Consider the following 69,522-nt stretch of genomic DNA (forward strand, 5'->3'; position numbering starts at 1 on the left):
GTGTGAAGTACAAGGCTACAGAAGTATAAGGAGCAAAAAAGATTTATCTATCAAAGCAAGGTGATCATTACGCTCAAAAGAATCTTATTCAGAAAAATCAAGTTGTAGATTAGAGATCAGGTATTGTTTCATCGTAATAGGTGGATTAGTTAAATCCTTTCACAAGGTAGACTTAATGGTCTTTTCTAAATATCTTTACCAAGTGCATACTTCATTGTGTATAAGGTCAAATATGTTCAAGGTGAGGGAATCCATTTGATAGGTTATGCCGTAGAAAATTAGAAAGGAAGTACATTGGACAAGAGGAGCACTTCAAGGTGTTGTTTCAGTTTGGGATTAGGAGTTGTCTCTTTGTTGAGTAGGAAGCATAATTTTTTGGCTTTGAGTTCTATAGAATTAGAATAAATAGCAGCTAGCATAGTAGCATGTGAAGCTATATGGATTTGGAAGTTTCTAGTGGTCTTATTTGGTTAGAGGTTTGAGAATTATTTGATACACTATGACAACCAAAGTTGCATCAAGTTATTTGAAAATTTTATTTTCATGATATGTCTATACATATAAACATCATGATACAAGAGAATCTTGGGTACTTTGGCAATCTTGCATCAACAAAAAAAAAACTTTTATTGTTCTTTTTGGCTATTTGAGGATTGGTCAATGTCATTGTTCACATTTTCTCTTTCCATGTAGCTATATCCTTAATGTGCACCTATCATGGATCTTGTGCCTAAACTTGCAAAAACTAATTCCACAATTTGCAAGAGTTGGCCTTCTCTTTGTTCAAGGTGTTTGTGTTTCCTGGAAGCTCAAGTAACACATAGGTTTGGCTTTTGTGAGGTTTTGTCTTGCATCGAGGCTTTTCTCACTCTTGGGAATCTCTTCTTGGATCACGTGAGAACCTATAATTGTCCCCACAAAAGTTAATTTTCTAGATTGTAAGCTCATTGAATTCTCCTTTGGGGCAAGACTTATATTTTGTAATAATCTGCCTAATACATTGACTTGTGGTCTTGCAAGCTATATAATTAGAAATCTTGGATTAGAAAAATTATAATGAAGTTTGATAGAAGGATAGTACTAAGATTTAGCTTTTTAATCTTGATCTCTTAAGTAATCTCATAGGCCTTATGCCTAGCATGTTGAATGAAGATTGTCTCATCATTTTTGTATTGATATCTTTATAATTTCTTGTTGTTCTCCTATCTTGGTTGGATTTAGTGTGTAATTCTTAAAGAAAGGGTAGCTTGGGAGTGGTTTTATTCCTTCCTACCTTTATGTCACATCAAATCTCACTTGATCAAGGATTGTATACAGTAGGGGATTGTTCAACTATAGTACATACCTACAGAGGGGTGGGTAGTGAATATTTTGACTAAGGCATTGGGGAAGGAAAAATTCATCTTCCTTAGAGATAAGTTTGGTGTCACACGTAACAACTTTCTCACTAAGAGAGAGTGCTAATTTTAGTATTTTGGATAGCTTTTCATCCATTTTCTAAAAATTGGTAAATAATTTTTTTAAAACAAATTTGTTAGAGTAGATACAATTATATATTTATTAGTAAACCTCTTTTTTAAACATTTAGAAAAAAATTGATTATAATTTGTTAAGTTTCTTTTTATCTCAATCGTTGATTGAAAATTGATCTCAGTTATTGGTTTTCCAATGAGACTGGTATAAAATGGGGTCAAGAAGAATTTGGAAAACACAACTTGTAGAAGCATTTACAATGTTATCAAATGAATTTGTAGTGATAGCATATAGTCATGAAGTATTAGCAAGAGCACAGTGATAGCATTGGGGATAGAAGTGGGAGAATATTAGTGAAAGGAATTGGGAGATTGTTGGAGTTCTTCTTGTAAGAGGCAAGGATCTTTGTATCTCTTAATTTTCTAAAGTTTAATATATTTCTCACCTATAAAACTAGTTTTCCCTTAAGGGTTTCTCTAGGGACAATTTGTCCAAAAATAATATGTCATTGTGTTACATATTTATTTCCATATTTTTATTAGTGAAGTTGGAATTATTTTATTTTTCAATATTAGTCATGAATTAATTTTTGATAGTTAAATAATCTTTATAAAATATGAGACTAATAATGATTGTCTGCAATGAAATTTTCATGCTATAGAGGCATTTGTTCTAAATAAGTAAAGTGGGATGGGGCTTGAACTCATACAAAAAAATAAACTAGCAAGAACATGGAAATAACATCAACCCTAAAAGGCAAAAACAAAGGAAATCACGAGAGGTGAACTCAATAGGCTTTTAAACAAAGCCACAACAAGTAGGAACCATAGAGGGATTTGTTGAGACACTCATGTCTAGATTGGAAATAGTCGCTACTATGACACATGTTATTTATTATGGATTTCCTTATATGTTAGTCATATGTGATGGTTCTACAAAATCACATAGAGGAAATAATTAAAAATTGAGTGGACGTAATCACTATTCAAAAAAAATGCATAGAACAAAACCATTAAATAAAACATAACAATCATTTTAACCTTTTTTTAAAAATATCTTAGATCCATAAGGTCCATAAGGTTACCTCCTAAAATTTATATGAATGGCATATTCCCTCATCCCAGGATCTCATCTTATAGAGAGAAAGAAACATCTGAGTTTGGAAGTCATCTACAACAAATGGGTTTACAAGAACATTTGTATGATTTTCTCCACACTAGTTTATTCTCATAATAGTTGCTTCTCATATTGATAGGATTGAAATAGATATCATTATTTAACAATTTAAATATCAACAATATTTATTGCCTTTTCTTGAACTAAACTATAAAATATAAAAAGGTTATAATTAATCTAAAACATTCATGTTATTGACTTGTGATAACATGGAATCTATTTCATAGTTGCATGTATTTATAAATGTTACATTTGAAGGTTCATACACATTGACCAAGTTAAAAGGTTCATTTTACAACATACTTATTGCTTAAGTGCAACAATAAATCAATCTTGAAAGAATGCTACCATAATGAGAAAAGAAATTGAAAGAATTGGAGTTGATTAAGCAACCTTGAGGACACCATTATCTTGATTTCTATCTATAAATGCCTCTACCAAGCATCAGTGACACAAATGTAACATAAAATAATTTGTATTAAATTTTTTCTTTAAAAATATGAAAGTTGAATATCACAAATATGGAAAAGAGATATATGCAATGAAATCTAAGAATTTGATTGGTATAGTTGAAAATGAATAAGCCAATAGAAAGCATATTGAGAAAATAACAACCATGAATGGAACAAGGGCCTTTTGGGACCTATTCATTTTTTGAGAAAAAAATATAAGAAAAATATTGGAAAATGCAAAGAGTCAAGGATAACATGTTTATGAGGAAGAATTAGAGAAACTATTTACGGGATCTCTGAATTCTCCTAATTAGCTATTTTGTAATATATAGTCCATTATCAAAGTAAACAAGGAAAAGAAAAGAGAAGAATAGTTTACTCATATGCATGAGAGACAAGGTGAATATAGCAAGAAGAGTTGGATAACATGTTTATGAGGAAGAAATAGTTCATTATTTACAGGATTTTTGAATTCTCCTAATTAGTTATATATATATATATAAAAAACTAATTAGGAGAATTCAAAAATCTTGTAAATAATGAACTATATATATAGTTCATTTCAAAGTAAACAAGGAAAATAAAAGAGAATTATAGTTTACTCATATGAACTCATATGTATGAGAGACAAGGTGAACAGAGAAAATAATATAATTATGTAGAATAATAGTGTGATCAAGTATATGAATGATTATATATATATATATATATATATATATATATATATATATATATATATATATATATATATATATATATATATATATATATATATATATATATATATATATATATATATATATATATATATATATATATATATATATATATATATATATATATATATATATATATATAAAACTAATTAGGAGAATTCAAAAATCCCGTACATAATGAACTATATATATAGTTCATTATCAAAGTAAACAAGGAAAATAAAAGAGAATTATAGTTTACTCATATGAAATCATATGCATGAGAGACAAGGTGAATAGAGAAAATAATATATTTATGTAGAATAATAGTGTGATCAAGTATATGAATGATTTTACAAATGTAAATGTGGTGGAAGAGAATATTGTTGAGAAAGATTCAAATTTGTATAATCCTTATGTATTAAATCTTTGCTTGGAAACTTTTGTTTGGACACTACAAAAGTGAGTCTAACACCTTAATCACATTTTGCATTTACATCATGAAGAAACTTTGCCTCGATGATGTAATGAGTAGTTCACATTCTGGGATAAGTCATACTTTGTTGTATTTCACAATGGGGCTAAGAAATGGACTCAAAAGATGTAAATAAGGGGAAGTAGAAGATGACAAAGGAGGTGAAGATAAAGAAGTAGGACACAAGGAAAATGATGGAGAAGAGTACTAAGAAGAAGTACGAGGAGAGGAGAGGAGGAGGAGGAGGAGGATGAGTAGGTGGACAATTAGAAGAATAAGAAGGATAAAAAGAAGAAGGAAGAGGAGGAGGACTATGAAGAAGGAGAAGACGAAGAAAAGTGGAAGGAAAAGAAGAAAAACGATAAAAAAGCAAAAGGAAGACTAGAAGAAGAGCGGCAAAAAGGAGAAGGAGAATAATGAAAGGGAAAAAGATGGGGAGAATACAAAGGAGGAGGAGGGGGACATAATAAGGAGGAGGAGGGGAGGGAGGAAAGACATCAAAGAAAAAAGGAGCATAAATTTAAAATATATATATATATATATGATAGAGATTTCAAGGAATAGTTATTGCACCTCAGTTAGGTGCAAGTGCTAGTATAAATTATTCTAATTATTTTATTTTTAAAAATTATTTAAATGACTTATAAATAGCTTTGGGACTCATCTTATTAATGATTTATTTATTATTGATGTACATTAGTGTTTAGTTTTAACATTATTACTAGTAATAGCAGTAATGTCGGAAAAAATAGATATCACTTGAGACTTATCCCAATCCACCGCAAACATTTTTTTATTAAATACTTATTATTTTGAAATGATGAGTCAAAATGCAAAAATCAATATAAGTGCGAGGAAGAGAAACACATTTTGGGATGTCATAGCAATTATATCAACGAACTAATAATTTTTAAGTTTTCCAAATATATTTCTTTTATGGAATATTCTTATTAAAATATAAAAATGAGTCACGGTTACATGACCTCCACTACATTTGTAACTTAATACAAGGAGGACCCATATACTCCAACTTAAGAGAAAACTATATACTCAACAAACAAACTAAAACTAGCAGTTGCACGTTTTAGTACGTTCAACGAGAAGCTGATAAGGATGATATTAAAATTGGTTAATTTGAAAAGATGACAAATAGATATAGATTTTGAATTATGTAGAAATTTGCAAGTTATGCTTGATTTTAAATTTGATATTTTGAAAAAGAAGTAGCATACATTACGAAATAAGAACAAAATAAAAGATTTTTTTTTTTTTTGTATTGGATAGAGTGAAGAACAATAGTTTGTAAGAAGCCATATTTTTGTAACACATGTAAATTTTGAAGTACTTTGGAGTACCATTGTAATAAGGGAGTAGTAAAATTGCATTGTTGTTCTAGGAGAGTACTTAATAGTGCAATGTTAATAATTAAAAAGCAATGGAATAGAACAAAAAATAAGAGCATTCATTTTATGTTGTAGTGAATGAGTTCAGTGACTTTGACTGTATTTGAGTTACCTGCAATAAAAAAATTTACAATTGTTAATTTTTATGCCTTTGGAGTATTAGATAAAATGATTATTTATGGTTGCATTTTTTTATAGTGAAATAGTCATGTGAGTTATTTTGTAAAGAAAGAAATATTTGTTTCTTCATTCTTTAACATTAGTTTCAGTTAAATACCTTGAAATATGTCGAGTGTGAAGTTGGCAGTACTTACCCATGAAGATTTCAATGTATTGTTGAGAAACGGTTTGCAGCAGCCAGCTGAGGAATGGTTATGTATTAGTTTCCTGCAATGTTTTTCGAACTGAGTTAGTAAAACATAATAGAAATTTTTAGTTAATTTTTATTTTAGTTATAGGAGTGAATTTATACATATGACTAAATATAGAGAATTGACTCATTACCTTTGTGGCTGAAATATTGCTTTTAATGGGGAATGAGGTTGGTGATAATAGTTGTAGACGTGCTTCCTCTTTTTTCCTAGCAGCTGTATAAGTATTATTTTCCATCTTGTAGTACCTTTCAAAAGGAAATGGTTGGTGAATTCATAGGTTGTTCAATTTTTTTACTCTTGTTATTGCTGTAAATGTCAATCCTTGACTTTCTCTTCTTTCGATGTCTATTGTCGCTCTATCTAGTGTGAGTCCTTGAGATTTGTGTATGGTGATAGCCCAAGCCATTGTCAGTGGAATTTGCATATGACTACCTCTTATAATTGGGGTGATCAAAACATTTTTTGGGTTTTATGCATCCCAAGGTAGTCCAGTGTAATTGTCAAATTTTACAACTACATATTTTGGTAGATTTGGAGGAGATGAAAGTGTATCATGAACTATGGAATTAACTTGTCCAATTGATCCATTTACAAGACTAGTTTGTATCCATAAGTTTTTTGTTAGCATTACTTGTTGGCCTATGCAAAGAAGCACCTCTTGTGGGAGTTGTTCATCTTTAATATGTTCATTTGAATTGTGTGCAACAACTCTAGCAGTGCTATGGGCAATTGGAAGGTTCAAGTTTTTGAGCATTTTCTTGTTATGGTTTATTACGTATTTATTGGTTGCAAATAGATGGGTGGATTGATCAAACTTGTTGTTTTGATTTTCATTGAGATTTTCTTTTATTCGAGTCATTAGTGATTCCCAATCTTGTTTGATTGGTACAACATTTCAAATATTTTGTAGGATTTTACGGAACTGTATCTGGGGTTCAATATTTCCTTGTTGGCAAAAAATTGTATCTAATGTGATTGCTATATTAAATGTGTTCCACAACATAAGAGCTATTGAGTGTGAGGCATAAATTGGTTTGTCCATAACTGGTGGAAGCTGGCCTAAGTCACCGACAAGAATGATTGAGATTCCACCAAATGGTTCATGTTGGTTTTGAGGAAATGCCTAATGTAGACAATTGTCAATTTTCAATAGTAGTTTTGGGCTCAAGAAGCTCATTTCGTCGATTAGAACGTATTTGACATTTTTCAAGTCTTCTTGTAGAGTTGTTAATGACTGGCCTTGTAAGGGATGCATATCTTTAATTGGAATGCATAAGCATGTGTGGATTGTTGTAGCTTGAATATTGTATGCAGCAACACACATAGGAGCTAGTGCTAACAATGTATTTTTTCCATTTTGAGTGCTTGTATTAATGATTTCTCTAATGCAATGAATTAGGTAAGACTTTTCAGTACCTATTGTTCCTTGAATAATCATGCACAATGGTGTATTTTTCGATTTGTTTGTCCAGTGTTTAATAATGATATCTAATGCGAGTTGTTGTTTTTTGTCGAGTTGGAAATTTTGATGTGTTGTTTTGAAAGGTGATATTATGTTATTTGTATCTAATTTCCCCTTTGAGATGAATGTCGTAGCTGATTCATCTAGTTGGTGGCAAACGTTGTTGGTATTCCATGAGTAGTTAATGTCAATATCTCTTTTTCCTAGCATGTCAAGGTCATTAATGTTCAAGTTATTGGATGCACCCATTTGGGATAATAATTCCCATTCGTATAGGTCTGGGTCTTCAAGATTTTCAAGGTCATCATTGTCAGTATCATCTGCTAGTTCTACAGTGGGTATGTTCTGAACTCTATTAATGTGGCAAACCATGTAATGAGTTGATTGCAATGATTTCCAATTTGTAACAATTTTGTCTTTTGTAATGCCAATTTCTGTTGTGATATGTCAAAATGGTTTGTATAGTAAGAGTTCTGTACAGCAAAATGTCTCAAACATATCACTGTTTTCATCTGGAATGTTTTGGAATAGGGGGTAGACATTGACAATTGCATTAGTTTTCCTTTTTTGCCATTGATTTTTCCTATGTTTTGATGAGTATGAGTACATCTGGGTCATTTGAAAGAGTGTCAAAAAATGTAGGTCTTGGGGGCGCTCAATGTATGACTGTATATAAGTGGTACTCAATTCTTCTTCTGTTTGTGAATTGTTTATTCTATGTAAGATTTTTTTGCTAACATTCAAAGACACAAAGGTTCGGCTACAAATTACAAGCAGCAATTTTTGCAACATATGACAAGTTTCTTGTGCACCAATATCACGTTCTACAATGAAACCCATCATGAAATTCTAATATGCAATTAATGCATTATCATCTGATTCATTTGTATCAGCTATTTTTCTAAAAATGGCATTGTATGTTTCTATTTTTTTTCAATTTTTGAGGCATATTTTGAGATGTAGTTGAGCACTACTTTCCTTGAAGTCACTGGTTGGTAGTCTACATTAGCCCTCCATATGGCTAGCATTTCTAGGTTGTGGATATTGAGGCGATCACCATTTCTAGGTGCATTACAAGTTTTTTTTTCTTTTGTGTCACATGTTTGGCTAGATGTTTGTTGTTTTTCCCATGGAGCTTTGTAGAGACATTGCATAGTTTGTCCTTTTTTTCCCAGACATGTTGACTCAGTGCATTTTGTATGTCATTGTATAGTGTTTACAATTTGTTCATAATCTGTCAATGGGTCTAATGACAATATTTGTTGAGTATTTAGTATGCAAGGGTCATCATTAAGGCTGTAGTATAATCTATTTTGTCTATCAGATTTAGTACGAGGATTCCATGTGGAGACATATCTGTCAAAGAATTTTCTTGCCTCATCTAATTCAAGTTGGTTTTTCCAATCAATTGTGTCCATATTTGGTGCATTGTGTAGCCAAATGAAGCCATGTATATGTGCAGAACCTCGATGTTGCCACTCGTACCTATACCAAACATCTTTCGCTTGCAGTAATTTTTCTATGACTTCTTCATGAAATATAGTGAATCTTTGGTGAATGTATAAGGATGTAATATGTGGGTTGTCAAAAATATTATCTATAAATTTTTTTCTTGATAAGCGTACTATTGAGTCTGTATCATGTAGGAATAATGCATGTAGATCTGCCCATTTTGTGTTTGCTGAGCTCAAAGTGAAGAATAGTGTAGGTGTCCCTAGTTGGTGTATCATTGTCAATAATCCCATTCTTTTTTTATTCCAGTAAGCTCTTGTGCCCCGTAATGAAGTTCCAAAATGCATCAATTGATTTGCTAATTGATTATCAGGTACATTTTGTAAACTCTCATAAAGGAGGTGGATAGTTTTTGGTATATGGCCATGTAAGGTTGTTTTAAAGAAGACAGCTGCTATTTGCTAGCTCGATGTCTCATCATTAACTTGTAAATAAAATATCTGAATCATACATGCTTCCCAAATTTTTTATCATGATATCTTAATAAATGTAATGCATATTCATGCATTTGTACAGGTTTGCTTCTCAGTTGTAGTGGCAGTGACGTTCTAGTTGGGAATAGGGTGGGAAAAGCCATGCTCAGTAGGCCCTCAGTATTGTATTCATTAATTGGTGAGTTATAGATTTCTGGCCAAGGGAGGATATGTGGTTCATTTGCTTTGATGCCTATCATTTCCTTAATTGTTTCTAGCTCACATTGTTTATTAGGCAATTTTGGAACAAATGACGATGTATCGTAGTAGTCTATTTCATCAGTGCAAGTAGAAACATTTTCACTGGCTACTGTTGTATCAAGAGATGTTATTGTTAAATTATGGAGCAAGTTTGATATATCCGTTGTTGTGTTAGGCAATTGGTTTAGTGCATCAACATCAATATTGACATCCTTATAGTATGGGTCATATTGCATTTTGAAATTTAAAGCATCTAGAATAGTATATCTGTTGACATAGCAACCCTAGTTTTGTCCTTTCACATTTTTTTTGTGTATAATTAGAAGTTCAATGTCTAGTAATCTTCTAGGTAGAAGATGAGCAATCATTGAAATATCTTGTGGGAAACTAATGGTGTGTCCACTATATTTGTATTGTCCTCCTCTTGCATGGGTGACTAATAAGATAGGGGTAACCCTTGCAATGAGCATTTCTTCAACTTGAGACAGTTTTGTGAGGACGTTTGGCTATTTTCTGGGGTCTAAGTTGTTTTCAAAAGAGAATCAATGAACCCCTTTTTCCGCAAAACATATAGAACAAATGGTTTGGGTTGTGTTTTTTCGTATGGACATACCTATGTAGCTTTCATTACAAATGATGCATGTTTTTAGTTTTGATAATGCATCAATTCGTTCTCTAAAATTTTTCATTGATTTTGAGAATTTTGTTGTGAAAATAGTTGTTGGATCAAATGTTTGTACTCTTTGTTCCTGTGAAGGGAACAAAGTCTAGTTACTATTTGTATTTGTTGAAGACACTGTGTTTTAATTATGTTTTTTCCTTTTTAAGTCATGAATATTGAGGCTTGGTAATGTAGAGTGTGTGGTATTTTCTGGTATAGTTTGTTCACTCTGTGTAGCCTTGGCAATGGTAGCCTTTAGTCTAGTTTCTGAGTTGTAGATCTCAATCATTAATAAGAATGTGAAAATGAAACTATTGAAACACATAAACTTGAGGATGAATTTAGGAGTTGTGTCAACTGTGCTATCATACTGCAACATGTAGAGATCCTTTGCTGAAATTTGTAGAAGATCAGTACCCACTTCATCAAAAGTAACAGTCCAAATGGAACTTGTATGATCTTGTAGTTTAACCTGCAAGATGTACTTGTAGTTGCAGTCTAGAAAATTTGTGGAACATATTGAACAAAACCACGTCTTATCTTGATTCTCAACACATTTTTTCTTGCACTCTTTCCCATCCACTTGAAGTGGGCATGCTGGGTAGCAAAAAGAATCATCCTTGATGAATTTGGTAGTTCCCTTTATTGTAACCTCAATCGGATTTTCAATTGTTTTATAATCTTTGAAGATTGTAGAGATATGGCTGAAGTAGTTGAAAAATTCATTTTTGTTGAAAACATTGGCAATGAAAGTGTGTCAATCTGATCTACTTTTATCTTTGATTTGAGGGATTTAGTTTTTGGTATGGATGGTTCAATGGTGAGTACAATTGTTGATGTACTATTTATGACCTTTCCTTTAAATTCACCAACACGGCCATTTCTAATAGCAATGACGAGTACCTTTTTAGATTCTTTGAGTTGTTTGATTTCATCTCCCTCTTTATGAAAAATTGGCCCCCATAAAGTAACATCAATACATAAGAGTGATATGTCGATTAGCTTTATAGTCCTACAGAGGATCTCAATTCCATCCCTTAATCTTATTGTTGAAATGTCTCCAACAGTAACAACCACTCCAATAATGTCAACCAAAGTATTAGTGTTGATGTTTGCAATTTCATTAATTGGCTTAAAGTTGTAGTGAACATTCCCAATAGGAAATTCATCATCACAACATTTCAAAATAGATGTGTGGTCAAGAGTGATTCCAATGTGGCTGTTTAGCTTGTTGTATTTGATATTTGCATCTTTGACAAAACCCTTTGAAATGGTATAGACAACACCTATATGCAATCTATCATAGTGCAATCAGCTACCTCATTATAGCAAACAATCCTAGTCTTTGTGCCTTCATTGTTCAAAATGTCAAAGCTGAAAACTTGTCCACTACCTTGCTAGTTATTAAATTGTCTCATTTCCTTTTTTGTTGTAACCCTCCCTTTGATTGTCCACCTACTTTGGTAAGGATTCAAATCCTTGATCGGGCTTATAGTTTGGGGCAATGGTAGTTCCTTGTGAGGTACATGGATACCATATTTAGTGATTTTCATGGGTGACACAATTGGTTTGTCTTCTTTCATCTATTCTTCTTGACATTTGTAAAGGTACTTAGGCCTCCCAATAATTTTGTACTCTTCGTGAATGATGTCAAGGTTGAAGATGATTATGATCCTAAATTTGGGTATAAAAACAAAATTAGGCATATATATGAAATGAAAGTTAAATAAGTAAGAATCTCATTATAGATGAAAAATATCATGGCCTACCTGGAATCTGAACTGGGCCGACAAACATATTTTGTCAATGATATTACAAATTTTATTTTCAGCTTATTAGAGAAAAGAAGGTCATTGCATTTTTGAGGTAGCATTGCCAATTGCATGTAATTGCCATCAGACAAGACAATCTTATATCGGTCCATTTCATCTTCAATGGTAGTTATTTTTTTGAAAGATAACATCTAGAGTACAGGTGCTGTAACATAGCCTCCAATATTGATGAAACGAATCACATTGGTAGTCAACACAACTTCAGCTTTAGTGGCCTAGAAAGAAAATGTAGTTAAGTAAAATGTTTATAGTAAGGATGGCTATGAATTTATGAAGTAATCAATTTTAGAAAATATGATAAAAGATTGTCTGGAAGGTCATTACACATAATTGATAAATTATTTTTGAGAAAACAAATAGACACATTGATTCTTAATAGAAAATAACAAATTTTGATGAAACAAATAGACACATTGATTCTTAACAGAAAACAACAAATTTATTTCATAATCATAATATAATTGTATGAACTTTTAGACTCATCTTATACTTATATATAAATATTGTAATAAAATTGGAACCGTAGTATATTAATGTTCACAAAAAAATTATATTGTGTTAGTTTTTATAATAACTAGTTCAGTTTTATATCCAAAGATTTTTTTTTGAAAATTTAATGTGAAATAAAATAATAATTAGCCCATTTTTTTTTGCTTCGTCTATTATTATTAGAACTATTTAAAACTGTGACAAAAATATAGTCTTATTTGTCATTAATATGTTAGAAAGCTACTTAAATATTTCAATTATAATTCTTTGAAATTAATTAAATTATACAATTCCTTATCTATCACGTGAATCTTATTTTTTATTTCATATTGTTGGATTTTTACTAAACGTTGGTCTTATCATATAATCATGTTGAATACCTTGTAGTAAAATTTATTTAAAAAAAAAGGAATAATGAATAAATTGAAACAATTCTTTAACATTATGACTTACTTTCAAAATTTGACTAATTTTGACTTTCAATTCACCTAAGACTACCAGTTTAAAATAGTAATATAAATTAATTGTTTTATATACATGATTCACTTTTCAAATTTAAATCATAAGAGATTATTAATAATAGTAAATAAGAATTGTTGAATACTTATTATTTTTTAAATATATTTTTAAAAATATTTTTAATAATTATTATAAATATGTAAAAAACTATTAATATAGTTGCAATTTACAAACATTTGAAATAAATTGGAAAATTTTTACTAATAATTTATAGATATAAGAGAAATATTATGTTATTATATTTATATTAATAGATATGAAAATATACTATTCTAATAATTTCATTAAAAAATAAAGTAAGATATTTTGATATTCTCTTTCTACTTTTTAAATATATTCTCTTTTCTAAAGGAGAATAAATATATTTGTAATTGAAAAGTCTAAAATCAATATAGAAACAACTAATTACAAAAAACTAATACACAAATAGAAACATGTCAATTTTTAATAAGAAAAATAAGATATTTCTAATTATTGTATTATTAGTATGCATTTTTATTTTCAAATCTTAATATTTATAAATATGAAATGATTTAATTTATGTCGAACAATTAATTAATAGAATTAAAGACATGAAATAGAAATAAAATTGTTTCTTAAAGATATTTTAAAATATGAAAAAATAATGTAAAAATAATTTTCTAAAATTTATCTTATCTATAAGATTTTAATAAGATCTTGTGATATTTTCTTTCTATTCTTTTAATATTTTTGTTTTCTAAGTCAGAATAAAGATACTTGTAATTGAAAAAGTACAAGATGACATCTAAATACAAAAAAATTAAGAAAATATAGAAACATGTCTATTTTTAATAAGCAAAATAAGATGTTTGTAATTGCATTTTTATTGTATTAGTAGTATGACCTTTATTTTCAAATTAACTTGTTATTGTATAAATTTTATAGGTCTTTAAGGATGGCTATGAATTTATGAAATAATCAATTTTAGAAGATATGATTTCTATTACTTTCAATTCACGTAAGACTACTAGTTTAAAATAGTAATATAAATTAATTGTGTGTATATACATGATTCACTTTTCAAATTTAAATCATAAGAGATTATTAATAATAGTAAATTTATGATCAATTTTAGAAAATATGATAATAGTAACCTTACATAAAGTAGTAGTTACTTATATAGATTGACATGGTTATACATGTGTACAAATATATGCATATTCTTAATAGGCATGATAGTTTGAAGTTAGCCTTCAATAATTTAGTGAAACTCATTTTAGATAATATTGAAGAAATTAATTAGGGAATTAATTTAGAGGAAATCACTAAGGTAATATAGATTCATGTAGATAGTAACATGGCAAATATATGCATTTCATGCTAATTTTAAGATTAAAAAACTTAGAAATGGAGAGACATGTATATGATTTTACCGAGAGGAATAGAGAGAGGCCTAATGAACAAGTTAAAGTTAGTTGCACTTACCACAGTGGAATCCTCTCCTTCCTGAAGTTGTGGAACTTTGTTGGGAGTTTGCATTAGATCAAGTTTTGAAGAAGACAATATGAAATATCCTAAGCTACGAAATTTGCAGAATTCACACCCACACAAATTTCAAAAACCAAAATACAACTCTTAATTGAATTAGAAAGTTGTAGATAGAATATGGATATTAATTTCATGCTTGAAGAGAACTTTCCCTTATAGAGATTCACAGTAGAAAATGCCTTGCTATTTATAAGAGATTTGTTACGGAAAGACAACTGAACAATAATAGCATCTGACGATCATACCAGAACCGGCCCCGTCAAACAATAACAAGTACCCTTGTGAAGATCATATCAATCAGATTTGTAGACTTGATGTGCTTAGAAGTTTAGATAAAATATGACAGGTGCTGCTATTTTATTTTAAGTTGCTCCTAAACCCTTCAAACTATTTCCTGAATAATTCTTTTGCCCTTATCTGCTTAAAATTCATTACCAGCAGTCTGCTCTGTATGTAATTCAAGGCACTTGATTGCTGTAATGAGATTGCTGAGTCTCCTGGGGTTTCATCGAGAAGATTTTCCTTCCAGGGGTTTCATCCTGAGAAGTTGCACACAAATTTCAGATTGTAAAATAATAATAACTTTGCTCAATGAATCCTCCAAATCCATAGTCAAAGCCTTTAAATAAAATCTCCGACCTACAAAAGATTCCTCATTGGCAACTTAGGCAAATATTATAAGTTGTATTAATCATTAAATGACCCCCACATTTAGTTGCCTAGGAGAAACGACTTAATAACTTGAAATGGCCCCAACTTAAGTTATATCTTTGAGTTATAATTTTTAATCTCCCAACATTAGCTTTTTGGGCTAAGTCATGCATTATTTAACTATCCCCTTTATTAATTGATTAATTCTAGCCTAGGGAATGAGGATGGCTAGAATTTGATTCTCAATGGCCTATCAAAAGAATGGGGACATTACAGTCCTCTCTTCCCGAAATTGCTGGTCGTCCAGCAATTGCAAGCTAGGATGCTGCAATATCTCTTCTCCTTCCCAAGTAGCGTCCTCAAGAGGTAGATTCTTCCACTTGATTAAATACTCTCGGACAATTTTATTTCTTAACCTCCTCTCTCTCTAGTTTGCAATGCCTTTAGGGACTAAAACCAACTTCCCCTCTTTATCTAAAGGTGGCAACTCAGGAGAAACAACTGCATGTTGACCTAAAGCCTTCTTGAGGCAGGAAACATGAAGTACATTATGTATTTTGCTGCCTTTTGGCAACTCCAACTCATATGCAACCTCTCCTACTCTCTTCAAAATCTTGTAGGGCCCATAAAAATGTGGCTTCAACTTTTTTGCCCCACTTATTTTCATTGTGGACTGTCTATATGGCTGCAAGCGTAGAAAAACTAAGTCTCCCACTTTGAAAGTCTCCTCAACTCGGTGCCTATCAGCATACATCTTCTGCTGGTTTTGGGCATGTTTTATGTTATCTTTGAGTGCTTTGAAAATGTCCTGATAGCTCTGCACAGTCTCCTTAGCTCGTGGGACCTTACTGTCATCAAATGCTAAATCCATAAATGATAAAGCCTCATATCCATACAAAGCTCTGAAAGGTGACATGCCAATGGACATGTGATAGGTGGTATTGTAGCAATACTCACCAAGATAGAGCCACCTCACCCAAGTACGTTGTTGTCCTGACACATAGTTTCGCAAATACCCTTCGATCCACTTATTAACTATTTTTGTCTGCCCGTCCGTTTGAGAGTGGTAGCTGGTGCTGGGTGTCAATTCAGTTCCTACCAATTTGAACAATTCTTGCCAAAACATACTCATAAATTTTCTATCTCTATCACTTACAATGGTTTTGGGTAATCCGTGCAAATTGAAGATCTCCCTGAAAAATAACTTTGCAATCTAAAATGCTGAGGAGTCAGTAGGGACAACAAAGAAGTGTGCATACTTAGTGAGCCGGTCAACTACCACAAAAATACAATCTTTCCCCTGCACACGTGGTAGTCCTGTGATAAAATCCATTGATACCCCTTCCCATTTTTGCTTAGGAATCAACAAGGGTTGTAGTAGACCCGCAGGAAATGTGCTTCCTGACTTATTTTGCTGGCAAATCAAGCATTCTCTAACATGTTGGAGTACATCATCCTTTAATCTTTTCCAGGTAAACCTTTGGAAAATATGACGATAGGTTTTGAAGAAACCTGGGTGTCCTGCCATAGGTGAATCATGTAATGCCTCCAATATTTTCTTCTTCAATTTGGAACCAGGTACAAGATAGATTCTATTTTTAAAATAGATAATATCATCCATCATTGCATATCTGTCATCCTGCACCTTACCATCAACAAGTTCACAAGAAAAATAATTCTTTGAATATTCAACCAATAATTGTGTCTTCTAGTCAGCTGCGATCTCTGTGAGGGAACAAAGGGCAAGTTTCCTAGAGAGAGCATCTGCAACAATATTTTTCTTTCCTTTTACATACTCTACATCAAAATCATAGGCTTGAATCTTGCTTATCCATTTTTGTTGTCACTCATTCAAATCCCTTTGTTCCAAGAAATACTTGAGACTGTTATGATCTGTACACACTATGAAATGAGTCCCAACCAAGTACTGCCTAAACTTGGCCAGCGCATGCATGATTGCTAGCATTTCCTTATCATATGTGGAATAAAGTCTCTCATTGTTCCTCAATTTTCTGCTCTCGTAAGCGATCAAATGTTTTTTCTGCATTAACACTGCACCAATTCCTTGCCTAGATGCATCGTACTCTAAGACAAATGGCTATGTGAAATCTGGTAGGGCCAACACTGGACATGAGCTCATGGCATCCTTAAGCTTATCAAAAGCTAATTATGCACCATTTGACCATGAGAACACACCCTTCTTAGTCAAGTTAGTCAGTGGAGAAGCTAATTGAGAGAACCCATGCACAAACCTTCTATAATATGAACATAGCCCTAAGTATCCTCTCAACTCAGATATGTTTTTAGGTGGTGGCCAATCTAAAATTTCTTGAATCTTCTCTTGATGCACTTTTACATCATCAGCGCCAATGATATGCCCCAGATATAAGATCTTTGTCATCCCAAATTCACACTTGGAGGCTTTTGCATAAAGTGACTGTACCTTCATAATTCCCAATACCATGTCCAAATGCTGCAAATGGTCACTCCAAGTTCTTCTATAGATAAGGATATCATCAAAAAGAACCAAAAAAAATTTCCTTAGTTGTTCTCGAAACACATGATTCATACAAGACTGAAATGTTGCCGGTGCATTTGTGAGTCCAAAGGGCATGACCAAGAACTCAAAATGCCCATAATGGAATCGAAAGGCAGTTTTGTGAATGTCCTCTTCTCTGACACGTATTTGATGATAACCAGAGTGTAGATCTATTTTGGAGAAGTACACGGCCTCGTGTAGTTCATCAATCAACTCATTGATCCTAGGTATAGGATACCTATTTTTAATAGTTTTCTTATTCAATGCCCTGTAATCTATATACATGCGCATCGTCCCATATTTCTTTTTAACCAAAACTACCGATGAGGCAAATGGGCTTGAACTAGGCCTGATATGACCCATACTAAGAAGCTCTTTAATTGTCTTCTCAATCTCCTCCTTAAAGTGACGGGGGTGCCGATAAGGTGTGGTGATCACAGGTTTTGAACCTTCTTCCATCTCAATCACATGTTCAAATCCTCTATCTGGTGGCCTACCAGGAGGTATGTCTCCAAAAATTGCACTATGTTTATCTAACACTGTTTGTATGTCCACATGGTAATCTAGCTTTCTGTTGGAGTCCAGTTTAGAAGAAATGAAAAACTATGCTGCCCAATCTACATCACCATGCCTGAATAAGGCCTCCATCTTCCTAGCTGACACCACCCTAGGTCCACCATCTGCCATTGCCTTAAGTATTGTCTTTTTCCCATTTACCATAAACTCCAGTTGCATCTGTTTAAAGTCTTGAACATAATGTTCAAGTGATTCCAACCACTCCAATCTCAAAAAAACATCTAAATTACTGAGATTAATCACATAGAAATCTGCTATCAAAGTGTAGTCACCAAATTGTATACTGAGCTGGGGAATTAGCTTAGTGCAAGTCAATGGAAAACCATCAGCCACTATGACGTTGAATCCCAAAAACTCCTCAACCTGAAGCCCTCGCCTCATTACTAACCCTTCATCAATGAAGTTATGTGTGGCTCCACTATCAACCAAACACACCATCCTTTGTCAATTAAGAACCCCCTTTAGTCTAAAAGGTCTAGTATGAGGAACTCCAGATAGAGTAACAATGCATGGAGTTTCCTTAGTTGTTGAGTCCTCCAAAACTATTTGAGGCAGATCTCCTTGATTAGAACACTCATCCATGCTATGATCCTGTTCTTCTTGTTCTTCATCTTTAGAAATAACCTCAATTAGATGCACCTTTCCTTTACCAAGGCAACGATGACCAGGCTCCCATGGTTCTTTGCAATTAAAACATAACTGTTTCCTACAAAGTTCATTCCTGGACTCCTGATTTGATTTTGGTGGGAAGTTCTTTTGTGGTCTGAAATTCTTTTGCTTTGACTGTGAACTGCTAAAGAATTTCCTTTGTGGTTGGAAGGGAGGTGCAGTCTCCAAATCCAATGCTAGACCTATGGCATCGTGTAATGTGCTAGGCTTGTGAGCCTTCACCAACCCACACAATCTGTCACTCAAGCCTTCAACAAATAGCATTATAACATGCCTTTCTATCATATCAAGGACCATAACAACAATTTTTTGAAACTCATTGATGTATGTTTCAACATGACTAGTCTGCTTAAGCTGAGCCAACTCCCTATAATAGACTTCCACATCTTTTCTGTCAAATCGGGCAATCAATTTGTTAACAAATTCTTCATAAGAGTGAATCAGTGCATGATCTTGAGAGACTAGCCCATGATGCCACCATTCATACACTACTCCTTCTAAATGCATTGTGGCAAATTGAATGGCCTTATCTTCTTCCATCAGTTTGAGAGACAAGAAGGTGTCAAGTTTGTGTATCCAAGATCTGGCACTCATTTGTCCACTACCATCAAAAGTAGGTAGAGGGATTTTGTTCAATGCATCCTTATATTCAGCTGGCTGAGTACCAAATCTACCCTGTCCTCTAGGCCTTCTATCTTGTCTGTTCATGTGGAATCTAGCTTTCTCCTTCCACTGATCCATAAACTGATTCAGATTCATTAACTCTCTAACCTGTTTTAGAAGTGCCATATAATCAACATATGCAGCCAACACATTATTAGTTATATGGGTTTGTACCTCTGGTTGATTTGGTATTGTCTCTTCTTCATTTTGTCTAGGCAAGAAGGTAGGGCATAGGGGTCTATCAGATCGTGTAGTTGTTGTTCTAATAGCATTAGACCTTGCTCTATCCTAATTTTAATGTCTACTATTGGCCCAATTGGGTACACTACTTGATCTTTCAGACCTAGAACGACCCATCCTCAATTGACCCATAGCAATGATCATTCGATCTTGGAATTGTTGCATCATCTGTTGTTTCTACTGAGCAAAGGTTGTCAAAAACTGATCCATTTGATTTTTTAAATTTCTAGGTGGTGATCCATCTCTTCTCTCACCCATTTCACCTTCAGCTAGTCTGATTTTTGATTCTTCTTGATGCCCAGATCTACTTCTAGTGTTATATCTGTGCATAGATTTCCTTTATTTTGACATGCAACCACCAAATTCACCAAGAACTAACATGCAAATGATTAGAAGTAGCATGCAACCATAAATTTTGACATGCAACTGATTAGAAGCAACATGCAACCATAAATTATGACATGCAAGATTTGGGTAGTTGTCAAAACTGACATGCAAACTCACTAAACTGACATGCAACGTTGAAATCTCAACAGGCTAGCAAGATCTCTAGCTTTGATACAACTGAAATATCCTACGCTACAAAATTTGCAGAATTCACACCCACACAAATTTCAAAAACCAAAATACAACTCTTAATTGAATTAGAAAGTTGCAGATAGAATATGGATATTAATTTCATGCTTGAAGAGAACTTTCCCTTATAGAGATTCACAGTAGAAAATGCCCTGCTATTTATAAGCGATTTGTTATGGAAAGACAAATAAACAATAATAGCATGAGATGATCATACCAGGACCGGCCCCATCAAACAATAACAAGTACCCTTGTGAAGATCATATCAATCAGATTTGTAGACTTGATGCGCTTAGAAGTTTAGATAAAATACGACAGGTGCTGCTATTTTATTTTAAGTTGCTCCTAAACCCTTCAAACTATTTCTTGAATAATTCTTTTTCCCTTATCCACCTGAAATTCATTACCAGCAGTCCGCTCTGTATGTAATTCAAGGCACTTGATTGCTGTAATGAGATTGCTGAGTCTCCTAGGGTTTCGTCCAGAAGATTTTCCTTCCAGGGGTTTCGTCCTGAGAAGTTGCACACAAATTGCAGATTGTAAAATAATAATAACTTGGCTCAATGAATCCTCCAAACCCATATTCGAAGCCTTTAAATAAAATTTCTAGCCTACAGAAGATTCCTCATTGGAAACTTAGGAAAATATTATAAGTTGTATTAATTATTAAATGACCCCCACATTTAGTTGCCTAGGAGAAACGACTTAATAACTTGAAAGGGCCCCAACTTAAGTTATATCTTTGAGTTATAATTTTTAATCTCCCAACATTAGCTTTTTGGGCTAAGTCATGCATTATTTAATTATCCCCTTTATTAATTGATTAATTCTAGCCTAGCGAATGAGGATGGCTAGAATTTGACTCTCAATGGCCTGTCAAAAGAATGGGGACATTACAAAATACATTTGAAGGAGTTTCCTACATAGAAGTTGTTTGAATAGTTTTCTTTAAAACATAAGTGTCATTTTATGATTTAAGCATGTAATTTTAGAGATGGCTATAAATATAAAGAGACATAGTCAGATAATGGAAGTTGAACTTACAATATTGGCTATTCTTCGATGTTGATAGGGTGGAGATGCAGTCATAGTTCCTCCATGTTGAGATTGTGGAGAGCTGAGTATGGTTGATCTAGTGTCCTATTCAATGACAATGTAGGTATGAATAAGGAGAATATGTATATTGTACAGTCATAAAAATAATTGTTTATGAAGAAACATGGAAATATAGTATCTAACAATATAGGTAAATATAAGTAGAATAACATGCAATAGAGAGATAGAGGTAGATGTTAACATACAATAGTCACATTTAGTGATTTTTGATAAGGTGGAGATGCTTGATTAGGTACCCATTGTGGAGACGTTCGAGATGCCAATATGTTTGAAGTAGTCTCTTGCACAATACATTTTAGGACATTTTTTTTTAAAACATTGAAGGAAAAATTTGCATGTTGGTAAAGAAATAGTTTAAAGACATGAATGTATGAAATTATAAACATATGTAGATAGAGAGAGAGTAAATGAAAAGAGGTAACGAAATGAACATACCAGATTGACAAATCTCCTTTGCTGGTAGGGAGGAGATGCACTATTATCTCGCTCCGTTTGAGAATTTGGAAATGCCATTATGTTTAACAAAGTCTCCTGTAAATTGATAGTGAAACTATGAATTTTTAAATATTAAAATGAGAAATAAATGGTGAAAAGCTCCTACTTATTGTAGAATTGACAACACCAAATTGACTTCTTCACCATCATCAAGAAAGGATAAAAGGAAATATCATTTTACAGAACATTGGTTAACATCTTAACTATGAAATGTCAATACCATGCAAACAGACATGTACAATTTGGCCTATATGCTATAACAGATGTCCACTTTTGGATTTTTTTTTGTAATGTTGTACAAATTGCTTATATGTTGCACTTGAAGAATTGAAAAACTCTAGATCAAGAAATGTGATTAGAAACTTTAGCAATTAAAAAAATCTTGCACAATGATTTTCGCCATTAAGGAAAGTTTTTATTGGACAAAATATCCGTGAATATTTTGAGCATAATAGTATGTTATTTCATTAAAAATATTTTATCATTTAAATAAATATAAAATAAAATAAAAATAGTACATATGTGCATATTCTATCCTTAAAACTAGAAATTAAATATTCAATATCTAAATGAAACAATTAAATTTTGAAACATTAATAAAATATTAAAACTACAATAACTATTGAATAAATATATTTGTGATATATTGTTGAAGTTCAATGTATAAATTCATATAAAAATATAATTTATCTATATTTTTTATTTGTACATTTTGTTTTAGCAAAACTAACAAGTCAGTAATATATTTATTTATATATAATAACAATTGATTCAATTCCTTGTTCATGGTAGAAAATATGTTTAACTAACTCTAATATATATGACTGAGTTAAGTCCACACAAATGAGAATATAAATATGTTTGACTAACTGTAATATATGAATGAATCCATTTAGTACCTATGTACACAATCTAATTGTGGTGTGCTTATATTAGCTCATTTTTTTACTATCTATTTTAATCATGAAGCTAATATTAGCTCCTTCTGAACAATCACTCTAGAAATTATATAGAAGAATCAATAGTCACAACTTAGAAAATACTATACAATTCATAGATTCATAGAAATGTAATTTTTTATTAAATTTAAAGTTTTATCTATAATCTTTTTTTTTAACATAGTAATCAAATAAGCACTTAGAAATCTACTTATATAACAAAAAATATAACATAAATATCAACAATAAGAACAATGTTTTTATCCATATAAACTCAATGTAATGACTTTTACCTATATTTATAGCTTTTTATATATATTCTTCTTTCATATGCTTCAATATATTTCAATATTTTATCTAATCTTATCATATTTATTAAATGTCATCTAATCTTATCATATTTTATCTAATCTCTATTTAATAAAAATCATGTATTTGTTTGCTTTTAGAAAGAAATGAAAAAAATGAAACTGAATAAAGCAGATCTTCTTCTGCTTTATTGTCGTTTTAAGAAAGTAATAAAAAAATCAAACCGAACAAAGCGGATCTTTGTTATCTACGTTGTGGTATTTTAACCTGTATTCCTTGAAACTATCCATGTTAACTAATGAAACTTCTAATTGAATGCGAGTACCTCATTGAATTGGTAATAGTGGCCATTTATCAATTGTGCCACAGTGAAATATCATATTCTTCAATGATCTAAACTGCCATAAGGTTCTACCATCATTAAGGCCCTGTTTGGTTACAGGAATACCGGGCGCGGAATAGGGTTTTCAGTGCCAAAACCGGGTTATGGAAGAAAACGGTGGTGTTTGGTTCATCAAACACATAACCCGATTTCGGGTTTCGTCTGCCAATTTCGCTAAAAAATTGGAAGAAATTTCTTCCAAGAAATAGGTGGAAGTTGAAATGAAAACCAGGTTTTGGGTTTTTATGAATGCGTTTGAATAAATCGTCAGGTCTGCCGAATCTGCCTTAGGTTTTTGGAAGAACAAATTGGGTTTTTGGAAGACGACGATTGTATTGTTTTCGTGCTCTATTGTGCGAAGGCGAGGGTTTCTGGTTTGCTGCATTTGCTGGGCTTGTGGGTTTTCTGTGGCCGTGGTTTGCGAGGGTTTCTGGTTTGTGGGTTTTCTGTGGCCATGGTTTCCTATGGCCGTGGCATTTTCTGTGATTTCTCTTCTCCACTTTGAATAGCGGCGGCGGTAAACGGTTCTCCTCTCACACCCACCTTTGCATACTGGATTTTTTTAAGTTTTTTTGGTTCATTCAAACGTAACTGTTTGTTTCAAATCTGTTTTTAAAATAGTCAATATATGTGGTAACTGTTTGTTTCAAATCTGTTTTTAAAATAGTCAATATGTGCTCACTAATAAATTCGAGTATAGTGCTGTGAGAGATCAATACCAGTGAAATGAAAAATTGAACTTTGTAACAGTTTCTGGCTATTTGTTTTAAATCTATTTAGCAAAATAGTCAATATGTGCTCACTAATAAATTCCACTATAGTGTTGTGAGAGATCAATACCAGTGAAATGAACAACCAAACTTTGTAACAATTTCTTGCCAGTAATGAGTTCGAGTATGTTGTTGTGAGAGATGAATGAAATACCATTAAATAGAGCCAAGTCATAAACTTGTGCTCACTAATAAATTCCAGTATAGTGCTATGAGAGATCAATACCAGTGAAATGAATAACTAAACTTTCTAACTGTTTCTTGCTAGTAATGAGTTCTATTATACTGCTATGAGAGATGAATGTAATACCATTAAATAGAGTCAAGTCATAAACTATGTATGAATCAACTATGTATAGATCAATGTCAATCATGGCTTTTATCTATACATAATCAATATGTGCTCAATATGTGCTTAATAATGAATTCTAGTGTGTGCTCATGTGATTACCTGTATATATCATAGTGCGAATCAAGAAAAACATGGCAATCATGGCTTTTATCTATACATAGCTGACCTATATGTAGTTTATCATGGTTCAAATCTGTTTAGCAAAACAGTCCAATATATGCTGTAACAGTTTGTTTAGAATCTGTTTGACAAAATAGTCAATATATGCTCACTAATGACTTTCAGTATAGTGTTGTGAGAGATCAATACCAGTGAAATGAACAACTAAACTTTGTAACACTTTCTTGCCAGTAATGAGTTCTAGTGTACTGCTGTGAGAGATGAATGCAATACCATTAAATAGAGCCAAATCATAAACTATGTATGGATCAACTATGTATAGATCAATCACAATCATGACTTTTATCTATACATAATCAATATGTGCTCAATATGTGCTCAATAATGAATTGCAGTATGTGATCATGTGATTACCTGTATATATTATAGTGCCAATCATAATAGCAAAACATGGCAATCATGCTTTTATCTATACATAGTTGACCTATACATAGTTTATCATGGTTCAAATCTGTTTAGCAAAATAGTCCAATGAGTTCCAGTATAGTGATGTGAGAGATCAATGCAATACCATTAATCAAAGTGAATCATGCCAATGAAATGAACAACTAAACTATGGATATATCAAGTATGTATTGATCCATGCAAAATCATTCAACATACTTATGAGGTCATAAACTATGTATAGATAAAAGCCATGATTTCAAACTATGCATAGATCAATGCAGAAAGAAACTCTATTCCCATTGTCAACTATGCTACTTTTCATCTTCTAAAAGACGAGCCTCAGTTTCAGCGGACCCGACGATTTATTAAAACACATTCATAAAAGCCCAAATTCAAGTTATAGTTTGTACATGTGTATGTGTACATACATACATGTGTCTGTACATTTATACATGTGTGTACATGCATACATACATGTGTGTGTATGTACGTACACACATACATACTTGTGTGTGTACGTACATGCATGCATACATACATGTGTGTGTCTACGTACATGCATGCATACATGTGTGTGTGTGTACGTACATAGATGCATACATACATACTTGTGTGTGTACGTACATGCATGCATACATACATGTGTGTGTCTACGTACATGCATGCATACATGTGTGTGTGTGTGTACGTACATACATGCATACATACATACATACATTCATGTGTCTGTATGTACATACACACATACATACATGTGTGTGTACGTACATACATGCATACATACATGTGTGTGCACATACATATATACATACATGTGTTTATACATATAGACAAATGGAATCAATATTATGCTTTCATTGGTATAGATAGATTACATGGAGTATAATGACACATTGTAATTTGTTCTTTATGGGCTTATGATCCTCAGTAGTTGGTACTCCTTGTTGTATTTGAATAAATAATTGACTTCTTAATGCAATGAGGCTAGCAAATAATCATGTTGTATCTCGATAGGTGATAGTTGATATTTCATAACTGATAGTGTTTAAATTGTCCACCTTTCAGGTCACTGATGGATCCTATGGAGAGTATAGAGGTCCAAGGAAGCATAGTTAGGAAGACCACATACACCTGCATTCTCACAATTCTTTTTGCTTTTGTTGGCATAGCCAAAGTACTGGTAGCCCGAGAAGGTAGTCAAATGGGTAAACTAATAAGAAAAGGAAATTCCTTTTGTAGAGACATTATTCATTCGAATGAGGTGGATTGTCATGATCAGATTCGGATGAGTAGGGCAGCCTTCTTTTCTCTAGCTCATATTTTGAGGCTGAAAGGAAGCTTGAGAGATACGATCCACTTGAAGTTAGAGGAACAACTAGTGATGTTCCTCCACACCCTTGGGCACAATCTAAGGAACCGCAAGATTGCCCATAACTTTGGGCACTCAGGAGAGACAGTCAGTCGGTACTTCCACAAGGTTTTTTGGGCTATCTTAGCCCTTCACAGAGATTACTTCATACCACCTAGTCCAGGCACTCCTCCTGAAATTAGTGGGAAGGATCGTTTTGAACCATTCTTCAAGGTAAATCACACATTATTACAAGTTTATTGTCTAGAATGTTGTCCTTATCTTATTATTACTTGAGCATACATTTGATCAGTGTATCATATCCCACAGGATTGCATTGGAGCCATCGATGGTACCCATATTCCAGTGCGAGTTGATGTCGACATACAAGGTAAATATCGTGATAGAAAAGGGAACCTATCGCAAAATGTTATGGGTGTCTGCTCCTTTGGTTGTAAGTTTCAGTATTGCCTTGCTAGTTGGGAAGGCTCTGCTGCAGATAGCCGTGTTCTAGCCTCAGCTCTTTCCAGATCAGATCCACTTGTAGTTCCCCCTGGTAAGCCAAATCACATTTTAATATACTCAAGGTTATGCTAAATGGTTCAAGTATTGACAATATACTTTCTTTATATAGGAAAATATTATCTCGTGGATGCTGGATATCCAAATGCACCTAGATTTCTTGCTCCTTATCGGTGTACACGCTACCACTTGAAAGAGTGGTCAAGAGAAAACCCAATAAACTCTACACATGAGTTGTTCAACCATCGACACTCCTCTCTTAGAAATGCAGTAGAACGTACATTTGGTATTCTGAAGCAGTGTGTTCCAATCTTAAGACATGCAACGTCTTATGATATCATGACACAATCCTATATTGTTTTAGCATGTTGCATAATTCACAATTTCATTACGATAGAGGATGGCCTTCCATCGAAAGAAGCTATTGAAGAGGAAGATGATCGTGATGGGATAGAGGTGCCACTGCTTGAGACATATGGGTTGTCTCAGGAGGATAGAAATGAGTGGGACCAATTTTGAGAAGATATAGCAAATAGGATGTGGGAAGATTATAGATCTCGAGAATAAATGATTTATTAGAAGGCAATGTGCTTTATATGATTAAATTGATGTATGCATATACAATGATGGTGTGTGATTTTGTTATTCTGATATCAGTCTTTGCTACATTCTAATTAAATAAAAAGAACATTAACTTTCAATTTCACACCTACATTATGTACAAAAATTGTTGATCATATCTACAATACACAATTTAACTTGAAATATAGATTACATTGATTTAAATGCAAGAAAGCACAATTATTATACATCTTTGCATTGAGAAAGTACAATAACATGCTTCATAATGGGGCTCATGACTATTTACTTGCCATTGATATCACCATTTTGTCTTACTGGTAGTTTTTTTGATGTTGATGTGTTATCATCAATTATTGCTTAAAATGTGTATCATCTTTAGTTAAATTCTTTCAAGTTTATTAAATGTTAGCCTCATTGCATTAGGATGTATTAAAAAATGATATTTAAAGTTTATCATCTTCAATTTTAAATGAAATACAGAAAGGAGTACCAAATTATGAAGATCATAAGCCCACTAGTAGGAAGAGAACAACGAATTCGTTGAAAATCCTATTTTTCTGATGTTACTGCTTGCTACATTCCATTTAAATTTAAAGAGCAATAACTTTCAATTTTAGTTGTATGATTACTTTAAATTGTAATACGTTTACCTATTCAATATGTTAGCCTTGTTCCATTATGACGTATTACAAATTGATAGTTAAAGATTTTCTACTTCAAATTTAAATGAAATACAGGAAGGAGTACACAATGGCATATACCGAGCTCATGATGAGCATGGACGGATCTGATCATGTGAACCAGATGTGTTCTCCCATTACTTTGAGTGATATAGATGGATCCCTCACTGTGAGCAACAAATCTTCTTCTTCAAAGAAGAAAATGTGGACAAAATCGATGGAACGCAAGTTTTTAGACTTGCTCCTTGAACAAGTCCATCTCGGACGGAAAGGTGAAGGTGGGTTTAAAAAAGAGGCGTGGACTGCGATAGAGAGGACATTCAATGCAACGATGAACTCGAATCTGTCACGAGATCATTTTAAGAATAAGATAAAAACATGGAAAGTAGGATATAAAGTAATGAAGGACTTGAAAAATACAAGTGGGTTAGCTTGGAATGAAGAAACTCAAACTGTGGATGCTGAGGATTCAGTGTGGGATGACCTTTTGAAGGTAGGATGATCTTTGTACTCTTTTCATTGAAGAAATTTTCCCTTCTTATTTTAATAATGAAAAACTTACAACCTAATCCATCTATTAATGCTTATATGTAGAGGAGAGAATTCAAAAATGCAAAAATGTATAAGAGGTCACCTTTCCAATATTTCAATGAGTTGGCTGTAATTGTCGGTAATGACATTGCTGAAGGGTTCGCATCTACAACACCCCTTGATGCTAAAGAAGGGAACCCTATGAACGATGCATTTAATGTGCTTGATGAGGATGATACCAATTGTGGTACACCTCTTGACAGCCAACCAGATATTGATGAAGAGTTATATCATTCCAATCAGTCGAGTGCAAGTGCTAGAGGGACTCCTCCACCATCATCATCAAGGAGGGGAAAGAGGAAGAAGACATCTTTGGCTGCATCATTGGATGTGATATGCGAAACTCTGAAGGAACTGAAAGATGGCCTCATTAAGCCTCAGATTGTAAAAGTGGATAAATCTGAAGATGATAATATTTTGACTGCTGCATATACTACTCTCAAAGCTGTCCCTGAATTGAGTCGAGCAATTTTTGTGAAAGCACATGATACCTTCGTGCTTCAACATGAAAGAGCCAAAGGGTTCTTGATGATGGATGAGGTGGAGAGAGTGGAGTGGATTGCAATGACATTTGGTACCATTTAGCTATTTCGGCTACTGACTGGATTGCAATGACTTATGCTGCATTATTACTCTATTCAATGGTTTTGCATTAATCTCTAATAGCACTAAACTGAAACTATATTAATCTCACATCACTATATTGGAACTCATTATTGAGCACATTTTTACTATTTAAGTAGTGATCTCTCACATCACTATATTGGAAGTCATTAGTGAGCATATATTTACTATTTTGTTAAACAGATTCTAAACAAATTGTTACAGCATGTATTGGACTGTTTTGCTAAACAGATTTGAACCATGATAAACTATGTATAGGTCAACTATGTATAGATAAAAGCATGATTGCCATGTTTTGCTATTATGATTGGCATTATGATATATACAAGTAATCACATGAGCACATACTGGAATTCATTATTGAGTACATATTGACTATTTTGCTAAACAGATTTGACACAAACAGCCAGACACTGTTACAAAGTTTAGTTGTTCATTTCACTGGTATTGATCTCTCATAGCACCATACTAGAATTTATTAGTGAGCACATATTGACTATTTTGCTAAATAGATTTGAAACAAATAGTTACCACATCTATTGACTATGCTAAGCAGATAGCAGATAGAAATAGAACCATGATAAACTATGTATAGGTCAGCTATGTATAGATAAAAGCTAGTGATATACTTGTAAATTTTATTATTGAGCACATATTGAGCACATATTGATTATGTCTAGATAAAAGCCATGATTTCCATTGATCTATACATAGCTTATGAATTGGCTCTATTTATATGGTATTGCATTCATCTCTCACAACACTATACTAGAACTCATTAGTGGCAAGAAACTGTTACAAAGTTTAGTTGTCCATTTCAGTGGTATTGATCTGTCACAACACTATACTGGAATTCATTAGTGAGCACATATTGACTATTTTGCTAAATAGATTTGAAACAAACAGTATGTATGTACACAGATGTATGTATGTACGTACGTATGTATGTATTATGTGCATATGTATGTACACACATGTATGTACGCATGTATACATACTTGATCTATGCATTGCATTGATCTCTCACAACACTATACTGGAACTCATTACTGAGCACATTTTTACTATTTTGCTAAGCATGTATATATGTATATGTGTATGTATGTATGTACAAACATGTATGTACGTATGCATGTATGTATGTGCATATGTATGTACGTATGTATGTATGTATGTGCATATGTATGTACACACATGTATGTACGTATGTATACAAACTTGATCTATGCATATTTTAGTCATCCATTTTATTGACATGATTGGCATTGGCCAATACGCAGGATAGTTGTTCATTTCATTGGCATTCACACGATTGGCATGTGAAGTCATTCCAGATGGTTAATTAGCTTTGTGTAATGGTATTGCATTGATCTGTCACAACACTATATTGGAAATCATTACTGAGCACATTTTTACTATTTTGCTAAGCATGTATGTATGTATGTGTGTATGTATGTGCATATGTATGTATGTACATGCGTATGTATGTACACATGTATGTACATGTGTATGCATGTATGTATGTGCGTATGTATATATGTCTGTGCATATGTATGTTCACGCATGTATGTATGTATGTATACATACTTGATATATGCATAGTTTAGTCATTCATTTCATTGACATGATTGGCATTGGTCAGTACATAGTTTAGTTGTTCATTTCATTGGCATTCACATGATTGGCATGTGAAATAATTCCAGAGGGTTAGTTGGCTTTGTTTAATGGTATTGCATTGATCTCTCACAACACGTAGTTTATGATCTCCTAAACGTTTGGTATAGTTGTTCATTGCATTGTTAATTAGAGTTATATTTGAACCATACATACGTGGAATACACAAGGAGTGGCAAATGATGAATGCTCAATTGTAGAACTTGAAAGCATATAGAAATGTGATTTGCTAGATGATTGTATAGTTCATGATTCTGTCCTATGTTATATCTATAGTCCTAATTTGCTTGCATATGTTTTTATTTTTTTGTCTTTTTGTCCCTATTTGATTTCCTATGTATGTTCTCATTGATAAGATTATCAAAAGTATTGAGGATTTTTGGTAGATGATTGTAAAGTCATGATTTTGTCCCATGTCATATGTATATTCCTAATTTGCTTGGATATTTTTAAAATTTCTTATTTTTTTTTTCCACAATTTGGTTTCCTATGTACGTGCTTCTTGACAAGATTGTCAACGGTATTGATAAAGTGTCCTTCTCTTGTATTTTTTTATTGCTCTTGATTTGCTAATATTGCAAGACCACACATGCTGATAAAAAATGAGCTATCTGATGATTGTTTACTGTGTTTGTAAATGATCAATATTTTTGATGCCACTCCTTGGTGTATTCCATTAAAAAAAAAATCAAGTTTTAATTTTTCAAGAATGTTTAGTTCATATATGCAGGATTGACCATCTAACAATACAAATAGTAATGGGAAGATTGAGCAGCATGAGAGGGTTGCCGTTGAATGTGGGGCATAAGGGCATACATCGTGGATTTTTCAGTGTTTTCGTATGTAACAGTGTGTTGTCGAATGTGGGGCATAAAGGCATACATCGTGGATTTCTCAGTATTTTTGTGTTTAACGATGTGTTTTCACACCACCATCAAATCATGGATATTGTTCTATCAAGTTAGCAAGTTTTCATATTGTAGTAATTATGTGAAATTCATTATTAGAATTTCATGATGTTAAAATATGATTTATATGATTAATGATTTTCATGATCTTTTTTTTAAAATTGCATGTAAAATCTATGTTGCCAAAATTCCACATTTTTTAAGAGCAATTATTAACAAAGCATCATTTTTCTTGTTAAAGTTATCATCAAATGTTTAATGTATGTGAATGTAAAATGGTATATTTTTTCCTATATAATATTTCACGTAAAATTTTAGTTGCATATTTTGTTGAATAATTAACTAACTTAATAAATTTATTAAAAGGGAGAGATACATAGAGGGGCAGAGAGTGCGGGATAAGAAGGGGGGATGGAGGGAGAGAGGGAGAGAGTGAGAGAGAGAGAGAGGAGCTTGTGTGTTCCTGCATCTGTAGAAAGGTGTCTGTTAATGTGTGTTTTATGACTCACCAAACAGTAGAACGAAATACTGAAATATCTTATCCTCTCTTGAATATATATCTGTCTATGACCTCATCAAGATCTTCAAATGTCTCCTCCCCAATTGAAAGTATTTTCCAAGTCGAAGATAGCTAGCAAAATACTTTTGGTCTTTTCCTCCCTCCACAATATCCTTGTGTGCATAAACTCCATTGAAAATGTTCAGTGTTAGAATCAAGTGAGTAGGGCCTTTCAAGCTTGGACGGATAATACTCTCCCCTGGCTCTTTATCTGTTAGGAACTTAATGGTTTCATTCTCTTGTTCACTTCGTGAAATGGAATCCTCTTCCGCAAAATATGGATCCTTAACCTCCTTATCCTTATCCTATTCACCTTGATAGTTATCATTCTTTAGTGAACTCTCTTTGCAAGTTAACTCAACTAGGTACTTCACTTTTGTCATAGTTTTCACCCAACAGGTAAGGATGCTGTCTTCTGCAATTTTTTCTAAAGGATCTATATCTAGATCATCAGAAAGCTCCTCTTTCAATATTATTCATATCAAGCTTGATTCCAGATCACAAATTATACGATGATTTTGGACTCTGCGGGGACAATTTTTCCCATTAACAGGGTCTCTTCATTTTCTCTAGTCAGCAGATAAAATTCCTCATCCTGGGATGGCTCTTTATATGGCGATCTCAAATCCTGAAATCCATGTAACAATTCACTCTTTATGTCAGCAAGGGTTTCCTGCTTTTTATTGGATGTCCATTGCTCCACACTTCTAGCATATTCATCAATATCAAGGGCATTTAACAGATCAGGATATTTTTTGACATGCTCAACAACCATTTCTTGTGTTTCCTCATCCATATCATCTATATCATGTCCAGCTTCTTCACAATATATGTCCTTAGCCATTTTCTTGGCAAATTCATATGACTTTGGATGAATTCTAGTATCATCCAATGGATCCATAACATGGTTTTCGGATGCTGCTTGTCCATTCCCTCTAACCCTTAAAAAAACCAATAGCATTTATAAAGACAAGTCGCTTCATAGCCTCTACAGTTGGTTGTTGTAACTATTACCTGCTCAACAACTTCATACTTTTCATCTGGAGTAAGGAAATGTTCCAGTGAATGAAGCTTCAATGATAATATTTCTTTGCCAAGACTATATAATGTTGCAACCATGGCCAATGGATTCTGAAGATACCGACCAAGAGCCACAACACGCCTCACAATCCCTCTCTGTGTCGGCAACTAGTCTTAAGAGATGCGAGAATTCTCATATAGTGTAGGCAATAATTCATCTGCATAAACAACATTTATTGTGTCCAATCCTTCTGCCAAATCACGTGGATGAACACAAACACAGGGAGGGATAGAGAGAGGACACAAACACACATATTTAGCGGCTAAGTCACAAGGTTCAAGTTTCAATTCGAGTTCGACAATTATGAAGTTCGGATGAACTTGACAATAAATTCAATTCGACGATAAATTTGTCTTACACAATTTTTCAAAAATATATAATATATATGATCACAATTTCCAACAATGGGACAAAAAATAACTTCGTACAAATGATTGCATGTATGATTATTTTTTACTTTTCTTTGCTAATAAATAGAATTAAAATAAAAAATAATAATCATTTTATTTATTATTGACTAACAAAATAAAACTGTGAATATTCAAGAATAAAAAATAATAATAATGTATTCTAATTATAAATAAATTAAATCATAAATATTAATACTTTACTCATTCTAATCCTTGTGTTTCACTAATTAAATAAGATTAAAAAAATTTACATCAAATTCCAATTCCAATTAGAAAATGAACAACCAAACGCAACAAAAAGATATTCCTAGTCATATTCTGTTCCAATTCCAATTTCTAAATTGGCAACCAAACCCAGAATATGGATTTGAAAATTCATCTTCCGTGTCAACCAAACGGTCCAACTATCTTCCTAAAATACATAACCAGGTTTTCGAAAACCCGGTTATCAGATAACCTGGTTATGAGAAAAATTCATCTTCTCCAACCAAACGGGGCCTAAGTGAACTCGAATATCACTGTGACTGTTCACAATTTGGACCAGTTTGATCAGCATTGACAAAAACACAGTTTAAAACATTTGCACATATGCTTTAGAAAAAGTTTGAAAGGGGATTGACAGATTAACCACAATATATCCTGCTACATTCCATCCCGTGGAACCCTTTGGGTATTTAAATTTTGCAGTCACAGTTGTCGAACTGTCTAGAGTTTTACCTTGAAATCAAAGTTTATGAAACAATATATACATGTCCTTTGCCATGCAAATACAATCTCCTTCATGACCACAATATTTTCTTAAATAAAAATATGATACTTTTATTTAATTTTTAAATTGCATCTATGGATCTATGGATTACATCTATGTAGCGGGTGAGATCAATCTGTAACAAACCCAACAAACCTATCATCTGAACCAAAAAACAATGAAAAAACAATAAAATGCCTGGGTGCGCCCACAAATAAGCATATTTTCCTGCACAATAAGCCCGCAATTGCAGAGATAACTTACATGAAAAGCTTTGCGGAAGGATTTATGCTAACCTGGGTCAGATAATTGTGCTGAAGATAGAACAACTGAGTTGTAGCAGAAAGCAAATTCGTAACAAATTCTTTCGGCAATGCCCTGCTGAAGCGATTGTTGTTGAAATACAGAGTCTGGACGGATGGAAAAATGGGGAAATGGGTACGTTGAACAGATTATAACTGAGATCAATCAAACCTTGATCGGTGAAATGCTGAATGTAAAAGGAAAAAACAAAATAAAGCTTTCAATTGATAGCTACTATGACCATTGCGGAATGAAGACAATGAAATTGTGAAACAGCTACCAAAGAGGAAAGAGGAAAAAACAACGCGACAGCGATGGAGGAGGAGGGCATTTCAAGGAAAGAAATGAAAGGATAAGAATAGAAACATTATTGGGATCGGAATTTGTTGTGAGGGCAAAATTTTTCAGTGAGGCTGACAATTTTCCGGTAGGAATTTGCAAAAACCGGGAGCAAAGCTCCCACATATAAGCCTATTGGCTTAATAACTACCAGCCCTTGGCTATATAGGATCATGCTGTCGGAGAGAGACAGATTCATCATTCGTTGTGTTCCCGCTGGTCAACTATAGAATCGAGGGATTCCTAACAGTTTGTCTATAATGCATGTTTATTTTGGTCTAACAGCGGGAACCTTTTCTGCAGGTGAGAACACCCGAAGTTGCAGTGATTGAGCCCACAATTGACGATGGTCTTGCCGCCACACTCGATGCTTTTGCATAGTTTGAGGATGCTCCTGCTCCTGATGCTCTGAAGAACGCCCCGTTTAACATAAGATCTCCCTCAGATCTCCAATTCCAGTTCTTCCAAGTGGCTTCTGGTGCATCTTCATGCTTTGGCACCTGCATATTCCCCTTACTATAATTACTCTACATCCTTTGTATACTAAAGATTCAAGATACGTGATGTATATAAATCTTTTACCTCCTTCTGGGAGTCAGAGGCTAGGAATCTGTTGCCCTGGCTATTAATGGTGGGGTTCGCACTGCCACCAATTGCATACATTTCCCAATGGGTATAATCATTGTTCACCACATGAAAATACCCATGTCGGCATCTGCATCACAATAACACATTTTTCTAAGGTTTAAGGTTAGATAGCAAACAGGCAGAATAAATCTAGCTTAGTAAGTAGTAGAGAATTCTACAAAAGATTTTATCCAAACCTGGGCATGCGCTGAACAAGCCCTTCTCCAAAGTGGTTGAATGCAACTGTCACTTGCATTTTAACGTCTTCAGTATAGTCGTCACTGTGTCCCAAGAGCATCACCTGCAAAACAACACTAAATGTTCAACTCAAGCAATAGCTTTTGTTATTGATAACTTAATAGTAACCAGCATCAATTCATGATTTATGTCTGATAATGGGCTTTAAGTACCTTATCCTAAGATACTGTAAAGAAAAATGAAGATATGACCAAGGAAATAAGTAGTTAGGCACCTTGTCATGGTGAGTGAAAAAGCTGTTTGATATGTTGATTGCAGTGGACTCTCTAGTGGCGTCGATCAGCCCATCTGTACAGCTTGAAAATGAGCAATGATCTACCCATATTTCGCTTGATCCTAATATGGACATCCCATCTCCATCACTCATACTTCTATAACCGTAATGGGTTGCCGAGCTTCTCACATTTGCATTTCCCGTTGGTTTGCAGTCATGGATATGAATTCCATGAACGATGATGTTGTTCACATAATGTATTGTAATGCAAGCTCCATTCGCTATATGAACGTTGGCTCCTCTACCATCAATAGTCTTATAGCTGTTCATAATAAGCTCCTGCTTTAGCTGAATGACCATATCTCTTTGGAAAATGATCCAGAGTGGCTCAGTTTGAATGACAGCGTGGCGCAGAGTGCCCGGGCGTGGATTAACTGGGTCATCGTCATTGGGATCAGTCACTATATAATATCATTTATAAATCTTTTTTCTAGGAAAATTAAAAGACCATTATAAGGAGTTGATCTAAATGAAAGCTTTAAAATAGTGCCTAACACTTTTCTTATAGACTTATATTTGTGGGTATTCTAATATTTAACTCAATAACATAAAGTTGTACAAGTTCTTTCATGTTCACTATTTATCTATGTATATTAATTTAATGTAATGTAGATATTCTCATTCACTATACTTATTTATCAATTTTCCTATCTAGAATATTATTAGTGTGCTATCATGTCTAATAGAATAAATTTCAAGTGAGCTAGTTAACCTAAACAACACAATTTCTAAAATTTATATAGGGTTCTAGGTCAACAAATGACATGATAAGTGTGTTCACCTCCAAGGAAAAGACTTAAGCTTTTAGTGCTACTTTTATTTGTTCATTCTTTATTTTAAATCTCCTTTTCAAATTTTGTTTCTAATTTCCATTTTCTAATGTATCTATCAAATAAATTTTTTTATTTTTTTATTTTTAAATTACTTTAAGATCTATCTTGATTTTTTATGTGTATTAAGTAGTGTTAAAAGCTACCTTGATCCTAGGATAACTAAAGTAGGAATTAATTGGTTGAACTTGAGAAAAATTGAATTCTTGCTATTACATTTTGGTGAATCCAGACTGAGTACAATTTTATTAAAATTAAAATGTTGTAAATATGTAGTCTTTTAAGAATAAAATATATTATTCTGCAGACCATGATAATAATAGATGGAATTGAGGTAGGACCAAATGGGTCTTCCTATTCTATGGCAAAAACCTCAAGGTACAACCTATCCACTTGGATCCACCTTTTTTATCTTACAACCACAAAAAAATCTTTTCCACAATGAAATGGGATTCTTCTTGAGATTTGTACCTAATTTCTCAAAATCAACACTTGTTCTGGGACCAAAGGGGAATTTCAAGAATTTTTGGTCCTTAAGGTTAGGGATGAAGTTCATCCCTATCCCTAGTCAGGGACATAATGTGTCCCTATCTTGGTTAGCAACATAGTGCCTCCCTAACATGTGATCTACTTTGGGTCCCCTTTCTAGCCCTTGTATCAAGGTTGATCTGAGAAATTATTTTGATTTCCTAATTGGTCAGCAAGAGAAAGCTTATTCCAAATCCTTTATAAGCACATCAAATTGCCTCATTTTTCATCCATAAGAATCTAAGAGCTATTACATCATTCGTATACACATTAAGCATATGTTGTAATGCCCCACTAGGAAACTTGACAAGACTAAGCCTAAATCAACTATGTGGTGCAAGCTTGTTTTGTTTTGTTTTTTTAAAACAATACAGTGTCTAGTAGATTCCCTAACATTTTAACCATTAGATTAATTTCCTTTGAGTATCTTAGTTGGTTAATTTAAAACATATAACCTACTTTAAAGATGCACTCATATCCATGCATTAATAATAACATGATTTACATATTAAATAAGGAACATAGATGCAAAGTGAAACATGACTCTTATTGAATGATTGAAACATAACATCAAGAGATTTTCACAAAGAATTTATCAAGATTATATTTTCAAGAGAGAGATAACAAACCTACCATTTTTCATATTACAAATCCCCATGTGCATTCATTGTTCCTATCTACTCATTCCCTTTACTCTGCTTTCTTCATCAATAATTTCTTATTTACAAGATTACATCAAGTGCAATATAATATGAAACATCTTCATAGTAACATAAGCATTATCCAAGCATCTTCAAGAATAAATCCATTGCTAAGCCACAAACAAGCCTCAAGTTTTTGCCACCCAACCATGTGGACCCTAAAGAAACATCCCCCAAGCTAGGAGACAAAACCATGATCCAAAGGGGCCTAAACTGAAACTAAGGCTTTTAGTCCCAAAAGAAGAAAATAGTAAAGAAAAATGTAAAATCCATAGATCACCAAGGACTACCAAGGAAAAAGAAAGAGTGAATGGTTATAACTTCATCTAGGTGAGTGTCATTGTACCTTCCCAATGTGTTGGGATCAACAACTTGGGCTTAAGGTCATCTTGTTGCACATAACTCCTTTCCCTAAGTACTCCAATGAGGATAGGTACAACCAAGTAATGTTGGGATTTAACCACCTGGATTAGGGACCTATAGTTTCAAGTAGGATGTCCCTTTCTTGAGTACTCCAACAATACCTCCACAATTCTTGTTTAGTGTATATGAAACCCAACCCCAACACAATTTGTTTTATTATTATGTTTTCACTTATTAATTAACTCACAATTGGAGTCATCCTACACAAGGCTCTAACCTCCAACCATAGGATCCCTAGAAGCCATAGTTTCTAGGCCCCAACACCTATGGTGAGTCACTCGCCTAGGGCTTCTACCCTACTCAAACACAGAATATCAAACATGCTTTAAGAACCAAAGGAAAAGTTTACATCCTCAACCAATAATGTGCCTCAAACAATTACATAATAAAATAGGACAAAAAAGAAGTCTAAATGACCAATCGCTAGAAAAAAAACTAGCAAATTGAGCAAAAAATAATAAAATTATGCATATGATCATTATTCTTGTGCATATAAGTATTGTTACTATGCATTTGTAATATATGTGCATATATTCAATAGAGGAGGGCATTTTATCCTTTTAATTATACAAATGCCAATTTAGTGCTTTCACCATGTAGAATAATACATATAAATAATAGACCAGCATTTTCATTTTGGTGGCGCATATGTTAATTTTATTGGTGCATTTATTTAGTAGAGTAGCACATACTCTATTTTGACACATAGGTTAAGTATTTTGGCACATCTACTTAGTTGAAGGGTGCATTTTATTAATATTCAAATAGGTAGATGGCTGACAACATGGTGCAAGAAGAGTTGTGCATTGGCTTGATATAACTATGCATAAATACAGTATACCTACGCATTTATTCCAGAATGCTAAAAAATATTTTAAGGATTCTATGAATTAAATTCCCACAAATTTTCAGCACATGAGGGTTCTATATCATCACCTAGGTTGAATCCTCGAGGATAGGACCTTTATGTACTTCCCATTCAAGGGGATTCAATTCCTAGAAACCTATTCAGACTCAAAGCCCCCACTAAAAATATCATAAGGAAAGAAGAAATCAGCACCCGAAATTTTCCCATCACTATAGATATTTAAACACAAGATCACAAACATATTATACATTCTTGCACACACATATTTATGCCTTGTTTAAACTTCAAATTTTTCATATATAAATTTAGCATGGGAGGAGATGATCATAGCCTACTTGTTTCCTATAGTAGATTGAGGATTTGTTGTTGATACAAATCTTCAAGTCCCTTGATCTCCTAAGTCCTGATAGATCTAGTCCCTCCTACTTCCTTCTAGATTTCCAAGCTATTTTCCTTGTTACATGTCTATATTTCCATAACCAAAGTTTTTACTATAGTTTGGCTTGATATTTATGTATCTTCTTTCTAGGAAGGCCTTATTTTATAGAGATAAATATTGTGGTTGTGAATAGTTGCATTGGTTGCAACAATGATTTTCTAAGGTTTGATTTATTCATTTCCCATATTTGTTTAGTATATCCTAATCGATTTTATTTGCTAAGAGTCATTAGGATTTTAAATCCCAAAGACATCATGTAGTTTATTGGTTGAGTTCTTGTCATCTTGCTTCAAGGGTCAAGGGTTTGAGTGTGATCTTTTTCCATACTTAGTCTACTTTAGATATTTGTTAAGTTTTGAGCTCAAGGGTACAATAAGACGAATGAAGAATTGTGAAGGTAAGCTAGTTTGGATGAGTTTGTAAGACTGGTAGGTTCAAGGTTTGGCTCTCTTAACCTACCTTTTAGCTATTTTATGTATTTTTACTTTATTAATAATTTTTCAATTTTTATTTGTGCAAGGAATTACATCCAATATTGACATACACACAACACTACTATATATATACATATATGTATGTACATAGATATATGTACATACATGTATGTACACACACACACACACATATATCTATATGTATATGTATGCATGTATGTATATGTGTGTGCATATGTATATATATGCACATATATGTATGTGCATATGTATATGTATATGTATGTGTGTGTGTGTGTGTGTGTGTGTGTGTGTGTGTGTGTGTGTGTGTGTTCAAGCATATATGTGTACACCCATATATACTCAGATAGACATATATATTAAGCTAAAATTTACAATGCAGATAAGGTAGCACATCATTTAACCAACAACAACAAAAATTAAATACAAAATCCCAAACATCCTAATTTGGGTAACTAACTCTGATGGGGACATGACCCAAGCACAGAATGGACACAACAGGAAAGGGAAATTTTATTAACATTGTAAATAAGCTAATACATTAAGTACAGAGAAAATAGACTTCAAAACATGCCCTATGGGCTTACAATAGCATAAAATTGGAGATAAATTCTTCTCCCAGTACCTTCTCTCAAACTCCACTCCGAACTGCCTTTTACAATGCCAGAAATGTTCTTAAATAGACCCTGGAGGTTAAGGATTAGGAATACATTCTAGAAAGTTCTAGTTGGCATCCACCGACCAAATAGAAGGCTCTAGAAGTCACATTAGAAGTCGACACAAAATTAGAAGAATCCAAAAATGGTAATCGAACTTTCGGGAGGCATAACTTTTGAACTGTAGCTCCGATTGACGAACCGTTTACATTTTCAAAAAGCTCTCAAAGCGCTCTATAGCCCGATAGACAGCTTTGCACGTCCCCCATTTTTTGGCCCTATTTGAGGTCATTTAATGCCCCTAACCTGACTTTGAAGCCTTCTTAAGAGGTCTCCAAAAATTGAAAAACTGTGATAACTTTCAAACCGTGGGGCCTTTTGACCTGATTCTTTTTCTAGAATGCTCTAAATTACAATTACAATTATCCAACCAATTTACACCTTCTAGTTCACCAAAATGATGGCTCAATTACATACTCCTATTTTTTTGGCATTTACACGTATCCCAAGGTGTTCAAATACTATATCATAGAACACTAATAGTGGAACTGTGAGAGTTGGAACCTTTATTTGACCCAAATGGGTATCCAGAAATGAAAACACATGAAACAAAAACTAAGTCTAAGTACATTTTTTTGGTTGACACAGGATTGCCCTTATACCTCTTAATGCTCCTACATCAAACTCTTCTAATAGGAATTCTAGGCTCAAGATTCCTATGTGGACAATGGTTTCATCTCCAAGTCAATACATATTAAAGAGGCTATTATACCTCTTCCTACACACACCTACATCACCAACCAGTGCATATGTATATCTACACATAATATCATAATATATCTTATAATAGTATAAGCATTTGATGGGTTAGAAGGATTAGAAAACCATAAAATCTATAATCCACATATGGAAGCACATAAAATATATCAAAACAAACATATCTCATGACATATTTATAAGGTAACATCACATCTCATATCACTATTGTAAGAAAAGTCAAATACCTCATAGTAAGTTCCTAATCAAGTTTCTAGGGTTATACTTCATGTGCATTCAATTCTTCAAGCATTCTAGGTATTCAATCAAGTTCTCCATTGAAGATCAAGTATTCAAGCAATTGAAGTAATTCATGAAAGTTATTTCATAGCATTTTCAAAATTCAAGATCTCCCTTCATACCCTTGGGATCCTTTGTCGCATCTTCTACATTCATCTCTCCAAGATCTACACTCATACCTAAGGTGAACTCCAAGCACATTCATTCACAAAGGTTTTGATTTACTTTTTACTCTTTCCTATGGTATTTTAAGTTGAGTCAAGGATATTGGATCAACATATTTGATTGTTTTCTAAATTCAAGAGCATATTCATAGATTTATATTACTTCATGTTAAATCTATTTTGACTATTTGCTAGAATTCTTGGTTTCAATTTCAATTTCAAGGTTAGTTCCTAAACTAGGGTTTAACCAAGGAAAACCCACTATTAAAAAAACAAAAAACCCTTTTTCTTGTAGGCTACATATCTCAAAAATAAAAATAGAGAATACATTTCAATATCCATTTTGCAGAACTTCATATATCCAAAATATGTTTCACGATTGTAGATCTCATAATTTTTGGTCCAAATTTTTAGTTTCAGTAGTTTCTGACAACATATGATAGACCATTTTCAAGTTTGGATGCCTCAAGGTGAGTTTTCTTTCCTTTTTTACTTAGATATACATGTATATTTTTATACTTACTTTTGTAAAACCCTCTCTTTATGGTGGTAAGGAAAAAGTAAATCCAAGCAATTCACCCTTTTGCATTAGGTTACGAATTGGCACTTGATCTTGTGCTAATAGGGCCTACATTAATCATGGTTTTTATCCTCCATCTTTGCATAGGTTAGTGGATTCATTTTCCCCCCTACAAATTTGGTGAACCCAACAAGTCTCCTCTTCTTAATTTTGGAGTTAAATTTATTCTTGGTGTATCTACATATACTTTGCATGCTATTGTTTGCATTAGTGGTATTTATAGCTCCTTTTTCATTTACATTATTTTCATATAGATTTCATTTCATATATTTTCATTGTATACAAAAAAAAAAAAAAAATCTAGTTCATTTTTCAATTGCATATATTTTATAGTCATCATATTTCCTTTTATGGGGTTATTATCTTTGTTTCTAGGTTTCATTTATGTTCTTCAAGATGTTCCATTTCATACATATGATAAGAACTTAGTTTTTTCTTTTATTGATTCTCATCCCTAGGATAATTTTTTAAAAGATAATGTTGATGAACCTTTAGTGATTCATGATGTTCCTAACCTTGATAGTGCTACTATTTAGGATGATCCCTTGGATAGGAATATTGACTACTTTCTCCCTCGTGAATTTTTTTTGATTCATGGTTGATCCTCCTTTAATGTGTTCTTTCTTCCCTCCTTGAATAATGCTACTATTTTAGATTAACCCTTAGATGAGCACATGGATTATTCCCTTTCTCATGAGGTAACTTTTGCACCTTTAGATGATAGCATTGTTACTTCTCCTACTATTCAACCACTTTGCATACATCTTATTCCTTTTATACATGAGGTATTTATTATTTTTTTCTATCCTTCTCTCATGAGTTCTTTAGAAATATAAAACCACACCCTTGATACTTATTATTGTTCCTTTCAATACATATCTTAAACAAAATTAGGTCTTGTTGAAAAAGAAAATCATTGTGACCTTATTTTCACAAATCTAGCATTAGACCATAAGGACCTTAATCACATTGACCTTATGGGTGGATTCCCAACTATTCAAGATTAAAAAACCTTAATTTTCTATACAAATCATACATCCTTGAATTTGTTAATCAAACACCTTTATTCATGAGACTATGCATTTCGATCTAATTACGCCTAAGAGATCTTCTTTTTCTAAGCTTCATCCTTATTTTCAATATAAAGAATTCATTAATTATGTTACGCTTCATATGAATTGCAATGAAAAATGGTATCTTTTCCATGATCATCCTACTTGATGCATCTAGTTCCCTATTATGTTTCTCCTAATTATGTGACATTGTTAGCCTATCTTTTGTAGGCTCATTGTCCTACTTTGTGAGAAACATAATAGTCATTTCCTTTGTCTCCTCACTTGGGGGTCAAGGGCCCTATTTCCTTTTTATATTTATATCATCGATCCATTTTATCTCATTTATGACTTATTTTCCTTTTATATGATGACATCTTTTCTTGCATTCATTTATTTTGTTACTTATGGATTAACATCCTGAGTGCAATCTTATGTTTGCTTGAAATTACATATCTACATAAATTGAAGCCCCTTAGAAAGATATAATGCGTCCTTGTGCAATGCAATGAGCCCCAATATTATGTATCAATTTTTATTCTATTATAATATTATGTCCTCTCTTGCATGCATTTATTGTTTTACATAGGGATTGTCATCTTGAGTGTAATCTTATGCTTGTGAGTGCACCTTTTTTATAAAGAATGTATTATTTAAGTCATATTTTGGATTTTATTTCTCTCTTATCTCATGGATTTTTTATCTCTCTTTTTTTCTTTTCATTATAACCAAGTAGGAATAACATGGTATCATTTCATCTCCCTCTTTGATTTCTCTATATATTTGCATTATTTCATGGTACATTCTTATTTATGGGTATGTAATGCTTTGTTTCATGTATGACATGATTGTTGTTGCTTGACAATATCTTTTTCATGCCTTGGATTCTAACTCTTCTCATTTAATAATCATCCATAGTTTACTTCATATGTGATATCTTTTCTAGCATATTATGATGTTTGGGATTACATATCCTATGATGTTTCTTGCTTTAATTTTCTCTATGGCATTGCATTATTCTATGATACTTCTTCTTGGATATAAGGTTTTTTTGTTTTGTGCATGGATGGATTATGGTTTTTGCTTACATTTCATCTTTATATCATACAATATTTTGTTATATCCATAATAGAATTCTCTTCCTTCCTTTGTTCTTGGGAAGGAAGGGTTTTTTGCATACTTTTTATTTCTCTTTACTAAGAATTGACTTTCCTTAGTATAGTGGAATTTTTTATCATGTTACATTATTTTCCTATAACAATTTGTGTCTTAATCAGAAATATCTCCTATAAATAATAGGTGCATGTCTTTAATCATTACCTCTTATTTATTTACAAAACTATGTTCATTATAAACATTTTCCTTACTATGTATTTTAAAGTTTTTCATGCTTCAAACAAGGATCTCTATTCTACTTATATCTAGGGGGTTGAATATGTGAATTATTGTTCTTCCTCCCCTCTTTTTTCATGAATTTGTATATGTTTTCATACACTCCTCTTGAGGGTAGATGTCTTTCTAACAAGATCTCTTCCTTTTGAGCATCCTCTTCTCATAAGTTATATATCCTTGTCATGACTATCTATGTTCTTAGATGGTAATGGTTAATGCCCTTAGCTATGACTATAGTACAAATTATCAACTATCTCCTTGTTGTGTGAAGTAGGCTTTGGCTCCTAAAATTGCACCAGGTTTACCCTACAAAATAGCAACCACCACACCCTAGTTGAAACCCTATAAACTAGCCATATTCAATAATAAGGAGACAAAAAAATGTGGGTGGACAAACTAACCCAAGTCATTATTTTAATAACTTTATTCTCCAAATTTTATTTTCGCTCACATTTCATTGCAACCCCACTTCAATTTTAGACTCCTTTCAATATTTCTTATTGAGTATTTAAATCTTTTTTTCATGTGCTCACATGGAAACCCCAATACATCTAATACATGAAATTACCTAGGCTTTTGATTTGTATTCTTCCTTCCAATTGATAGTCAAACTTGGTTGACTTGTCTGCATGTACCATGTGACAACACTCCATTGCTTACCTTGTCCTCATCACTTCTCAATCAACCAGACCCACATGCATCACATGATGGGCTATCGTGAAGTTGGTGATCTTGATCAATCTTTAATCAAATCTAACTCTATCATGCGTCATTTGTCAAACTAGACATCTCACTACCACTTTTTATGTCATCACAATCCTAAGATCATATTTCCTAGGCCCACTTTCTCATTGCAACTCCATGGCACATTGACATGTGTCATCCTCACCAAGATGGCCTCCTCATTTTGCATGTCATGTGTATGCCTTTGGTTCATTTGTTGGGGTCTACACTATCAAGTCCACATCATCAAATTTTAGTCCCCTATGCCAATTTGACTCCCAAGGTCCCACAAATTTGAGCTTTCTCTTGTCTATAAGAGGGCACTTTGGACATCTTCATTCTATATGTTTGTATATAAAAATACAAAGAATTCACAATGCCCCATGTATGTTGGATATATCATATCAAATAGTCCTTAAAAAAATTGTGAGCTTCAAAATGGAGAGTGCCTCCAACTAATACTTATGTGAATATGGAAAAAAACACCTAGCAAAAAAAATAGTGGTCCCAACTATCTTTGACCCTATCAAGAATGGTGGTTCAAACAAATCAGGCTCCCAAATGCATGTCATACCTATCTCTGGTGGTGCTAATTTTATATGTGATTTCCTCAATTTACCTATGTGAACCCTTACTTTCGTATGTCTTCTCATTCAAACTAGAACAATGGCCATTAAAACTTTACACATGTTTCCCAATTGATACTCTTTCCTATTCACAAATGTTCTTATGATCAATTTTGAATCTGCATGGGCAATCCCCATAATCCACAAGTCATAACTGCCCATTCTAGCAGTAGCACCCTCCTTACATGAATCTATCTCAACCATGTTTTTACTATTTTCAATGACTTGAAGATGATAGCATCCTCAAAAGATACCTAAAAAACTTGACTAGGCCTTAATCATCAATGCAGGCCCTAGCAAGTGCAGACTCTAGAAAATAATTGCCCCTTTACTTGCATAGGTTTCCATTGATAACTAAAAACACTCACTGTCTACCTACAAATAGCATCCTCCCCTTCAAAAAATTTCCTCTAACATGTTTCCAGACCTTAGGATTAAATTAGCCCCCATTTAGATATGGCTAATGGAGATAAAAAGTTCATAGATTGACTTAGACAAATCTTGTGAATATACAAACATTGCAAGCCCATCCATTTTTTTTCTTGTATTTTTTTGCATTATGTATTCATCTTAGATTTGTGCCCCTACATATAGTTCAACGTATATCTCTCCACATTCAATTTTTACTGCCATCATTTTAGCTTGCCTAATTTAGGATTCAACATATTAATCTTTAAATTTTGCCTCTCTATGCATCATTTCGCCTTCTAATTCTCCTAGAAAATCTGGTGGGTTCCTTCGTCTATGTAGTGGATAGTGGAAACAATCCAATTATTATCTTGTTTGATCAATCTATAACCCCATTAGATCAATTGAAAAGGCAACCTCATATCAATATGTTTTATATTTTATTTGGTATATGACTAAAAATGGGTTCTCATCTCCCTCACAAATCAACATACTAACTTTATTTTGAAAACAAGAATGACCTACCGTGCAAGGATATATCAGATAGAGAGAGAAAAGTTAATTACGCCAAGAGGCATTCTATACAATGGCAGCACAAATGCCCAGCACGAGAATGTCAAGACTCCTTGTCAACATAAAAGAAAAGGGATTAGTTACAAACTTTAAATTACATATTAAATTATTAAATCATAAAATAAAAAAGTATTCCCGAAATAATAGTTGGCCGAAATAACAAGAAGCCAAATGGAGGCCGAAATAATAGGCCCAAAAAAATAGGGACCAAAAAATATGCCCCAAAAAAAGGGTGGAAATAGTTTCAAATTTTTTTTTTTTTTTGTTAAATATAATTGTGCATGCACATTCATGCTTATTTTTTGTGGGGAGTGAGGGAATTTGAAATAAATTCGTGGAATGTGAAGATATGTCCATTGGGGGATATGAGGAGCCCCTCACAAGTTATAAAACAAAGGTTCCTCATTTCATTTTCATTTTATGTTTTTACAAGAAGGAAGAGGTGGAGATTACTAGAGGATTAGAGTGGAGTTTTTGAAAAGGAGTAGATTGAAGTTTTGAAGTAATTTTTTTGTAGGTGAGATTTTTATTTTTTATTTATATTTAGATGTAGATGTAAATTGAGATTCAAAATTAGTTATAATATTCTACTTTGATTTAGATTTTAATTTTAATTAGTTTCATTTAGATTTAGAATTCTATTCAAAATTGTTTAGGCTCGCATTTAATAATTTAGTCTTGCATGTTTGATTTAGATTTAAAGATTTGCATTCAAAATATATTTGATTTATATATTTTATAGTAATTTTTATTTGCATATTTTAAAAATGCATGTTTCATATTAGTTTTAGATTTGCATATTTCAAAGTAGTTTTGGTTTGCATGTTTTAGATTTGAATGTTTCATAATAGTTTTACTTTTGCATATTTCAAAATATTTATATTTTCATGTTTCAAAGTATAATTTATCATTAGTGTGGATGACACTGCCACCATATCAATACAATTTGTATTTTATTAAAAGATAATGATTTATTTAAAGTAGATGAATCATATATTTAATATATATTTTATCATTATTAAATTATTAAATTAAAAATTAAAAAATAAACATTCTCAAAATAATAGCTGGCCAAAATAATATTAAGCCAAATGGATGCCGAAATAATAGGCCCCAAAAACAAGGGCCAAAAAATAAGACCCAAAAAATAGGGCCAAACAATAGGACCCAAAAAAAATAGGCCAAAAGCATAGGGCTGAAATAATTTCATTAAATTTTTAAATATAAAACATTTTCTTTTTGTTAAATATATTTTTGCATGCACATTCAATATACTTATTTTTTGTGGGGAGTGGGGGAATTTGAAGCAAATTCGTGAAATGTCAAAAGACATCTATTAGGGGATATGAGGAGTCTCTCATATGTTATAAAATAAATGCTCCTCATTTCATTTTCATTTTGTGTTTTTACAGGGAGGAAGAGGTGGAGATTATTGGTGTAGATTAGAGTTTTTGACTTGTAGATTAAAGTTTTGGAGTAATTTTTTGCATGTGAGATTTCTATTTTTATTTTATTTTAGTTTATTTTAGTTTTGCATTTAGATTTAGATTTAATTATTTATTTAGATTTAAATGTAGATTTAGTTTCAAAATTAGTTATAATATTCTCCTTTGATTTAGATTTCAATTTCAATAAGTTTCATATAGTTTAGCCTTGTATGTTTGATTTAGATTTAGAATTCAAATTGATTCAAAATCTATTTGATATAGATATTTGATAATACATTTCATTTGCAGATTTTTCAATGTGCATGTTTCAATTTAATTTTACATTTCCATGTTTCATATTAGTTTTAGATTTGCATATTTCAAAATTCTCTTGGTTTGCATGTTTTAGATATGTATGTTTCATAATAGTTTTATATTTGCACGTTTAAAAATATTTATATTTTTGATGTTTCATAATTAAATTTTATCATTAATGTGGATGGAAAGGTCACCTTATCAATAAAATTTGTATTTTATTAAAGTTAATGATTAATTTAAAATAAACGAATCATATATTTAGTTGATATTTTTCATTATTTAATTAGATTATGTATGTGTTTTATTTAAATATTTTTCATAATTTAAAAAAAAAAATTAATATTTATGTTTCTAATGTTTGAGAAGTGGAAGGTAATGCCACCATATTGCAAACATTACAATCTAACTATTTTATTTGAAATAATTTTTATTTTTATTTATGTTTTTGAAATAAAAGCAGCCAAAACAAGGGGGCTGGCCCATTACAAACTAGCTAGATGACTACCAACAAATAACCATCAAAACATAACTAACCCCTAATGCTTTTTAAAACAAAAATAGAAGTTTATACTATAATTATTACAATAACTATAGGCTTTAAACAAAATGTCTGTTAACAAGCAACAAAAGTTTGTACAATAATTATAAAAGTAACTACAGGCTTTAAACAAAATGCCTCCTAACAAGCCGAAGTCACTTAACAAAAACAAATGCGTGATAGCCTTAAAACTGAAAAAGTCTGTAAACCAACAGATTAACAACATGCAAAAATAAAAGAAGGGGGAAGCCCTTAAGATTTCTTGACCTCCTTCTTCCCCAGAAGGACATTCACCTAGTCTTCCATAAAGAAGTCAAAAAGCAGCTTGGAGTCTTCCCTGGGCAAGTCCCCTTTGGCATCCTTCAATAGGCATAGAGTGGTAGTTGTCGCATGAGTGACTTTAACTATAAACTTGGTTAACAATCCCATTCTTTCCTCTAGCACCTGGATTCTCTCCCACAACTCATTACCAACCTTATTTGAATTGCACAGATGTTTGTCCCTACCAGCTTGAGTATCCTGCACAACAAGGGGTTAGTGGCCTTTTTAGAACCTAACTTAACAAGGGAGGATATCTTAACGGGGGAAGGCTTCCTATCCATTGTTTTAGGGAATTGATCTTTTGTTAGGTCCACACACATGGATACAACCATTGCTGAGACATGTGACACCTCCTTATTCTCCTTGTCATTAATGAATTCAACCTGGAGGAATTAGAAATCTCCTCTTCAACCTCATCTGTACCTCCCACTCCAAAGTTAACAGTTTTCTCCTTCATTCTTCTTTTGTGGTAGCCTAAATCCTCAGAATCAAATTCCTCCTCTTGTGAGGCTCCCTCCCTTAACTTCCTCTTAGCCTAAGACTTAGCCAACCTCCTCCTTCCCCCTCTCCCCTCATCCCCTAATATCATCTACATTTTCTTGTTACCTTTTCCTTTTTTTCCCCTGGGGAATGGATTCACTGGGGACCCACTAGGAGAGGGCTGAGGGTTAGGGGCTCTAGGACCCGTAATCCTATGGGGGGCCATTTGGGGCCTGGGGTTTGGGTGAATAGGAATATCAACTTCCACAATCCTAAGGGGGACCATTGCAAGGTGAAATTGGTACAACCTAAAAATTAAACCCTAGTGTAGAATAGTAAAATTAACCCCCCTTCTCATTTTATCTTTCACATCAACAACAGTATCCTCAAGATCATGCAGCAGGAAGAAGGGAAGTGAAAGAAAATCATAGTGTCAAAAATTATTAAGAAGAGGAAAATGGTAGTAGTAGAAAACTCCATACCTTCCTTCCATGGTAAGATATTTCATCAAAATTAGACAAACCTCATTCCACAAGTCAAGTAGTTTTTCCCTCATGAAATCCCCTCTGTGCCGAACTAATTCCTCACTTTCCACAAAGAAATGTTGTAGTCTTGTTTCATTAGTCACCCATGTCACTTTATGGCATTTTTTTACCCTCATCTCCATGCCCATCACCATAGCAATCACCTTCTTTGAAACATGGAATGAGATACCATTAATTGTCACTTTGCGATTCTTCGATGAGTTAACAAACTACATAGAACAATTCTCATCATGACCATTGAGAGTCTCTATGAATAAGACAAAACTGCCCTCCCTCAGAATGTACTAGACCAAGGGCTTCCTAACACTATCATTGATCATAATCAGTTTAATGCACATCAAGTCACCTCTCATCTCTGTAATTTTTTTCTCTCCTCTCTCTCTATTCAAATCTCAGTCCCTAAAAAATACTTCACTCTTAGAAAGATAAACCCTTAAATGGAGATGATAATTACAATTAATAGTAATAATAGAACCTACCAAATTGGTGAGAAAGATCATGAGTTAGCCACCACAATCTTTCCCCCAATATTTTCCATCATTCCCAACATGCCACAAATCTATAAAAAAAAAAAATTCTCTGCATAGCATATGATGCTCCATAAAGGGAAATGAATAAAAAATCCCCCATTTCAAACTTCCAATTTTTGGGCCATGAGTTATAATTATTGCCTGTACCCAAGACTTTTCTCCTTACCACATAAGCATCAAGTACATTTTTCCCCACCAGCACAATAGCATTATACATAATAACTAGCTAGGATTCATCATTATTTATTTCTTTATTCACTAACTCCCTCACCAAATTTGGAAAAGCATTCAAATTCCTCCAACCTCTTAGCCCTTCCAGCTTTAAGCCAATTGCCACCATACCATTAGTTGCACTATTTCCCTCCTGAAAAATGTGATTCAAATCAAACCTATTGAGGGTGGCTAATAGGTACTTGATATCATCAATAATACTTTTGATAGCCCATCCCTCCCTCATATTGCTTTTAACAATCTCAATAATGACTTTAGAATCACCTTCAATTTGCACATCCTGCCATGCCACACTCAAGAAAATTTTTATATCCTAGTACAGAGCCATCAATTATGCAACATTATTTGAAATATTTCCTAATGGGCCGGCATAAGACAATGGCATCCTTCCCTTACAGTCCCTGACAATCCCTCCCCCCATTGATCCTTCCTTTCTGGTGGCACCATCGAAATTAAGTTTGACCCAGTTAGTAAGTGGGGGTTTCCATCAAGTTCTCTTTCTATCCATAAGATTAGAGTTGTCAATCTCCATAATCCCATCCATCAATAACCAGCACTTTGCAATTCTAACCTCCACGGTAGAAGGGGGGAATGTTGGTTTTCTCCAATTGCTGCACCTAATGTTATCAACTATCAATTTGAATACCATATCAACCATGACCTTCACCTCCCTTTCCTCATTTCTGAACACCCTATTATTTTTCTCCTTCCAAATACCCCAACACACCTAGGGGGAATAATCCTCCACAAATTGATAAGTAGGGGGTGGGTGAAGGGGCCTTACCAGTTCACCAAATGCCCCATTTCCTCATGCAACACCCAATTCACCTCTAACTCCTAGAGAATTTTCCCTCGCACCTTAGATGCAAAGCTACAATGTAGGAATAGGTGGTTGAAGCTCTCTTCCTCCCTCTTACAAATACAACATCTATTAGGTATTTGAAACCCCATCTTCCTCAAGTTGTCAATAGTGAGAATTTTCCCATGGATAGTGGTCCACTAGAAGATGCTGATTTTTAGGATTAAATGGTTAAACCAAACATTTCCCCAATCATTAGGTTCAAGAAATTTATCAAACATTAGCTTGTAGGTAGACTTAACCAAGAATTCCCCATCTAAGGTGGCCCTCCCTATCTCTTCTCGAGATCCCTTACTCTTCTAGCAAAGAATTCATCTCATCAGTCAGGGTCCTTCCTATCAAGTCATTTCGTTGCAACCTCATCTTCTTCCATTTTCTTCCTAGGCCAATATAATATGCAACCATTCTAGCCCCCATGTTTTGGAGGTTATATCAGAGAGACCCAAACTTTGTTTTTGACAAAGGTTTATCTATAAGCCATGGATCCTCCCAAAAATTGATCTAGTTACCATTCTTCACAAGCCACCTTACTCCCTCCTTCATAAGGGTTTTATCTCTCACGATGTTACCCCAAATTTTAGAGCCCATAAGAAGATCATTTCTCTAGGTATAGTGAGAGAAATTAAGATTACCAAGGTACTTAGCTCTCATTATATTACACCAATTAGAATCTCTCTTCATCAGATTCCACCCCATCTTTGTGAGAAGCACATTGTTCAGACCAATCATTTTCCTCACTCCCAATCCTCCCCTATACTTAGGTTTACAGACTATATCCCAAATAACCAAATTTACTCTTATCTTCTTTCTTCCCCTAGACCAAAGGAAGTTACGCTGAATCTTTTCTAATTTATTAGCCATACATTGAATAATTTTGAATAAGGATAGGAAGTAAATTGGTAATCCTTGGAGAGAGGAGATTAGAAGTTGCAGTTTACCTACATTACTCAAAATTTTGCCTTTCCATCCAATCAGCTTTTTCTCCATTCTTTCCAAAATGTTATTCCATAAGTTAATACTAACCTCTTTCACAATTAAAGGAAGACCCAAATAAGTATCTAGTAAGTCAACAACATTAAGAGCTAGAATATTAACAATCCTTTGTTGAAGGTCTGGAGGGGTATTAAAGAAGAACACTTTACTTTTGTCAAAATTGATCTTTTGTCCCGCATTCATAGCATATATCACTAGCACCAACTTCCAAGCTCTTGCTTCACCCACTGAGGACTCCCCACTAAGGAAGGTATCACAGACATATTGTTGGATCATTTTAGGAGGTAAAGTGGATGCAGGTTTAATCCCTTTGATTATCTCCCCCTCCCACTTCCTCATGAATGATCTCCCTAGAACTTTAGCCACCATAAAAAATAGGTAGGGAGAGATAGGGTCACCCTACCTAAGACCTCTCTTCCCCCCCCCTCCCCTCCAAAGTTTCCCCAAGATGACCCGTTAACCATCACACAATAGTTAACAGTTTCCACCATTGATTTTACCATTATAATAACCTTCTAACTTAGGCCAATCCTTTCCATAACTTTGTACACAAAGGTCCAATTGATCCTATCATAAGATTTAGAGATGTCTAGTTTCAAGGCCATACCAAGATTATCACTTTTCTCCATAGAGTGCAAAAATTCAAGTGTCATTATTGCAACATCCAAGATTTGTCATCCTAGGACAAACCCATTCTAGGTTTTCCCAATAAACTTATGTAGCAGCAACTTCAACCTATTCACCAAAATTTTAGAGAAAATCCTATAGGTGGTGTTACAAAGGCTAATCGATCTAAAGTCAGAGAGAACTTTCAGGTCTTTCACCTTGGGAATTAGAGCAATGAAATTTTTATTGAGCTATTTGAGAAGCTTCCCAATCCTAAAGAATTCATGGGCCACCTGAATGAGATCTAACTTTATAATCTCCCAAAAGTGCTAAAAGAACACGGTGGGAAACCATTAGGACTAGAGGATTTATAAGCTTTCATGGAAAATACAGCTCTATGGACTTCCTCCTCAGCCACCATTTGCACAAGCTCTTCATTCTCTTCATCTAAGATCACCAAGGGCATTGTCTCAATCAACCATTGTCGATCCTTCTCTCTAAAGTTCCTCTATTCTTCCTTGAAATAATTACTGAAGTAAGCCATCGCTCAGTTCCCTATCTCTTTAGGTTTGTTCAACTTCACATTATTGTCATCTTTAATTCTATCAATAGTATTTCTTTATCTATGGATTGAAGCAGATCTATGAAAAAATGTAGTGTTCTTATCCCCCACTTTAAGTTATAACTCTCTTGATCTTTGTTTCCAGTAAATCTCCTCTCTACTCAAAGTTTCCTTCTAAATTTTCCTGTAGTTCCCCTCTTCTTGGATCATGTTATCCATCGATATGCCATTCCCCATAACTTTCTAGAGCTCAACTAACTTCCCTTCCACCTCCACCTTGGTCTTAATAATGTCCTCAAAATGCCATTTTTTCCAGGGCACCACATTTCTCCTTACATTGTCAAGTTTAATAGAGAGTCTATACATCATTGTCCCTTATATTCTTATCCCCCACCACTCAGCCACTCTAGAGCTAAAATTAGGATGGGATTGCCACATAATTTCATATCTAAAAGGGCTTGGGCCCCCTAAGGAATCTTCTTTCCAATTAAAAATGATTGGGGCGTGATCTAAAATTGTCCTTGGTAGTCCTGTAAGAGAGGAGAAAGTTAATCCTTCCCACCTTGCCAAGACCAAAAGTCTATCCAGTTTGACTTGGATTAGGTCAACCCCTTTTCTATTATTTGACCATGTAAACTTCACTCCATGCATATCCATATCCAAAAGATTATTATTATTTATAAATTCAGCTAGATCCTTCATACTATTAATAAAATAAATCATTCCTCTAATTTTCTTTGAAGGGTATAGGGCTGAGTTGAAATCTCCCATTCAAAAGTTATTCTTGTTTTGAGAAATAAAAAATGACAACTCCTCCCATAAGAAATGTCTACCATTGCTCATGTTAGGGGCATAAAAATTAATAATATTCCATTTCCTATCACCTATCCTATGCTCAGTAACAAGATAGAACTTTGAGCTACAGATAAGACTACCATTACCAGTGTCTAGGTTCCAGAAGGTTGCCATCCCTCCTGAAGCACCTTCTTTTTCACTATAAAATTTTTTTACCCCAAGCCAAACAAATTTTTTGCATATTCACCAAGTTAACTATAGATATTTTAACCTCTTGGATGAGCAAGATATCAATTTTCTAGTTTGCCGACTATTTTTTGAGGGAAAACTGCTTATGAGGGTTGTTTGACCCCCTCATATTACAAGAAGAAAAATCTTTTCCTACCTTTTGTTAAGGATTCCAAAGTGGTATGCTTGCCACTTGCTACCTCCCTAGCTAACTGCTTGGCTTTCTTAGTTTGTTTACCTGACTTTCCTACATCTAACTTCAACTCCACGATCACTTCAGGTTTCCTTGAAACCCTTGTCTATCTTCTTTGTGCTTGCCACTTCTCTTCTTTATTGTCCAATTGGGCTAGATCCACCATATTATTTGGAAACTCCTCCTCATTCCAATGAATTACATTAGTAACCTATCCTTCTACCCTGTCATTCACCTCTCCCTTTTCCACAGCCTTGTTAGTGCCCCCTCAAAAGACCTCCTTAATAACCAAGTTTCTCAAAGGGGTATTAAGAAGCTCCTCAATACCTTGTAAAAAGGGGAAAGAATCAATTTCTCCTTCCTCCAAACCCTCTGTCTCCCCTTCCTATGTGTAGAGTAACTCTAACCCCCAAACCAAGCCAGGCATCCCCTCTAGCTCCTCTGTTCTTACCCTCCCTATCCCAACTTGAGGGTTATCACTCAACACCCTCCTAAGGGGGTGAGTGAGCTCCTTATCCTTATCCTTCTAAGGATTCTTTTTTTCAAGTTCCCTCCTTGGAGAGAGAGTCAACTCCTTGTCTCCCTCAAGAGGCTTGTCCATCACCTCTGAGACCTTAAGAGGACGAGTGGCTCCCGTTACAAGATTACCCTCAATTTTCTCCTCAACCATTCTATTTGACTTCTTATAGACGATAACAAAAATCCCAAAAGATGAATATTTCTAAAAAACACACCTGCATTCTCATAAAAAATCGATTGAATCTTCTTACCCCATTTCAAGCTTAGAATAATAGACTTTGGTAACGAAGTACCCACTAACATATTAGCATTGAACCTCATAAAGACAAGTTAGGATCTATATCCACCACCACAAAGTACCCAAAGAAATCCCCAATGGATTTATAGATCCTTTCATACTAGAACTCAAGAGAAAGGCCTAGTAATGTGACCTAGACTGGAGCCATCTTATTCGGTTATTTTGCCAGATCCAATGTCAGATGCCATTTAGCCACCACCAAGCTATGCTTTCCATATGACCAGGAGCCTACCATCACCATTTTCATATCCTCCACTACCTTGAATATAAACTATAATAGGCCTCCCAACATAGCCGAGACCATAACACTTCCCTTCAAATTCCATCTTTGACTCACCCACTTCTAGACCATCTCAATTGATGGGTGGAAGGAAACAAATCTACCAATGAGGCAGAGTTGTAAATTGGTAGACACGTTGTCAAACAAGCTATCCAAACACTCCTAATCACTTTGGGAGCTTCCACCAAGATGAGGGCCTCCTTCTCACCAAGGACCACTTTCTTCCAACCTAGAGCCTTGTTATGGCTCATTTGAATCTCCTGGCCCACCAATTGAGCCCTAGAAAGGCTCATTTGAATCTCTTGGCAGCCCATTGGCAAAGCTATTGACTACACAAGCATCCCCCCAATAGGATGAATGGCATCAACATTCCTCTAGGTAACCCCAATCATAGTTAGAATGAGAATCAGGTCTGGGCAGGGATTTGAGGCTGGGCCTAGCCCCTCGAGAGCATCCACACTCATCCAAAATTCAAAATATCTCTTGAGCAAGAAAATCGAAAAAATATTGCAGAGCTCTAACCAATTTTATTTATGTAATTTTGAACATTGTTCATTTGAAAGAATTTATGTTAACTATTAATACTTTTTCATTATGATTATTTCTATGTGTTCATGTTTTTTTATAAGTTTGTAGGTTACTATTTGAGTTATGGATGCCTCAAATAGAGAATCAAAGATTATTTGATATTAGCCTGACTATTTTAATGACCTCAAATGATTTCTTTGAGATCAAGTTTGAAAAATGCCAACAAATAATTAAATAGACGTACACAACTATAATTAAATTTTGGAGAATGAAATGTTTCCAATCGACTATGTTGAGGACATTGAAGTAATGCATAAAGAAGATGCATAAAAATTCATGTGTAACACATCTACAAAGGTAGATGGGTTTCCCTCAACGATGAAAGAAGATTTTCACAATCATTATTGAAATAAAGGTCACAAAAGAATCTTAATCATTGAAGAACGTGACATGTATTTACACCATTACAGAGATTTTTTTTGTATATAGTTCATTCTTGTCTCTAGTTTATAAATTTTACTTCTAATTAGTTAGATTGGTAGTTTTGTTTCCCTATTGTTCTATGTAACTTTCATGAAGAAGAGAACAATTTTTTTTTAATATTATTATACATAACGTTTCTCAATGGATGTGGTTGCTAGATATGTTAATTAAGAAAGAAAATCATAAGTCTAAATAGAAGTCCTTAATCATAAGCATATTTATTGATTACAATTATTAATCATTGCAATAAAAATTGTATTAGCATTATTGAAAATTCAACAATATATAATGTTCTCACATCATCATGGAGAAATAATTTCCATAAAATTGTTTCTTATATGTTATTTCACACTTTTTACATCATCTAAATTATTATGTTGGGACTTATAATCTCCCTTTCATGAATTAATTTTTGTCCACTATTTGAGTCATTTGTATAATATATATCCCAAATTTGACCATAGTTATACTCCAACACTACACCTAAATCGCATACTTCCCTTAACCATGTCCCTTATTTTAGTGTAACATTTAACCACTTATTAACCCTAATAATAACATCGAGTGTCATATAAATGTAAACCTTGGATCCTAACTGTAACTCTTACTCTATATATGACTACACTAATCATTTAGTAAATAAGTGAGGAAAAAAAAAAAAAAAAAAAAAAAAAAATATATATATATATATATATATATATATATATATATATATATATATATATATAGAGAGAGAGAGAGAGAGAGAGAGAGAGAGAGAGAGAGAGAGAGAGAGAGAGAGAGAGAGAGAGAGCATATCTATAGACAAGAGGGAGGTAATATTATGTTCTTATAGAGATATGTTTTCTATAGAGATAGATAGATATTAGAGATAAGGAAAGAGATAGTCATATGATGATGTATCTAGAGAGAGATAGATTAGCGGGTTTATCTAGAGAGAGAGAGATTAGGAGGTGTATCTAGGGAGCAAGGAGAGAGAGAGGGAGAGAGAGATTAGGGGTGTATCTAGAGAGCATAGAGGGAGAGAGAGATTAGGAGGAGTATCTATGGAGAAGGTTGAGAGAGATAAGGGGGTGTATCTAGAGAATAGAGAAAGGGATTAGGAGGCATACCTAGAGACTAGAGAGAGAGATATTAGAGGGTGTATTTAGAAAATGGGGGAGAGATATTAATAGATGGAGAGAGAGAGAGAGAGAGAGGATGGGAGAGGGAGGGATTACATTATTAAAAAGGTTAATAACTTGTATCACAATAGCACTAATCATGGACACAATAATAGAACTAACACACATTAAAATTTAACTTGTTAGTTATCCTAACACTAAGGTAAAGTTTAATAATGACACTAACATTAGATATAATATGATTAGCAATACAAAAATAACCATAACAATAACACAAACCCTAACTCTAAGTTTAATTCTAACTTGAACTCTAACTCTAATTATAACCCTAATCCTAATTCTAATTCTAATACTAAAGCTAACCCTAACCCTAACTCTAACTCTTACTCTAACTCTAACTCTAATTCTACCCCTAACCCTAACCTTAACCCTTTATAACCCTAACTCTAATCCTAATTCTAACCCTAATTCTAATTCTAGCCCTAACCCTGAGCCTTACGATAACTCTAATCCTAACTTTAATTCTAACTCTAATGCTAATTCTAACCCTAAATTTAACCCTAATTTTAAACCATATTCTAACTCTAACATTAACTCTAACTCCATCTCTAATCCTAACCCTAACCCTACCCCTAATTCTAACCCTAACTCTAACCCTAACCCTAACTATCGCTATAACTCTTACCCTAACAACCCTAACCCTAGCACTATTTCTAAACCTATTTCTAACTCTAATGCTAATATGAATTATAACCCTAATTCTAACCCTAAATCTAACTCTAACTCTAACTTTATCTCTAATTCTAACCCTACCCCTAACCCTAACCCTAACTATAACTCTAACTCTAACTCTAATTGTAACACTAACCCTAACATTAACCCTAACCCTAACTCTAACTATAAACCTACCCATAATCTTAACCCTAACACTATATAAAACTCTAACTCTAACCCTAACCTTAATTCGAATCATAATCCCAACACTAACTCTAACCCTAACCCTAAATCTAACTAGGTAACTTTAACCCTAATCCTAAGTCTAACCCTAACCCCAACTCTATCTCTAACTTTAACTCTAACTCTAACTTGAACCCTAACTCTAACTCTAATTCTAACCCTAACCCTAACCCTAACCCTAATTCTATCCCTAATTGTAACCCTAACTCTAACTCTAATTCTAACTTTAACTTTTATACTAACACTAACACTAACACTAACACTAACACTAACACTAACACTAACACTAACACTAACACTAACACTAACACTATCTCTAATTTTAACTCTAACTCTAATTTTAACCCTAACCCTAATGATAACCCTAACCCTGACACTATCCCTAACCCTAACTCTAACTCTAATTCTAACCCTAACCTTAATTCTAACCATAAATGTAACCCTAACTCTAGCTCAAACTCTTACCCTTATTCTAACTCTAATTCTAACTCTAACTCTAACCCTAACTCTTATTCTAACCCTAAGCCTAACCCTAATTATATTTGTAACCCTAATTCTAACCCTCACCCTAATTCTTGCCCTTACCCTAACCCTAACTCTAACTCTAATCCTAACTATATTTGTAACCCTAATTCTAACCATAACCCTAATCCTAACTCTTACTCTAATTCTAAACCTAACCTTGACCCTAACCCTAACTCTAACCCTAATTGTAAGTCTAACCTTAACCCTAACTCTAGCTCTAATTATAAACCTAACCCTAACAATAACCCTAAATCTAGCCCTAAGTCTAATTCAAACCCTATCTGTCACCCTAATTTTAATCCTAATGCTAACCCTAACTCTAACTTTAACCCTAACCCTAACCCTAACCTTAACACAAACCTTAACCCTAATTATAACCTTAACCCTAACCTTAACTCTAACTCTAACCCTAACCCTAACCTTAACACTAACCTTAACGATAAACATTAATCTACCCCTAACTCTAACCCTAAATCTGACTCTACAATAATAGGACTTTAACCATAACCTTAACCCTAACTTTCATACTAGCTTGAAACCTAAGCCTAACCATAACTCTAACCTTAACTTTGACTCAAACCCTAACCCTAACCCTAACCCTAGCCCTACTATAACCCTAACCCTAACCATAACCATAACTCTAACCCTATCCTTAACCATGAGCATAACTCTTACCCTAGCCTTAACCATAAACATAACTTTATCCCTAACTCTATCCCTAAATCTAACTCTACCATAATTGGACTCTAACCCTAGCCCTAACCTTAACCCTAACTTTAATCCTAACTCAAAACCTAAACCTAATCCTAACTCTAACCTTAACCTTGACACAAACCCTAACCCTAACCCTAGCCCTACAATAACCCTAACCCTAACCCTACAATAACCCTAACCCTAACCCTAACTATAATCATAACTCTAACCCTAACCTTAACCATGAGTATACCTCTAATCCTAACCTTAACCATAAACATAACTCTACCCCTAACTCTAACCCTAGATCTAACTCTACCATAATTGGCCTCTACCCTAACCCTAACCCTCACTTGAATCCTAACTCAAACCCTAACCTTGACTCTAACCTTAACCTGGCTCAAACCCTAACCTTAACCATGACCATAACCCTAACCCTAACCTTAACCATAAACAAAACTCTAATCTGAACCTTAACAATAATAAGTTCCATAACCATAACTCTAACCCTAACCTTAACCATAACTAAACCCTAACCATGACTCCAACCCTAACCCTAATGCTAATCGTAACCCTAATTCTATCCCTAAGGTTAACATCAACTATAATGGTAACTTTATCCCTAACCATATATCTACGTTTGACTATAATATTTTACATTACAATATCCCAAAAATAAAATTAATTTTTTTAATCTAAATTAAACTCCATATATTAAATTTAAAAAAAATGTTTTTAAGCATAATTTTTTAGTAACTTTATATAACTCTAATTAAATATTAATTAACAATTTTATAATTTAACCTTATCAAAATATAAATACAAAGTAATTGTTTTTCCTATTGTACCGCAATTGTCACTAGCTTATATATATATATATATATATATATATATATATATATATATATATATATATATATATATATATATATATATATATATATATATATATATATAAGACTTTGGTATTATCATTACAAAGTTTAACATGAATCACATAAGTGATATAAAGTTAAAAATCCAAGATGCATTTGAGATGACAAATGTGAGTTTTCTACATTACTTTCTTGGCATAATAGTCTGACAAAAGGATGATAGGATTTATCTTTCTCAAATAAAGTATATTTTACACTTTGTTGAAAAGGTTTAGAATGGAAGATTGTAAAAGTGTGTCTCCTCTAGTTGCTTTGAGTCTAGAGTTTAAAAAGAACATGGAGGGTGAACATCTTCATCCTACCTTATAAAGCAATTGTTTGGTAGTCTTTTGTACTTGGCTTACACTTGATCAAGTATTTACTTTGCAATTAGTGTTGTTTCAAGATTTTTGAGTTCTCCTAAGGTCCCACAATGGGTAGTAGCCAAAAGAATATTAATGTGTATGCAAGGGACTTTAATAATGGGTATTAGTTTGTGGTGACTGATCAGGGAAGTATTCTACATACTTCATAATTATTTTGGGCCCTATTTTATCAAGAATTTTGGGCCAACATGTTGTAATTAATTATAACCCTAAAGCGGCAAAAATACTTGTATAAAAGGGCTTAGGGTTAGGTATATTTCATAAGGTGTGATGCAAAAATTTGTTCTTGCGGCAGTATTGAGCCATAAGGGATTGCGGATTGTAATCAAGTTATAATCATTGGATTGTAATAATATTGGACTTGTTGTTTGGTGGGCATAGCTTGGGATTGGGTGAACCACATTAAATCTTGGTGTCTTGCGTTCTCTTTTGTGCGATTAATTATTTTCTGATATTGTTTATATTTGCATGTAATTGTTATTTATGTCTATAGTTTATCCTAAAAATGGAGATTTATATTCATCTCATTGTAATCTACAACTTATAGGGTACTGAGATTCAAATTGGAGAGTATGTGTAGATGACTGCAAATGAACTATCGGTCATGTTGTTATATTGGCTCTAATCTCATTTCATGGTGTAGTAAAAAGAAATCTACAATTGCTCTATCTACTATAGAGGCTGAATATACTATGACAAATGATGCAACTAGAGAAATTACTTGGCTAAAGGTTGTTTAGTTACTCATTAAGAATCACCATGCAAGGCCTACTTTACTTTAAATTGTGACAATCAAAGTGTCATCTCATTGTCCAAGAAGCCAGTGTTTGATGATCATAAAAACACATTGAAGTCTACCATCATTATATCAAACATCTTTTGGGCTTATGAGAAGTCATGTGATTGTCTCATAGTTGTCATTCAGAGGGGATTCTAGTGTACCGATCCATTGTATTTAGGGAATATGTGATTGCAAATGGGTATGTAACAAGGCTTTATATCAAGACCAATCTTTTCTAGATTATGGGAGGATATTTAGAATAGTTAATGTAATTAATTTATGTGGGGATGTTAGTATAGATAAATTAATTACATACCATCATCCATAGTTGTCTACAGTTGGCCACAACTGATTACAACCCACTCCATCTAATAAGAACCAACTATATTAAATATATGTTATATCTAAAGACATATGTACATTTATTATCCATTTGGTAATAAATAGAATTTTTGGGCTTGGTATTTCAGTGTCCCAATTGCAGTGTTTCATTTACAATTACCCATTTCCAATTACCCTGATGAGAACAAAACATATCTAGGGTTAGCTAACTTCCATTTGCAACATGCCCATTCAGACACCAAGCCAACTATAAGGCATGACCCTTCTTCTTCTTCAGGCTTTGCAAAACCTAGGCGGGTGAACCTCTTTAGATTTGACTATGTGACCAGTGCAATAACCATATTAGGATCTATAAAAGCAGATGAAACCCATAATTCTTCTATGCTTAACCAGGAGATCACAAGCATGAAATAGCTAAGGACATGACTCATGAAGTTGGAAAGCTAAGTGCGGGTTATACTTTGAATACCTTTCAACATAAAATGAAAATGATTTAATAGATTGATGACAGCAAGACCCAGGTATAAGAAACAAAATTTAATCATCCTATATGTGATCAGTGCCTTATCTATTGGGCAATTAAATGAATTATAACCATACATCTCCTGGAAATCTTAGACATATCTCTACATCAAGATCCCTGATCTATCCTTCACTTTGTGAACTGACATCTGCATCAAAATGAATCTCATACTCAGAATATCCCATCATGAAATTAGTAAACCCTGTGATAAACACCAAGCAGTTACATGGCTCTTGGTTCCATAAGCAAGGTATTTCAATCACATACATCACTAAATGAGATGCAACCTAGTCTATGGTCTTTGATCATAAACTAGAAAAGATTACAGATCCACAAATAGGAGACAAGATTCAAGCTGAATTTGAAACCATTTTCGCTCTTTATTTGCTTTCTTTGAAATCAAATACATGAAAGATGTATAGAATACTTCATAAATCACCTAACAGACATGAACTATTTGCATAAAACTCAAAATGTTGTTCAATACAAGAAGAAATGCTGAAGAATGGTCTCTCAGTAACAAAAAATTGGAACCCTTGAAACAATGAAAGATATAAAGATATAGCAAAGGAAAGAATCTCGGATCTGATCTTCACGTGACAAGTGTCCATTTGAAATGCAATCCTCTGTAACTGAAAAACTTCTTTCTTCCATCTCCCATTCTGATCTAATCTTGTTTCATCATTATCTGCAACTGATTTGCAAAATATCTCTGCTTAATGATGAAAGCTTTTTGAATCACCAAAATATCTGATTGCCCCATGAAAATGCTAGTGAAGATGACTTTTTACTGAGTAAATCTGAACAAATTTGATCCTTACTACATTTTCCATTGCCTTCTACTGATATTCAGGTCATAATCTTGACAAAAAATTAAAAATGAACTTCCTGGTCTGAATATGGTTGCAATTCAGGTACCCAATGGAAAACCTCATGTAGCTCAAACTAATTGACACTTGTGCAAAAACCAACTTCAGAATTGGAAAGTTTGTCTTCTCTCGATTCCGGCAATATATAACATCGCTTATCTGGCCTCTTGGAAACCTCCTGAAAGTCATTTTGAAAATGACTCCTCTGCTAGAAACTCATGTTTGCACATTTAATTTTTTATAACATTTGAAAAATTCTAAAGTATAAAATTTAGAATATGTCTCTCTTTGAAAATTTTGAACGTGCATACCCACTGCCCAAAAAAGTAAATAAAAACTTATTTTTTATTTTCTACAAATTTTTTCCTACCCTTTGAATCCAGGGTCAAACTGATTTTGACCCACGCCACATGGTGCACTTTGATTAGTTCGGGCCTATACAATGGATGCCACATGTCCTTTTCTCGCTAACTCGCTATGCTAAATCTCGTGCATCTTCTGCTTGGCGAGTTAGCGAGAACAGTCGAATCTGCCACGTGGTGCAATCTGGTGCACTCTTGAAATTTGCTCGCCACATCATTATCTGATCATTTTGTCACTGCCACTTGTCACCTTCCGATTCACTGTTGCTCCTGCATGAGGAAACCACGATGCTTTACTAACTTCTCGCCGGGTTTGAAATTTTTCAGCTAGTCGCTATGTCGGTAGCTGGAATTTCTTAAATTTTCACATTTGAAAAATTCTAAAGTATAAAATTTAGAATATGTCTCTCTTTGAAAATTTTGAACGTGCATACCCACTGCCCAAAAAAGTAAATAAAAACTTATTTTTTATTTTCTACAAATTTTTTCCTACCCTTTGAATCCAGGGTCAAACTGATTTTGACCCACGCCACATGGTGCACTTTGATTAGTTCGGGCCTATACAATGGATGCCACATGTCCTTTTCTCGCTAACTCGCTATGCTAAATCTCGTGCATCTTCTGCTTGGCGAGTTAGCGAGAACAGTCGAATCTGCCACGTGGTGCAATCTGGTGCACTCTTGAAATTTGCTCGCCACATCATTATCTGATCATTTTGTCACTGCCACTTGTCACCTTCCGATTCACTGTTGCTCCTGCATGAGGAAACCACGATGCTTTACTAACTTCTCGCCGGGTTTGAAAATTTTCAGCTAGTCGCTATGTCGGTAGCTGGAATTTCTTAAATTTTCTGGCTAGCGCCATAGCGACTAGTTGAATTTTTTTTCTTTTCTAGCAGGATTCAATTTGATGACATAATTAGTCTTTAATTGTGTTTGCCTTCAAAATTATGCTCTAATCGAACTTGGCTGATGTCATCATCTTTTGGGTTGAATTGAGATGTCCCGCATACACGTGAGCTTCCAAAAGCTCTTTGCATTAGGACATTATTAGAGTTGTGTGCAATGGTATTTAACATACAAAATACACTTCCATGCAAGGCATATGGGATTATAGGTTTCACCTTTGACCATGCCTGTAAAAAAATTGGCATGGATTATGACCACCTTTGCTCTGTTCCCATGCTCAATAGAGAACCACAATCCTTTTTTAAGCCTCCCAATCCTTCATTTTTGATTGGGGTTGCTTTAAATAATGCCGCTGAAGTTTTATTTAAATGCCTGGTGTGGATTCCTTGCTGCCAATGCGTGGGTTCTGCTCATAATCTTGAACTATTTCTTGCCTAAAACCCACCCTGGGATGCCGTGCGCCTTTTCTTGTCTGTGGATTCCTACGGGCTTTTACTTTTGTTCTTTAATGGTAGCTTAATCTTATATTAGCCGTGGGTTTGGACGCCTTGGCAACTTCTTCCTTCAGCGTTGGTGGCTCCGTTCTTTCTTTGCATGGCGTTGGATCTCCTTTTATTGATGGCGTCTCCCTTGCCACTCCAGTTCACATGCCATTTTTAACTGCTACCTCTGCCTTTTAATATGCAGATTCTTTCATTCGTGAACTCCCTCTGTTTGACTGCGCTGCTTTGTTGTCTTCAATGGTGTGAGATCTTAAGCAAGCTTCTTTGATCCACATTTTTTATGATTGGCATGCTCTTCTTTTATCTGTGCTAATTCTGTTGTGTTCATAGTAGTGCTTTCAAACTAAAGTACCTCCCAATTTTCTTGACATGGGCTCATCTTAAGTCTTAGCCGCTCCCCTGCTCTTCAAACGTAGAGGACTAAACCTCTTATGTGCAGCCAACAGGAGAAAAGGCTTTGTTTTGTTTTATTTCAAAGCTTGCAGCTTCTTGCCTAGCATGGTCATTCTTCTCCAAACACCTCCTCCTTTTAGATTGGGTGGTTTCCAACCTTGATGCCATGGGAGGTCTTTTTAGTTATGTGGCCATGAATGCTTTCGCTATCTACAAAATTTGTGCATGATATGCTTGTCTTATCATCCATAGTTTAGTTGAAGACCAAGCACGAGAAATTTCTATAAGTGATTGATTCTTTGGAGTCCATATTTTATTGCTCCAAGTGCTAGACAAGCATCACGCTCCTCAGGTTATAGTATCTAAAGTAACAAAGCACACTCAAAACTATTTGTGAATTTTGACTCCAATCTCTTCAAGAAAACTTCCTTGTATAGCTGATTAAATGTCTCCCTAATTACTTTGCACTAAGCTGCATTCCTATGTCCCAATATCTCTATAACTAATTTCTCAATTGTGCCCCAACCTTCTCCCATTGCTCAAGACTTCCTTTATTCAAAATGACCTGCTCCATGCCTTGGTTCTCATTGAATGTGGAAGATACACTGGCCTGCTACCTTCATTCACTAGGTTCTCCTCAAAGACTGTGGCTTTTAAAATTCACATGAGTGCCTACTCATGCCGCCTTGACTTGAAGTTTTTATCAAAAGGTGAATGAAATTCTAATAATATATTTCCTTGATTTCTCTTATTTTTTATTCTCCTTCAGTTTTATGCTCTTTTCACTTAGTTCCCCATCTTTACATCATCAAGGCACCTTCAAGATTCTACAAAACTCAGATTCACCTGATGGAATCAGTCGGGCCCAAAGTGGGTCCAACTAAAAAAAATTCATTTATGAACAACTAAATCCTTAAATTGGTCCACTGACCTTCTCAGACTAATTAGAATCAATTT

At 33.7% G+C, this 69,522-nt stretch overlaps 1 protein-coding gene across 1 annotated transcript; it reads right to left on the reverse strand.

Annotated features, from left to right (window-relative positions):
- Positions 1–35,594: 35,594 nt before the first annotated feature.
- LOC149565562 (putative pectate lyase 18) lies at positions 35,595–37,471 on the reverse strand. Its single transcript, XM_089817157.1, has 4 exons — positions 37,018–37,471; positions 36,743–36,846; positions 36,501–36,633; positions 35,595–36,418 (listed from the first exon to the last, which is right to left on the reverse strand). Exons 1-4 carry the CDS (start codon positions 37,375–37,377, stop codon positions 36,197–36,199), a joined length of 819 nt encoding a protein of 272 aa, XP_089673283.1. The 5' UTR covers positions 37,378–37,471; the 3' UTR covers positions 35,595–36,196.
- Between the last annotated feature and the right edge of the window lie 32,051 nt (positions 37,472–69,522).

Source organism: Cupressus sempervirens, chromosome 3, assembly GCF_028749045.1.
Source record: "Cupressus sempervirens isolate cs-2001-9-10 chromosome 3, ASM2874904v1, whole genome shotgun sequence".
In the NCBI taxonomy this organism is placed as follows: Eukaryota; Viridiplantae; Streptophyta; class Pinopsida; order Cupressales; family Cupressaceae; genus Cupressus; species Cupressus sempervirens.

Bases quoted from the DNA above. Each gene is read 5' to 3' on its own strand.
- LOC149565562 (XM_089817157.1), bottom strand. From the start codon at position 37,377: ATGGTCATTCAGCTAAAGCAGGAGCTTATTATGAACAGCTATAAGACT. The intron at 36,847-37,017 runs GTGCCTAACTAC...GTTGTTTTGCAG, and splicing joins TTTTCACTCACCATGACAAG to GTGATGCTCTTGGGACACAG. The intron at 36,634-36,742 runs GTTTGGATAAAA...ATTGTGATGCAG, and splicing joins CTTGTTCAGCGCATGCCCAG to ATGCCGACATGGGTATTTTC.